Here is a 64,475-nt window from a genome sequence, read left to right on the forward strand (position 1 = left end):
ATCTGTGATGTCCAAGTTCACAAAACTCGACCGCTTTTGAATATAAGGTAGGAGAAAGTTGTGAAGTGCACACTGCATCTCTCGTTTTCGCTTTATATGGGGAGACCAGCAGTAGTCGGTGTCAATGTAATCTCTTAGTCTGCAATTTAAATCTGAAAGGGCATGTCAATTTACAAGCTACCTCGTGTGTATGTGCTCCCTTTGGAGTTTCTTCACTGATTGAAACTGAAGATGCCTCTAAGATGTTTTTGTTGGCCTATTTTAGCACAGACCAGTCATTGATGCCTCTTCCCTCTCCCTCATTCTCCTGTACCACCCCGATAGTAGATAGTTCTTGCCTCTTACTTTCCTTATCTCCAAGACATGCATCACTCCAAACACAGCTCTTAGTCATGAAAACTCCTGCTGCAACTTTCCAAACTTAAGAGGCAAAAGCCTTTAAGGTATCACTTGCCTTTCAGAAACTTTTGTTGTCAGCACTGCATTTTGCTCTCTGTACTTTCTAGGAAGGACATGGAGTTTTTAAGGCCTTCCTTCAGTCTGAGAGACTTCTTTTTCAGTTGTAGTAACATGGATGAGTTTTGATTTGAGTTGTATTTAGAGCAGGGTTAGTTTGATTACAAGGTCCTGTAAGTTAACTTTTTATGACTGGCCTCCCACTTTGTAGAAGATGCCTCGTTGTTGTGAAAGTTTGTAAGTGAGGAGCTGCCATTTGGATTAAAATATTGCTTCATCTGCTTAATTTTATGTTGTGGGGTTGTTCTTTTTTCAGGTCAGATAAAACTCTCCAGGATATTGTGTACAAGCTAGTACCAGGCCTTTTCAAAAGTAAGTAGTTAAATCAGGTATTTTATTAAGAGCAGAAAAACAAAACCAGAGCCGCTATCCTATATCAATACCGTGAGTTACAGAGTAACTACTAAAAGAAAAATGTATGCTTTTCCATCTAGATGAAATGAAAAGAAGAAGGGATTTTTATGCTGCTCATCCGTCGGCTGATGGTAAAAGCTTCTCGTTAGCAACTTTAATATGTGTGGCATTGAGCTAGATGTTTTACTGTTTCCTTTTTAACTTACAAGTGATGTATTACCGTCACAGAATTTTAAGAAGTCAGCATAATAAAAGTTTACTGTTTTAACAGTCAGGTAGCTTTCATTCGTTATCTTACTGTGAAGATTTTTTTTCTTGTTTCTGAGAATTGCAGTTCTTCCTGATTTGAATTTCAAAATGTAAATTATTGTGGAAATTTCTGTGCAGCTGCCAATGGCTCTAATGAAGACAGGGGAGAAGTGGCTGATGAAGACAAAAGAATTATAACAGACGATGAGATAATAAGCTTATCCATTGAATTCTTTGACCAGAATAGGCAAGTTCCGGAATGGCAAAATTTTATATTTACCTATTTAATAGCTCCTGTATTTATTATTTGTTGTAATTGTGTAATTTCTTCTCACAGACTGGAGCGTAAAGGAAATAAGGAGAAAGAAAAATCAAAGGAAGAGGTAGAGAACTTTCCTTTACTCCAGGGAAAACATATCATACACACACAACTTTGGGGCGGGTCTGTAGCTGAGAAAACTATGTAGGTATGTGTGTCTAGAATAAAGGAAGCACACCTCCTATCATGGCACTAGGTACAGAAGAGGTAAAACATTGTCATAAAGCTGTATATGCGGGCAACTTTTTAAAATTAAAAATACCCACAGTATTATTTTTAAAGCAGCACCTGATTTTTTGTCCAAGTTTGGGAAAAATATTTAGTAATTTATTAAAAAGTAACATGTGTTGCACATGTACCCTAAAAAGGTATTAAATATAATACAAATATTTATATATTAATTTAGGTACAATTTTAAATTAATTTCTCTAGAACTGTAATTTGCTGCTTATTTCTGATGTGCCCTCTCGGACCGCAGACATTGTTGTATTACAGTTCAGAATTTAATAAGGTGCACTTTTTTTTCAACATGAAATGCTAGAATATAATGTTGGTGGGAGTAATTGCTGGTTCTCAGTAGACTGATTTTCTTTGCTATGCCACTAGGTGAATGACAAAAGATACTTGCGCTGCCCAGCAGCAATGACAGTGATGCATCTAAGAAAGTTCCTGCGGAGTAAGATGGATATACCTAACACTTTCCAGGTACCTATGGGGAAAGAGTGATTTGTTTGTTTGTTTGGGGTTTTGGGGGGTTGTTTTTGGTAGGACTCATTTTCTCATTATAGCCAGTCCCAGCAAGTGGAAACAGTCAAGTATTTCTGGTGTGTGCCATACATTATTTGGTTTATTTTTAAAATACCTGTCTGTAGAGTTTGGTGATGTCATTTTTTAGTGCTGTAAATACCAAAGTATTAAGAAATTGCTCCTTGATGTGTTTGTGATATGTGTGACAGTGGGGCTACTTTTACCTCAGAGCAGTCAAGTGCTAGGGGCAAGTGCCTGGATGCTCCTTAATACAAGGGTTCATATCTTGAACAGATCGATGTGATGTATGAAGAGGAACCTCTGAAGGACTACTACACTCTAATGGATATTGCCTACATCTATACCTGGAGGCGGGTGAGTATTTCCAGTGTGTCTCCCGGGAGGGTGCAGGTCGTGGCCTGGACAGGGCATTTACCAGGGTCTCCTTTTTGCTTTGCAGAATGGGCCTCTGCCCTTGAAATACCGAGTCCGACCTACTTGCAAGAGGATGAAGATCAGTCACCAGAGGGAAGGCTTGAATAATAGTGGGGAGCTGGAAAGTGACTCTGGGAGCGACAAGGCAAGCAGCCCAGCAGGAGGCATCCCCTCCACCTCCTCCTGTTTGCCCAGCCCCAGCACACCAGTCCAGTCTCCTCACCCCCAGTTCCCCCACATCTCCAGCACCATGAATGGCACCAGCAGCAGCCCCAGCAGTAACCACCAGTCCTCCTTTACCAACAGAGCTCGGAAAACATCAATAAATGGCTCCTCAGCCACTTCATCTGGTTGATGTGCCAACCAGGCTACCACCTTTGCCCCTCCTTTATATAGATCTCTCCATGCCATTACAGCTTTATAGATGCTAATCCATGTGACTATCATCCAAATTGCTTTCTTTTGTAGTAACACTGAACTTGGCTATAAAAGGCGGACTAGGTGACATTCAGGATGGACGTTATTGGAAACGCAAGATTGAAATGTAAATTTTTCAGAGGACTGGGAAACAAACGAAAGTTACACCTTCACCTGTTCTGAATGATGTGGAGTTGTTTCTGTCCTCATCATCTGGAGCCAGGAGTCTCCAGAAGTCAATACAAATCCTGGGAAGTAGTTTGTTAATCCAGACTAACTCCTCCATTGCGTTGTCTTCGATTGTTATTGTTCTTATACTGTTTTGTGAACCTGTAGAAAGCAAGTGCTTTTTCATCTTGAAATCCAACAAAATTGAAAGAATATGCATAGAAAAATGCATATATGTAGCCATGTCACTGTGAATAACAATTTTTGCGTATTAGCCATTTTGATTCTTATGTTGCATCTTTTACTTCTCTGTTGCTGCGCAGAACCGATTAAAAGAAAACTTCAGTTTTACAATCTGTATGCCTAAAAGCGGGTATTACCATTTTATTTACTGACTTGTTTAAATGATTCGCTTTTGTAAGAATCAGATGGCATTATGCTTATTGTACAATGCCATATTGGTATATGACATAACAGGAAACAGTATTGTATGATATATTTATAAATACTATAAAGAAAATATTGTGTTTCATGCACTCATGATATGGTTGTTAAATTTCTAAACAGGTTCGACCCTTGCAGATGCCGCCTGTTTGAGCTTTGCTCATACTGCAAGAAACACGCTGTGTGTGAGAGCTACAGTATTGGGGAAGCACATTCACGTCTCCGATAACCTGGAGGCAATTGGCAATCTTAAAAGGATTTTACTTGCTTTGTCTTTTTTTTTTTCTTCCAAGTGGAATATTTTTACTTTACCGAATGTTGAAGTGATACAGTGAAAAAAATAAATCAAGGGACATGGAAGTTTTAGACCTGTTTGATTACCTTTTTATTATTTGGTGTGGTGGGACTGTGTTTCTAAAAGCACATGGAATCATTATAGAAGCCATAAACTATTTGATATAAATTTTAAGGAACCAGCAAGTGGCTGGATGAAGGCATTTTGTCTAAATTTGTTTTAATATATATGTATATGGTACAGTACTAACTTCATTAAAATTTAACTGGTACTTTAATATTTCCAATAAATTGTGGAGAATGCCTTCTCCTTAATGGCCTGCAAGTAGGTGCATTTTATTAGAGGCTTCTATGGGTGAGGTTTTTTCAGTAGGAGGAACTTTTCCACCGTAAAATATGAACAGCCCAGGACACTTTTCAGTTTGTGCTTTGCTTTGGTCGAACTTTGTGTGTGTTCATCACCCATCAGTTATACATTTGTGAGGGTGTTTATTCTATATGGATATTGTTTCATGTTTGTACGGAAAAATTGTAGTTAAACATTTCATTGTCTCCAGTCTGCAAAAGAAGCACAATTCTTATTGCTTTGTCTTGCTTATAGTCATTAAATCATTACTTTTGCATATAAATTGCTGTTACTTGTCCTGCTTGTTTTTATAGACCAGGTGATTGCAAATCCTCCACAAGGTTATTGCTTATTGATGTATATGTCTTGTTAAACAAGAGTTGATATTTTTTTCCTGTAGTAAACATGTACAGTTCAATATCAACAGTAAAAACTTCAGTTTTATATACACAAATAACTTTCATTTATAGCCGATCAAAGGAATAAATAAAAGGGATAATTCATTGAAAAGTAGCAAATTATCTCTGTTTATAATGTGGTGTTAAAGGACAAACATCTTGTTCTCATGGGAAGTATTTCTGGGTGTACCAAATATTTTAGTGAACAGTACAGTATAGAACACTAAAATAACAAATGGAGGAAAAAAAAAAAAAAAAAACAAACCACCTAGAAACTGTAGTGATTTGTTTTGGGTGCCTGTCTTGAAAACATTTGCTGTTCTTTATTTGACCCTAATTTGCTCTTGAAAATAAGCAAATGGTTCATCCTCACATCCCAGTCAGCCACAGGTTTTATCTCCTCTCTGTTCAAACCTAGTCCCTGTTAAACTTCACTGTCTGGGAAGGGAAGAACTTGATTTTTGTGATGGCGAGTGCAATGCTTTGTCTGTGCTACCCCGGATTTCTTTTAAAGCCTTAGTGGAACTAAATACGTTTCAATAGAAATATATCTGCCAATGCGACCGAATGTCCATCTTGGCATGATTCCCTCAGCTACACGAGTGAATCCCACTGTACTGGTTGAATTATTTCGCCCAAAAACCAGTACTGAACCTGCAGCAGAGGTTTGTACGTTGGCACACTGATCAAAATGTGCTTAATTTTACTCGAAATAGCAGTTAATCACTACTTCTAGCATCAATAAGGAGCTAATCTCGGTCTTTGTGGAGTGCCCGTGAAGCACTCGGCAGTGAAACAGGAGTTGGATATTTCCCTTCGAGGTTTACTAAGCTCTTACAGTATTTTCGACCTCTCCCAGTTTGACATCTCCTGTCTGAACAAGAACAAACGCTCTCGTAGCTCTCTTGCCGAGCTGCAAAAGCCGCCGAGGATGTTTGTGCTGCCATGTGAAACTTTTGTTTTGCTGCTGGCCCTGCGATGCTTATATACTGCTAAGCACAACTGGGAGGACGATCAAAGATAGCCATCTTGGTGTTCTACTTCTGAAGCTGCTATGTCAGCTTTCCCGGTTTCACAATATTTTCCTTTGCATATACATGGTGACAGGTTTTCCTTTCACATGTACCTAAATTCTCCCTGAAAGGAATCTCCGCTCGGTACATGTAAGAGGAATCTTCATTATCCAACGTTGCGTTTATATAGATGGAGGGATAAAAGCGAAGTCTACAGCGTTTTCCTGATCTTGTTCAACAAGCAATCTGGGCAAGGATAGAGGCAGGAGTGGTCTGTGCCGGCTGGAAAAGGATGTTTTTCTGTCTTCGTCCGACCGAATTTTCCGCCCTGGTTCAGCTGCCTGCAGCTCCAAGCAGCGCTTTTGTGTCCGGCACGAATAGGGATCCAGCCCCGGGGAAAGCAACAGAGAGGAAGCATGAAAAGCTCCACACGCTTTTGGAGTAGACGGACAGAAACGGGGAGACGGAATGCAGAAATGTGCCGGGAGAAAAAGAGGAGCATGACGAGCTTGCTAAGCCGAGATGGTTGTACCCCAGCACTGAGCATTTCTCTCAACAACCTGCGCCCATGACTTCCAGAGAACCGACGCTGGCGGGCGGGTACCGCCGACAGATTTCCGACACCGGCAGCGTCCCGTGGGCAGGAGAGGGAATCGGCGGGCGGCACCGACGCGGCGCCGGTGACCCGGGCAGCACCGGGGGAGCTCCAGGAAGCGCCATGAGAAAACGACGCTCCCCCATTTTTGAATGATGGGGGGCACAGAAACCCGACGGCGGAGGCAGGGGCAGTGGCGGCCGCGCTTCCCGACCTGGCGATGCCTTTGGTCCTCTGGCCGCGGCCGCCGGGCCACCGCCGCCTCCTCCGCCGCCGCACCGCTGCCCCAGGAGTCGCTGGAGATTTTCAAAGAGCGCCCAAAGCAAGTCTTCCCATGGCCGGTACCGGGGCGAACTCTCCTTCCTTCCGCCTCCGCCAACCCTGCGCCTCTTTTCTTCGCTGCGGCCCCGAACCGCCGGTTCTCCAGCCCCGGCGGCACACTGCTCCTGCCTTCCAAACATCACTTTTGGACTGTTCATTTCTCACCACGCAGGAACTCCTGCAGTTCCGATCTTTGCCACCAAACTGGCTGACGAGGATCGGGTTGTCTCGTCGTGCCGGGCTCCGATTTCTGGCGCTGGAGCGGGCGGTCGGCGGCGGCCCCCGCCGCAGGCACCGCAGCGGGAGGAGGGTTGCGGCGGCTCCGCCGAGCACCTCGCGCCCTCCCAATTTTAAAACGGTGAAATTCTGAGACAATGTTTACTCAGATAAGTGTTTCCTGTTTCCGCTGTTAATTTTTAACGTTCTTGCTCCTACTCTGGGTACTTGAAACGGATTTCCTTTATTTTACTATAAACAGTTTATTTTTCATCTTTTGTGCCCGTCTCTTACCCGGAGGACGCCTGGAGAAGAACTTACCCTCACCTCCCTAGGGCTGCGGATCTCCGCTTTCCGCAGCTCAATGTCGTTGCCCCGTTCCGGGAGCTCCGACCCACGGTTGATTTGTGTTTTATTAACTCGAGAATGGCAAGGATTCTGGCAGCGAGGATTTTTTCCAACTCTGGCTCTTTCACTCGCTTTTCCCGCGACAAACAGAGGAGTCCCGCCAGGAGAACAGAAACACTTGTAAAGCCCGGTGTGGACCAGGCAATTCTCGGTCTCGCCGTCTTTGGGGATGGGATATTTGTATTTATTTAACAGTGATGATGTGGGTTAAAGGAAAAGAAAAAAATATCAACGTCAGTAACGGGTAGAGCACGAAGGACACGTAACACCCACGGCAAAGGAGGTTTTCCTGCCGGGGTTGGGCAGGGAGAGGGATTTCCATCCCCGCTCAGCGACGCGAAGCCGCGGCCGCGACGGGCAAGACCGCGGCAGTCACGGAAAGGCCGCGAGTGGCGGTGCCGGAGGCGGGCGCTGCCCCAGCGGTGTGAGGAGCCCGCGGGCCTCCCCGCCGCCGGGCGGGCGGCCGCTGCCCGCCCCGCGAGCCCAGCCGGGAGTTGCGGTTCTGCTGCGTTTGTCTCCGCTTCGCCTCCGCCGGCGGGAACGCGGCTTCTCGGGCCGGCGGGGAAACGTGGCGCTGGGCGCCGCCGGTGCCGCGGGCGCGGCCGGGCCCCCGCGGGCTGCCCCTCCGCGGGCGGGCCGCCCCGCTCCGCGCCCCCCGCGCCCGGCAGAGGCCATCTTGCGCCTGCGCACCTCTCGCGCCCGCGGAACTTCCCCCGCGCCGCCAGATTCGAACGGGGCTGCGCGGAGCGGGATCCGCGGGGCACCGCCGGCCGCTCCGCGCCGCGCCCGCCGCGCCCGGGCCCCGCCAGCGCCGCCTCAGCGGCCTCCCCGGCGGCCGCGGCGCTGCTCCCGTCGCGCCTTCGGCAGCTCTCGGGCCGTGCCGGGTCCGGCCGGGGTGCGGCGGGCACGCCTGGCAGGCAGCCGCCCTCCGCTGAGGTGTAGCGGTGCCGCCGCAGGCTCCGCACCGTCCTGCGTCCAGTCTGCCTTCTTCCGCCTCCTGGCCTTTAGGGTGCTCCAGCCAGCCCCGGACATTTGGGAATGTGCGCAGCGGGACGGGAGCGTTCCGGGTTTTCCAGCTGCGGGGCGCCGCTGTCCCGTATCCCCGTCCGCCCTGCCGCAAGCACACGGCCTCCCGTTGAGGCTGGCCGGCACCAGCCCTTCCCGGGACACTGTGGGACCTCGGGACGAGCCCACCTCCCCGAGGGATAGGAGGGGGTCGCGGTAGCCATTTGGCGGATCTATTTTCATGGCCCGCAGCTGAATATCGCACCTCGGCTAGAGAGACAAAGGGCTGTATGTTCCTATCGCCGGGGACAGGCAGATGCCTTCCCCGTTCCGAACGCCGATGCTCTCAAAGGTATGGAGTGGGTACCATTTTCCAGGAGCGGCCGGGTGAGAACTCCGCAGTGGCAGGGAGGCACTTTCCAATAGCAGAGGCAGCCAGCAGCCCTTCCCCCTCAGCGCCCGCCGCCGGCTCCGCGTCCCCGCTGCCTCCCCGCCGCCGCATCCCCGGTGGAGGAGGCCGAGGCCGGGAGGAGCCGCCTCGCATCCTGGGGCCTCCGCTGAGCGCAGAGATTCCAGGCACTGCGGCCAGCGGTGGCATTTCTTACTCCTTCTCCATGTGCTGGAGATGCTCAAGAGTTGCCTTCTTAACGAGGCATTTTCTAATCTGTGAGACAACATCGTGCAGCTGATGGAGGCCTCCAAGGTGGACTGAGCTTTCAAAAAAAAAAAAAAAAACAAAAACAAAACAAAACAAAAAACAAACAAAACAAAAACATTCCCCCAAAACTTAAACAAAAAAAAAAAATCAGAAAAAAAGCTCAAACAAGATAACAAAATCCCCACACTCCACCAAAGAACACCCAAAAACTCCAATCCCAAAACTTTGAAGGGGAAATGAGAGGAAACACCATCAGACAAAACAAACAACAAAATAAAAACCATAAGAAAGCCCCAACAACTGAAATCAAAATACCCAAAAGGCTATGCTAACAGGGTGCTGAAAGGAAGGCATGACCAAGGTGCAGGAATGCTGAGTGAGTGATGCCCCTGCGAGGCAGCTCTCACTGCGCGGGCTGCGGAGGCTGCGCATACACTCCGTAGGTTCTCGACACCGGCAGCGCGCGAGCCCAGCTGGGTGCGCGGTGCGCGGAGCCGCAGCTCCGCCCGGCCAGTGGGTGCTTCCAAGTAGCCGGTCGGGACGTGTGCCTTCCGAAGGGATGGCACTTCGATTTCTAGGCTGGGTAGGCTGGCTGCGAAGGGCTGCGCCTAGAGCCTCGGGGGAGAACTGCTGCTGCTCGCCGTGCTGGGACTTGCTGCTGGGCAGGCGGGGAGAGCCCCCGGGCACGGAGGAGCTGGCAGCAGGGCGGACCGGAGGAGGCGAGACAGGGGCTCAGCGCTGGGAAGGATGCCTACAAGCCATGAGCTGCCATTTTGTCTCTTTTAAGAGTGTTGGCTTTCCCCTCTCCTGGAGCGCAGTGCGCGGCGGTGGCAGCATCTCTCCTTGCCCTGCCCCTCCTCGGCCGTCCTGCAGGGAGGCAGCTCGGGGCGGCACGGGAGGTCCCCTCGGGAAAGCGCGCATCAACCCCAGCCTTCCCAGCCCCGGCGCTCTCCCTGCCACCTCCGCCCTAGGTGCTCGGGGTTTGCAGGCTGTTCAGCTGATTTGTTGCTAATAGCAACCACACGACAGCGATTTGCAGCCTTTGCTGCTGCCAGCGCCTCTCGTTACACCTTCTCTGCAAACCGGCATACGGTCGTCTGGCTGCTGCCTGTCCCCACCCCTCTAACCACAGCATCCAGGGACAATAACGGTGCAGGAGGACGGGACGGCCTCGGGGCGCGCTGCGGGCTCCGCTGGGCACCGCGCAGATTTGGTCCTTCCACATCAAGAGCTAAATACTGGCTTTCAGCCGCAGCCGCGCAGGCTCCGCGCATTTCGCATTGTGTGGTAGCTTTGTTGAGAGCTGCAATCCGACCGGCGCGGGGCGGGGGGAGAAACGCTGCTGGGTTTACATATGTAGATGCGGGTAGCGTTCAGCGCCAAGCCAACACACACCCTCCCCCGGAGCATCAGACACAAAGGAAGACCTCGGTCCTTTCAAGTCCCCAGAATAAATTAAGCTCCGGCTTTCAGTTTTGGAACGTCCCAAAAATATTTTTTTTTTTAATGGCACTGCACAGGCGCTGACGGTTCCGCAGGAAACCAGAGGTGTAACCATATGCGCGTGGTGAAAAGGGTTCAGCCCTACCAGCTAATATTTCCTGGTCCCATCCTGAAAGTCAACCTGACATGTTTTGCCATTTTCCGGTTTATTTATCTCTTAAAATTTTTATTCAGCCGTCCCGATTGTAATGGTGATGCGCCAATCTCCACTAGCCAAATCGGTACCGTTTACACGATTACAGTTGTTATAAATATCTGTTCAAATGCCAGCGTCGTCCTCTTGGGTGAAGAAAAAAGAGAAGTCCTCTTTCTAGAGCGTCTGAAGTGCCTCGACGTTTCTGGCTTCGCCTTACAGAAATAATTTACACTATAGGAAGGTCTTACAGACTAAACTCGCCACCGAAAATCCGGAGAAGGGATGCTAGAATGACGTGAGTCCCTGCAGCCCCGAGCCAAAGCTCAGGGAGAAAAAAAAGAGAGAACTCTCCATTTCTATGGTCTCTCTGACAGAGTTTTTGCTAAAATCAGGTAATGGCACAGCCCAACTTTAATTTGAAAAATAAACCATTCAAGGATCCAAATTAATTTTAGTAGAGGCTATACGTGGAGTTGGAGATTCTTCACTCAGTGTACTCTTTTGGAGAGAGCACTTCAGTTGCCTACATCCCATTCACTCCCTCTAACCTTTCCACGTTCAAACTCCTGGCTTTAAAAAAACCCAGCACGTCCAACTCCAATCTGTGGGAGAGTTTGTGCATTGCTCTTCCCACCAAATGAGCTGAGTTGTGCAAATATGGGATGTAAAGCCCCAATTTCTGTAACCCTGTGAATATCTCCTCAACGCCTTGAACAATTTGCCCGGCGTGTGGCAGGAGGAGCAGACCCTCCAGAGGCAAGATGGGGCGACCCAGCGCCCCGCCGACGGGCGCGGGGGACGGCCGGAGGCGGTCCGGCTCCAGCCCGGGTGACCCGCAGCCCCGGCGGGCTGTCCCGGGGGCCTCCCGAACCGCCGGGGAAGCCGCCGCACCAAGGCACGGGAAGACCTCACCTCCGAATGGGCGTCGTGCAGTTTTGAGCCGGAGCACAACATCCGCGGCTTGGCCAGCCGGGACACAGCGGGGCATGAGCCGTCGAGGGGCGGCGAGCCCGATCCCGGACCGGCCACCCAGCGCCCTTCCAGCCCGGAGTCCTGCGTGGGGCCCCCGGCAGCGCCCGGAGCTGAGTCACCTGTTGCCTCGCACCCGCGGGGACGAGACCGAGCCGGGAAAATCCACGCCCTCGGCACGCCTCACCCTCCAAAAAATCCCAGGAGCAACTTCGCCCTTCCCCGTCTTGGGGAAAATGATGCTCCCTCGCCACGTTCCGGACGTATTTCCGAGTGAATCAAAGTCTGAGATTAAAGAACACCCACCAGAAAGCGAAGGCACATTATTCATTTAGATAATTGTTGCCAATTCCCCTGGTCTCCGGTTTATTTTTTAAACTGACGTGTGCGGTAACGCAGTCATTACTAATACCACCCGCTTAAGGACATAGGTTTCCTACTAATGAGCACCCCAGCAGTAGGCAATGAAGTCTCACAACTACGTCATTTCCATAAATGATTTTCCGTCTTCAGTACTTTTGCGAGAGCCGGTGACATTTCCGTAGACCACATTTGCATGGTGTTTATTCCTCATTATTATTATTAACCATGTGAACAGACTTAGTATCAAGCAACGAAGTGTAACAGAAAGTCTTGGTGGCACTCAGGGTGCGTTTTGTTGCTCCTTATCCAAACATTAGACTTAATTAGACAGATAAATCAATTTATTTGTAATCGACACATCTGCTTTTTTTTTTTTTTTTTTAACCTCTGGAAGTAATTAATCACCATTTGTTTATTTTTTATTTAACTTAGGAACAGAAATAAGTATAAAGAAATGTGTTTAACAGCTGTTCCCTTCTCAAGTACACATGGTGATAATTTCCCAAAATATTTTCTGTGACAAACGACCTTCTCACCAATCTGATTTTATTTGTCTCCTTTATTTGTAAAGAATAGCACGCCACCTGTTTAATTTGTTTGCTTAAAGAGATGTTTTCCCCCTGCACTAAATACTCTTGGAAAGACATAGCTCATTTTAGACCATGATGTTGTGTATGTTAGCCCCTCTCTTTTCAGCTGAGCAAACACAGACAGGAGTTTTTAAAAATTCAGACGTCTCTCTTTAACTTTTCTAAACTTCAAAAAGGCAACTGAAGTACCTTCAGCATTCAAACTTTAAGATATGAGATAAAACTTTATATTACCTATCAGATAATATGTTTATATAGTGTCAGTCGTCTGGTTTTGTACACTTGTAGCTTTGCAGGACAAATTACCCGCCTATGGAATCTTGAAGCCACTGTACAATAATGTGTGGCTACAGAAAGCGACGTTCTTTATTGACTATTAACTCTGATTTTCTGTTGTGGATCACAATTTCACTTGGAGCAGCCTGATCGATAGCAGAGCTAACTATTACTTTCGTTCACAAGTATCCTGCGTCTTGGGAATCGCCCTTAAAAGATACTGGGAGAGATGTAGAGTCTATTTCTCTTCAAACCCTTATAACACTGATTTCATTTTACAGTCCCACCGTTTGCACTAGTTGCTATACAGACCTCCAAGGTTGTGTTTACTCATAGATGCAACCATGTCTTTGCCAACCAGTAATTAAGGGAATTATTCGTAATTAGTCCTTATGGCCGGACACCAAGATGGGAAAAAGTGGAAGGCATTACGAAGCTTATCTACCAGAGTGATATGCTGCTGGAAAAAAAAAAATACCCTCCCCCTCCATTCTAGTGCACAGGAATATTTTGTGTCTGCGCCAGGCAGAGCCAGAGGGCTGCTGCCGGACCATCCATCCCCAGCGTGCCCCTTCCCACGCTGCTCCCCCTGCACTGAGGGAGCGGATGCTGCTCCCGGCCGCCTGCGGCCGAGCGGGGCGCGGAGCGGCCGCTGCGCGACTCTTCTGCGCGGATGGGTGCGCTGGGGCAGATCATGCACCGCGCTCTGTATCGTCTGAGCAAAGCCTTCCCTTCAGCGGGGCGCGGCGCTTCTTCTGCCACTCCCGTGGCTCCCGGCGGAGGCTGGAGCCCACGGGCTCGCCCCTGCGCGTCCGCGCTGCCCACACCGCCCCGGCGCCGCCGCGCTCCGTGGCCGTGGGTGGAGGGCGGCTCCGCGGCCTTGCGCGGGACAAGTTTATTCCCCATGAGGCGCAAAAACTCCCTGCGTGGGTCGTCGCGGCGGAGTAAGGCAAGAGCGCGGAGATCCCCGAGGAGGAATCGGGTCAGTTGCGAGATAGGAAAGAAAAAACTAAAATCAAAGGACACCACGAAGAATAAAGGCGCGGCGGGGGGCAAGCGGCTTCGAGCTGTCCTTATTTTTCTTATTTAGTTTTTAACTTCCTTCCCCACCCAAGGAGCGGAGGGAAGCGGGAGCCACGCAGGTGGACCCTCTCTCTGCCGGGAGATGCGCTGGATTTCGCCAGAGCGGCGAGCGTCTCCCTGTCTGCCCGCCGAGCCCTTGGCAAGTTGCGCAGCAGCGGAGCGGGACAAGGGACGCACCCCCGGGGCAGCAGCGCGTCCCACCGATACGCACCGGCGGGGCGCCCGCGGCGCCGCTCCCAAACGTCAGCGGGGGCGGGCAGCCCCCGGTCCGGCCGTCCGACATCTCCCGGCCAGCCTCCGCGGCGCGGAACTCGGCGACGCGCCGCGGCTGTGGCCCGGCCGCGTCCCCGCGCTGAGCCCGGCACCGTCCCGCGGGCGCTGCGCCTTCCCTGCCCGACCCCAGCGTTCCCCGGCGCTCCCGAGAGCAGCACTGCGCGCCGGCGGGAGGTGGTGCGCACAGTGGCTGTACGCGTTTTCATGTCGCGTCGTGTTGACGCCCTCCCGCAGGTGCGGAGCTGTGTTTGTGCTACAGGCGGGACACAGCGGCGCTCCCCTCTCCGCGGAGCTGCCGGTCCGCTCGGCCCCGCGAACCTCCGTAGGTGCCGACAGCCACCGCCGTGCGGCAGGAGCCTGTGACACGCGTGTGCGGGGCACAGCCCGCCCGTCCCGTCCCGTCCCGTCCCCGCGGGCTCGGCCCGAGCGCGGCGCGCGGAGCCCCGCGGGGCGGAGCGGGCCCGGGCGCGGCGGGCGGGCGCGTGACGTCACAGCGAGGCCCCGCCCCCGCGGCTCGGCTTCCGCCCGGTTGCCGCGGAGACGCGTCCGTCGCGCGGAAATCCCCGCGGGCGCGGAGCCCGCCCGGCGCCGCCATGAGCCAGCGGCAGGTCCTGCAAGGTAGGCTGGGCCGGGGGCCGGGGCAGCGGGGCTGGCGCCCGCCCGCCCGCCCGCTGACCCGGCGCTGCCGCCCGCAGTGTTCGAGCAGTACCAGCGCGCCCGGTCGCAGTTCGCGCAGGCGGTGGCCGACTTCGCCGCCCGCCCGCAGAGCATCGACGCTCTCCGCAGTGCAGGTACGCGGGGTTTTGCGCGCCCCGGGGCGGGGGCGGGGGCAGAGCGGAGCCACCGCGGTCTTTCCCAGGTTTTTGTTTTATCTCCCTCCTCCCCCGCTGGCCGCTCAGTTTGCGGAGGTTTTTTCCCAGTAGGGTTTGGCCCGCACTGCTTGCCGAGTCCCCCTTGTTGCGGAGGGAGAGTCAATTGCCCTGGTCAGCTCCTGTGCGGGGCTCGGTGTCTCTGGCTGGAACCTCCGGTTTATTTTAAGGAAAATTTCTCAGTATAATAATTTTTCAAATTTACTTCCTCCCGGTTCTGATACAGCTTAATGTAAATTACAGAGATTGGAATTCCCGATAAAGCCAGCTCTAATTTGCCAAGGAAATTTTACTTTTAGAATAAACAAATTTTTATACTGGCTTTACAAGTTCCTAAATTCTTCGATGCTTTCTGCCGGCAGATTGGCTCAGTTTAGGAGGGATTTGATTTTGTTATATTGCTGTCATGGGATGTCATGAACCAAACTGAACATTTTTAGAAAGAGGAGCTGCGGGAGCACTTCTACCAGCTGTTGTGCTGCTGGCATCTGGCAGATCCACTCCACTTGGCCAAAGTTCCTGAGCTTAAAAGAGGAAAAAGAAGTGTCTGGTAATTGATTACCTGAATGACAGTTTGAAAATGTGCTGTAGATCAGTGGTTGGTTTGCCATGTGGTATTCATGAATTGATTCTGTTTTGGTGTGTCTCGATTTTGTTTTAATACTTGTTTCCCAGATCTAATAAAGTTATCAGTCTTTTCTCAAGTACAATGACATCTAACAAACAAACAAAAGAGAAAACCAGTGATGTAAATATTTACAACTCTGTTATTGTGTTTACAACCGTTTATTAGAACTGTTTTATTAAAAATCTATCACTTAAATTCTCGCTAAGGAAACATTTCCTTTCATTATGGGAGTGGCATATTGATACCAGGCCTTTTGTATTACCTTGCTGTGGCTCTTGAATTTTTGTTTTGTTTTCCATCTTTTGGTGAGTTAATGACACACTGCTGTAGCTTATACAAGTGATTGCTGTTTGCTAAGAGGACATCGTGGCTATAGGAATGATTTATGCCTTATTTGTATGAAGAGGTCCCTCTGTGTCCTTTTACAGTCCTGGTTTTAGCAGCTCCCAGAGAGAGATCCTATACAGGCAAGCTTCTTGCAGCTCAGCATTTTAAAAACGCAGATAGTTTCCATTTTAAGAAAACAATCAAAGTCCATTTTAAGAAAACAATCAAAGTGCCAAGCTAACTTTAATTGCATTGTATTTATTTTAAAAATAACTATTTAATGTAATCTGGCTGGTAACTTTACCTCAGAACTGATTTGTTGCTTGTGCAGAGGCCTGAAACTTTCTTCTGCGCACAGCTGGTGTTGGTCTGAAGGTTAAATTTGCAAGGATTAGGCTCTGGGTAGTAATGTGGAAATGTGCATTTGTGTAGATTATTCTACTTGGCTGTTTCTGGTCACGAGCTGCTTTTCAACAAGCTTTAGTTTTTCAGATACTGGACAGGAAGGGAATGTATGCAAATATGGCTGTTACAATTTATTTGGATGGCCCACAAATATCTTACCATCTTTCCCACCTGTGTCTTTAAAAATACTTTGTAGTTATGTAATTGCAATGAGAGCTGTTAATTTTGACCTTTTCTGGGTGTGCTAGATACAAATTTTAAAAACTCCTTGTAATTTATATGTGACTAAGTGTTTTTCTTTAAAACATCCCACCAAGTAAAATTGGTCTTTTTATTAAAACAAATATTTTGGGACATCGAGGTCTAGCAGATAACTGGTGTGCCTTTTAGGATCTTACTCTAGTGAGTGCTGGAGCAATGATTTAAATAAGATGCCTGTCTACACGTGTATCGCTGTATAAATCTGAACTTAAAAGGGATTTGGGCTTGTTTCTTATTCTGGTGAATAAGAATTCTAGCCATCCTTTATGGAGATGGCTGTTTTAAGAAGATGAGGAAAGTTTTGCCCACTGTTACTTTACATTAGCTATAGGAGTCAGGGACACCTTGCAGGGTTCTTTGTTGGGTCTCAAAAGTTGTCAGGGTTAAGTATCTTTCTGGCAAAAGCAAGTGACTTGATTTTGAACAAAATTAAATCCTTAAAGTGTACAGTCACGTACTCTTGTATTAGTGGCCTCAGTTTGTATTCCTGGAATAAGAATGAAAGATAAGCGCTCAAGGAATAAAGCACCTGATCCCATTTTAGAAATCCTTTTGATAAATACTTAACATGTTATAAGGAAAATAAATACTTGTTTTGAGACCTTGTTCTTTGTGGAGGTGTCTCTGGACACCATGCTAACATCATGAAAGAAGTGTTGAAAAAGTACTTATTTACTACCCTCTAAGCCCTGCTCCTGTGGTATGAACTAGGTACAAGCAGTGGTATTGTTGCATATTTGGAGCCTGCAGCCTGGAGGGGAGCAAGCAGCCAGGGTCAGAGGCACCAGTTCCTTATGCTGGCTTGACTGTTGAGAAACCTTAAAGTAGCATTACTGTGGAGACTCCTGTGTATGACCTGTAAGGAAAACTGGTGGGAAGCTGGAAAAAAGGTCAGACAGGGCCAACAGGAAGCCCATCTTTTCTTAGAGCATCTGTCTTCTGAAGCTTCTGTATCTCATCACGTTCTGGAGCTGCTTTTCCCACTGGGCAGAAATCCCAAAGATGTTGTAGCCAAGGAACTGGAATCTGGCCCTGGGCTTCAACACATTTGCATGGCACTGGCTCTTTCCTGGTCAAGAGTGTCTGGGGGGCCTAGTGCCTGGGAGCTTAACAGCTTTCTGGTGGCAAGAAAGTGTGGAAAGAATGATCAGAGAGATTCTTCTGTGTGTTTTCCAGCTCTCTGTTTTGTTTTGATAAAGTTTTTCCTTATGATTGAATACTACCATGAATAATTATAGGATTTGTTATTTGAATGTTTAGTTAGTTGATACCTGAGAAGAAAAGTCTGCTCCAAAACTCCTAAACCTTTTCCACTTAGTAAATATACACGTGAAACAAGGACAGACATTTTATCAAATCTTTTCTCTTGCGGGCTGCTGACTAATGGGAGAAGCTACTTTGATAGTAATGACTTTAAATATAGCCTTTAAAAATAAATCTATTCGTTTGGTAGCCACTACTCCTGGAGTTTGGTACTGGAATGCATTATTCAGCTCTGCGTTTCCTCATCCTTCCAAAATTTAAAATCCAAGAAACAGGCTTTTTTTCAGTTATAATGGCAGATGAACTTGAGCTCTTGTTCTTGCACTGAGATTTAGGCAGCTGCTTGTCTTTAGAAGAGCTGGGTGAAAAGCTGAAGTGCTTCTAGTATGTGTGTGACAGTGGTAGTCACTGAGGGTCTAATTCATAGGTTTTTTTCCTTGTGAAGCACAGCATGCTGTAAATAAACAACCCCTTTGAAATTGCATTTTGTTTTGATTCTTTTGAAGGCATTTACAATTCAGGATTAATACATGTATCAGAATAATTACTGTATTTGTTTTTGGTTATTTGATTTTTTAAAAATTAATTTATCTTGCGTTAGAACAGATGGTGATGAGAATGTTGCTTTTAATATGTGAGTTATTTAAGGCTATCATTGTAATTAAGAAACAGTTTAGTCTTGCTACTTTAACTCTAAAGTTAAAGCTCTTTAACCTCTTTCTTGGGGCTAATTACATTCTTAAGTGTAATGACTGCAGAAGTCATGGGGAAAGCGGGGTATGGAACATGGGAAAACAGCTGTGTGTGGTGCAGCAGCCTCTGTGCTGGGGCCCTGCACACCTGGCTTCCCTTCACATTGCTGCTGGGGTATTTTTATCATCTCAGGCAGATAACTTCAACTGCTGTTCCTCTGCCTTGCTGGACAGTCTGCAGGGTTCCAGGAAAGTTCCAAAATGTCACTGTAAATGAAGATCTTCTCTCAGTGCATCTCTTCCTACCGTCCATCCATCAGCCCACAGCCCTGAGCCCAGGTCTCCCTTTCATTATGCTTGGTATCAAGCTGCTTCGAGGCTAAAGCCTGGAGGCAGGACTTCTGAATCAGACTGGGGCTCCACCAGCAGCCCCTGTGGCATGGCAGACATTCCCCTATTTCGTGGTCTGTTTTTCTGCAGGTAAAGGGTGGTGTCATCAGTGTTAGTTCTTTCCTGGCTCCAGATCTATTCCACTGGTGATAAGTTGTAAAAGCTGTATTTCCAAATCTCTAGATTGGTTTTAGGAGCCTTTATTTTTAAGAAAATGCTGTTCAAATTGATTTCCCTCCTCCAATTACATGGAATATTTTTGCCCATGCTTTTCTCAATTTTTCATTCTGATGTATATATTTTAAATGTACTGTTTTTCAATGTGACAGTTGGACACTTGGCCCTATGTAATCAGAACCAGACGCTAGGATGGAATTTTAGGATACAGTTCCATATTTTATATAATAATAAAGAATATTATTTGATAGCACTGTGCTTAATAGAAAGTCTGCGAGCATTTGCATCTTGCAAGTGGATATGCATGGACAGACCCCAGTGCCCTCAAGTAGCCAGTTTCAACACTGGAGTTTATGTACTCTCTTTTGTAAGGGATTCACACAACTTTGGGGGTTTTTTGGTTGTGTTTTTTTTGTTTGTTTGTTTGTTGGTTTGGTTTTATGGTTTCTAAAATACTTTTATTTTGAGTTAAAAGCTTTACTGAGCTTTAGCAGCAGGAGAAGTGGGAGAGGAGTAATGCAATGTGGCATAAAAGACAAAAGGTTGTCTTTGCAGTTGTAGTAGATCAGGTGTGGAGAGTGGCTTTCCCAAAGGCTTTATGAAATTGTGGTGCCAGGTGAAGGGAAGAAGGAGGCTGCTTTAAGGAAAGTACAAGAGAGGTGACATAGAAGGAGAAAATAAATGCAGCTGAAGCTGGAGGGTTTTTCTGTAACTCAATCAAGTGAAAGCTCAACTGTTCCTTCTCTTCTCAGTCTCCTGGCCTGTCTGGAGATTTGCAAGTAAAATGTCAAAACCAGAATTTTTTAGAAACTTCAGTCTCATCTTAACAAGTAGACATTAAAAAGAAGCAGCTTCTTGTGACCACCTTGGTTTTGGTGTGTCTGTGCACCATTGCATGGTGGTCACTAACAGCCCTATAAGGGATATTTTCAGAAATTTGTCCTCTTGTAAGAGGATTAGTTCTGCTTCATTAATGTAGAAACAGGGTCTGGCATCTAAGGAGGAGAAACCTACTGTTCCTCGATCCTTTAGGAATCTTCAGTGATACTGTCAAACTGAATCTGCATTTTGTGCCACACCATCTGGTAGTTGCTCTAAGAATTACTTGATCAGCCAGTCTCTGTTACCAAACTGCATTTATGTTCCCTTTGATTTCTGGAGGATGGTAATTGTGCTGTGCATGGAACTGTGGCAGTGAGGAGTCCTTTCTTGTGACAAGTCACACTTGAGGAGTATGTGCTTGAGACCTGCATACTCTGCTGTCTCTGGAAGAGGCTGTGTCAAGACAAGTGAGTGTGAAAATTCTATCTCACTGCTCTTCTGGGAAATTTGTTTTAAGCAGGGGATTTAAAACTCACTGCTATGCAGTTCCTAGAAAAAGGTCATTGAAGATAGGGTGTTGGGGTGAGGCAGAAATAAATTTCCATTTTATTTCCTTGTTTAGTCAGCTGAATTTGACATAAAGAGCTCTGAAAAATCAAGCTGATATGGTGAATGTTTGAGTACTAATGTTAGCTCTGTGAATGTTCTACATGTAACAGGTAGCACACAAAAATGAGAAGATGTCATCTTGGTCCAAAGCATAAACTAAGAGGACAGCATCTTCAAGACAAGAGTGTGTCCAGAGACAATTTTGTTTTCCACATTTTCAAACAGAAATTATTTTTCCTTTAAGGAAGGAGGATAATGTAGGAGTAGTCATAAATGGAAAGAAATGCAGAAATGGAAAGAATTTCCAGTGTAGTGATGTTTCTGTTTTGTGACTAGTCAAGTTTGACAGGGATTTTATGGGGCTGGGAGGAGGGTAGAAGTATGTTGCATGAATTCCAGGTTGTTTTCCCCAGAAAATCAAAATGGCCAAGCAAAGATTGTTATCTCCAGAATAGTGACTGTTTATTTCCTATAGAAACTTAGAGTGAAAAAAATTGGAACCTGCTGCTGTCCTGAATGATTTTTTTCTGTTTGTTTTCCAGATAGGCAGCAGCCAGCACTTGCTTGCTAAAAGAAAGTGCATCAGGCCTGTATGTAGCAGCTCCACTTGAGAAATTTGTGTTAAGAGTGATTCAGCTTCTATAGTGTGTTATTCTTTGAAACAAATTTGAGTGGGAAACTGAGGATAGAAAGGGGAATAATTCCTTGCCCAATGTCAGTCAAGGTTCTGTGATCCAAGAGAGAATATTTGGCAGTAATTCTCTGTTACTCAGTTTCTGAGTGCTAGTGGGAACTCTTCCAAAATAAATCTAGTCCAATAGTCTAAATGCCTTATTTTGTAGTTTACTTTCTGTGTAGTTGCTTTTGAATTAGAGTTAATGAATTTCCTACTGCTGTCACAACAGACTTATTTAGAAGAAGACCAAAGAGTTCTAAAGTTTTCAGCAACAGGACACTGCTACTCCATGATCTGTATGGCCCTGTTCACTTGAGTGAATGGTCAAGATAAAAGGAAGTAGTTGGAAGTTTTTTGCCTATTTTCCTGCTCTTAGTAATGTTAAATACATTTGAATTTAATTAAAAATACTGATAGGAATCCTGGCTTGGACCTCTTTGGAGGAGTAGACTTTGCTGTAAACAGGATAGATAAAAGGAAGAGATCAAATAGAGGAGGTCACCAAATACAGCTGTTTCTGGAACAAAGAGCTGGGTTGGGCCCAGTGCAGGAAAGCCTCATCCTGTGCCAGGCACATCTGTCCTTTACAGCACTGTTCAAAGTCATAGAGGAAAAGGTTGGATATCTTGGCTTCCTATAGGTGTTTTAGTGGAGATTGTAGGATCTCTATGTTTTCACACTCTCAGAATTAATTAATTTTTTAAAGTGCTGAAAAGAAAATTCTAGGTCTGCTGAAGATACAAAATTATGACAATGGTGAAAGCTCCTCAAGCAGTTGGTCTGCAGAGTAATTGGAGGTGATGGAAAGCATCTTGACACAGAGAAAGAAAGTGGCTTTAAGAGAAGCTGTAAAGTAGAAGTAAAAGCTTTTAATTATGTTCAATCCATAGGCATAGTCTAGGCCTATATATACTTCTCTGAATTCTCAGTTAATTTGATGTCCAGGAATTGTTTTTTTTTTTCTTTGTCTTGTTTCTCCAAAACTTATTCTATTATAATTATTTATCCACTGTCTCTTCTTACATTCAAACATGACTTTAAGAAAATATAGTCTCCTTGAGGACCAGGAGAGTTGCTATTATTTCTGGGTTTTTTTTCTAACTGTGTTGCAACATTTTGTGTCCTTTCTTCAAATAGTAACTCCCATTTCATTTTTCATCTCTTTCCTTATTATAAGTTGTACCAGCTAAAGTAATTTGCAGTAGAACATTTTGTGCAGGTGCTTAAATATCACCAAACTTTACATGGTTTATACTGTTATGAAATGAAAGGCATTGGTCATGGGGAGGCATGCTGCTTGGGAGCATTTTCAGATTGAAGGTTTTTTAGGCTGTTCCAAAAGTGAAAGCTGTATCAGCTAATATTTAAAATACAAAATATATAAATCCTACATTTGGAACAAGTCTGTAACCTTAAATGTGGTTTTCCATATTGCTGTGCCTAGGTATGTTATAAAGGTCAGAAATGTGTTCCGTGGCCTGGACCTAGCTCCTGGGTAAAGTGATTCTAGTATCTTTAAATTTCTCTGGATTTGAGATCATCAGAATTTAACTGTCTGACACATCGTGATTTAATATCTCAGCTGTCAGGATCTTGGCTTTTTTAGGGTCAGGACACTGCAGGCTGAAGTGCTCCTTTCCCTCTTCCCCAACCACTTCTGACAGGCTCCTTTATATTAGTAAAATTATTTTCCCCCTTTCTTTTTTTTTAAAAAATTTACTTATTAAATATTCTTGTTTTCATATTATCTCCAGTTAAGAGCTCAAATGTGATATCTGTACAGTAAATGCAACTGAACTACTTCTAACAGTTCCTGCTTCACTGAAATACCTTCAATGTAGATAATAAGAACAGTGTGAGTTCCCCTTAGGAATTTCAGCAGCTGTTTGACCATGCAACTGATGTTAGAGAGGACAAGAAAATATTCTCCCACAGATGGTGTAGATGGCTGGCTAGAAGGTAACAGATGATACATGGCATTGGCCCCAAATCATATGTTTGTTTTTACTTCTCATTTGTCATTTAAAATATTTAGTGTTTTTTGATATGAAGCATAACTTGCTAATGACATTATACCTGCCATGTAGAGTTCATGAGATGTCAGTATGATAACTACATTCTGAAGTAGTGATTTCTGCAAGTGCTAAATGAATTCACATTGATCTTACACTACTGGAGGATCTATTGTCATTTGGTACACAGGAGGCCTTTTACAATTCCCAGTGGCTTTAACAGAAGGGTGAGCAGACCCCAGCTATGTTACAGACCTGTTTCTATAGGTTCAGTTTACTTGCTTTTGTTATGTGTCCCCCTGAAATCTGTATTATTTTGTCTTGTGAACATGCTGGGAGGCTGTACCTCTCATGACAGTGCAGCTTTTGTCTAGAGTATTGACCTTTCTAAAAATTTTTTAGTGGATAGCATGGCCTCCATGGTTAGTTTTTTGTGTCCTTCTTCCAGCCCCTTCAGAGCCATGTATAAATGATTCAGCCGTTTTCTTCTTGCTGGGAGCAATTTGGTTTTTGTGTAAAATAAAAGTGAGAATTTTAATGCTTCTGTACTTACTTTTTTTTTTTTTTCTTTTTAGGGAAAGAAGTATGCTACAGGTGTAACTTGTTATAGCCTGCATCCCTTTGGACTATTCCTTGCTCTGAGGTCCTCAGCTTTTCCTTGTCATGGAGTGCCTGTTGAACACCTGGGTGTTTGTTGCTTGCCATTAGGCAGTGATCCCCTGTTGTGGCACTGTCACACCAAAAGGCCTTTGTTCAGTGCTAATAACCATAGGAGCCCTTGAGAAGACAAGTCTTGCTTTCTTTCACTGTTGTTCAACTAAATCTTTATATTTGTAAAAAAATTAGTGGAAAGGACTGAGAGAGCTGATATGAACATATCTGTAGCTCTGAGTGTTCATTGTTCTGTTGTATCACATCTCCATTTTCAGAAACCTCTGCTTTCTGGGTAAGGTATAAAGCTCCAAAATGTTAATTCATGGAGCTGGCTGCTACAGGCACAGCTCATTCTAGGGATCACAATGCAAGTAATTTTCCCTTCCCAAACCTTACAAATCACATTCTTTATATAACTGGATCTCATTTCTATCTCTACTGAAGAGTCTTGGTTTAACAGGAAGAACTTCCACATACAGATTGGTCATCTTTGATCATCCTTGTTCCTTTTCACAGAACTTTTTTCAGTTCTACTTTAGTGGAGGATATTAAATGTAGGATAGTGATGACCTCTGCTTTAGCCTCTACCCAATAATCCTGAGAACTCTGTGTAGTTCTGCAGGTAAAGTTTCTCCTCTACTACTGAGCAAGAGCTGGGATCTCTATGGAGCTCTCTGTTCTAACATTGAGATTTTTCTCCTGGTTGGTAGTAAGCTGTTTGGGGTCCATCACTGCTTAGGTGAGTTCGGAGTTTGGTTCCCTGCATGAGATCCATTTCACTTGCCATTTTGTTATCCAGTCATTCAGTCTGTAGTTTCTTTTGGTTTCCCTTGCTGCTACTTTCACATTTTTTATGCTTAGCTGATATAATGTGCACTCATTGGTGAAAACACATCATAAATAATAGCATGATAAGAAAACAACTCTTCTATCTGGAGTGTAATGTATTATGGATATTGGTTTTCAATCCGTTGTATTGCTTACAACAGATGAAATGTAGTTTAGTGTAATTCAGTGTAGAGGTTCTGCTGGCATGATGAATGAGGGACATGCCATTGTCTTCTCACCAGGATCTCCAGATGGAGTTTCCCATGCACATGGTAACACATGCATTTTAGGTATGTTTGAATGTAACTTACTTTCTTGTGTGAACTTTAAGATGAATTCTATAGATTTTTGAATACACCTTATTTCTACATGTGCCTTTTTTTGATTTCAGAATTGTTTTGTACCAATGACAAGTGGGCAGAAACGTTGCTACACGTCAGCAATGCTATCCAAGTGCCAACTTCATTTCAGCGGAACATCTGGATTTCCTACGTGTTCTTATTACCTGGAAGAGTTATTTAGTATGTTTTTATGAGGAAAGGCAAATGTTTAGTAAAACTTCTGCTTACCAGATTGGCTTTTGTCTTCCTACTGCAACTCAGGTGTAGTGTGTTTGCTGAGACCTCTTTTGCTGGATGTCGTCCCGAGTATTCGACAGACCGCTGCCTTGGCTCTTGGGAGACTTGCTGATTATGACGCGGAGCTGGCAGAGGCAGTCGTGAAGGCAGGCATCCTTCCACAGCTCATATGTTCATTGCCTGAGGAGAATGTAAGGCATGATTGTTCTCTTGAATAATATTTTTTTAAACTATTATGCAGGGAAAGGGAAATCTTTCTGTATCAGCATCTGCAGTTATTCTAATAGGACATGAAATGTGTCGAAGTCAGAGCAGCATGTATGTTTGAACCCCCGAGAGATCACTGTGTACTCTATGCCGAAGTCTGACTTCAAATAAGCTTGACTTTAAAATACTGTATTACCGTTTAATGCACTGTAGGAAATACATTCATTGCACTGTAACATTTTTAAAATGTTGAGTGATACTTTGTAAAAGATCCCCCTTCAAAAAGGAGACAGTTTGGAAACTGTGGTGATAATTGACTAGGTTTTGTCTGTAATACCGGACATGTGTAAAATACATACAAAACCCCTGAACTTCTGTAGTGAAATACTTTGTATCTCCAAACGCAGGCCTTTGGAAATTTGTAGCGTGAGAAATAACAAACCCTGTCACAGGAAAATATATGGAAAGGTTTCTATGTTCACATTTGTCAAAACAAAACAAAGTACAGTCACAATTGCAATGCAAATAAATCTGTTGGTCTCTTCCACTCCCTTCCTCACATTTTTCTTCAAGCTCTGTGTCTCTCTCAGCTTTGATTTTTTGAATGATGCTAATCTAGATTAACAGAAATACTTTCAAGTAAGGTTCCTAGCAGCTGGAAACTGACAGCTGAAGGGTTAAGTGCACTGATATCACCACCATACTTATGTTTCAGCTTTGATTTATGAAAAATAGGTTTTCAATGGAAATATAATTTGGAAAACCATATATTTTCATTTTCAATCTTTTGAGGAAAACAACAATATAAATGCACTCAGTGCATATTTTTTGTGCATATAGAATCATTACCTAAATAATTAAAGTTGTAAAAGAAAACACTAAAGAAAAACTTTGATGGTAAGATACTGGTATAGTATGAAAAGAAAGTAAAGATTTTAATTAGACAAGGTTGTAAACGTTTTGGTTATTTTATTTATATTTTTAAGGGAATATGTGAAACAAAACTCTACCCACTGTTGGTTTGGAAACTACCCCCTGCTACAACTTGAAACCCTCACTAAATTAGCTCAAATACCCTGAGGTAATTAGGGGAAGCAACAGCAAAACTTGTGTGAAGTCATGGAAAGCCTGCTACGCCTTGGTGACTGAGGGCAAGAGGAGGAAACTCATCCAGTTCATGCAGAGTTTAGCAAGCAGTTTGTCACTTCCCACAGGCAAAGAAACCTTTTCCATTCCACTCACTTGGACTGTATCAACATCTGTATTTAAGGATGAGATTCTTTGAGCACACCATGAATACTGTTTCTACTGATTTATGGGGAACAGTCACAGGGTAACATCCCAGATCAATGTTTTGACAATTAAACTGAGCAAAATTCAGTTTTACAGCATATTCTGGCTATGCCTGTGAGTACGGTTTGTTTCTAAAGAATGTGCTTTGAATAATGAAAACAAAGAAGTGTTTTTCTTTGCCAGGAGCATAATCACTTAACAGAAACAACATACCCATATTTGTACAGACTTATGTAAACAAATATGGCTCCATTGAGTTCCACAAAACTTACAGTAACTTACATTATCTAGGGATTGGACCATTTGTCTATACTTTTTCCCTTAAATTCTGTTCTCATAAATGAGGTTTAATGCTTTAAACATACATTAAACTTAGAAGTTAAACTATCCGCTTATAGACCTTAACTTAGAAAACTGGATTTTTGACATAAAGGAATTATATCAGTACTGGTAAACTAAGGAAGGTAAGGGCATGTGTTGGAGCACTGAAAGATGGCTGTGCTCATTAATCAGTAGTATGCTCTCTGATGTGGTTTTAGGCAATGCCAGCAATCAAACTACTCAGCAATGCTTGTACATGGTTTAAGGGATAGCACAAGGCAGGAACAGTTCCCAGTAGCATAGATCAGGCCATTGTGCTTTGAGAAAAGAGGAGTTCAGGTGGACAGATGTGTTATGCTGTGTCACCTTCTTTTAGGGCCAGGGTGTGGGCCTGGGTGCATTTTACTTTCTGGAGAGCCATTCTGTTCTGTTCTGTTGCCATATCTTAGTGCTTTAGAGCAGGCTTTTGAAGGTGCTTGGGTACCTTACAGGATGCACAAAAGCACTCATGTGGTTCTCTGTTCTTCTGGACTTGATCCAGAAGGGATGTGGGCTTTGCGTTGTTTAAATTTTGGGTGCCTTGACAGTAGGACTAGCACTGCAAAGTGCCCAGGCTCCCTGTGCTGAGCAGGGTAGAATGAAGCATCTTGGGATGAAATCAAAGCCAGCTGGCATACGGAGAGAGAACCCTCTAGAGCTTGTCCATAGGGATCATCTGTCAGTGCCCAGGCTGGAGGGCATGCTCCAGCACATAGGCACAGCAGCAGGTTACCTGTGTCCCCTCCCCATGAATCTTGCCCTTCACAAGCGAGGGGAACCTGTCTTTCTCACAACATGGTTTTCTCTGGCCAGAGTACTTTAACTGGGCTCTGGATTTTAAAAATGTAAGGCAGTAGAGAAAACTTCATCTTCCATATCCTAATGGTGATTATAAAACTGCAGGAGGAGACTGACATGTGACTTTTTGAGGCAAGACCTCAAAAACTGTGCTTTTGGAAGAATCACTGCTGCAGTTTACATGGTATCCCCATACTGTGTGCAGTGTCATGTATTATATATACATACTGAAACCATTATTTGGTTCAGCACTGAGGGAGATGGGCAGAATTGAGACAAGAGCTTGGACTCCATGTGCCTTTATGACAAAAGGGCCAGGTGCTTAGTCCTCTTCAAGGTGAGCTTTTTCTGGACAGGCAGGAGTAAAATTGCAGTCTGCTTGGTCAGAATTGGGGATTATTCAGTATTGGGTGTTGGTAGGATGGGTTTTCAGTATCCTAGCTGTGGGTTTTAGGCAGTATTTAGGCATTTCAGGATTCAGATCCTAAACTCTTTTATTGGATCTAATTCTCTCTGTTTCAGTTTCCTGTTTGCAGATGTAACTAGTGTTTTCTCATAGAGATGTTGTGGGGGTATCTATTTTAGAAAGTGTAAAACCTTGAAAGTGTTACAGATGAGTAGAATTATTTTAGAAGCTTGCCCTGGACAACCTGTATAATCTGGTTAAATATGTTAAGCATTATTGTTTTTGCAGCTCTTGTTGTTCATCGCTCACTTAAACAAACAGGCTTACCTAGACTACTACCCTTTTCCTGTATCCTCTTAGCTCTCATTTTTTCTGTTTGTTGTGCACTTGCTGCAGATTTTATATCATGAGCTGTCCCAAAGAACGGTAGGTTCATTGTTTGTGTGATGTCTAGTGGTCCTGATTCAGATCTGTATGAGATATTGCTGCTACTAAAAAAGTCTAATTTAGGTATGTCTGTACTTTATTATGCTTTGAACTTCTTAATGTTAGTGAAAGTTTGTTTGTTTGTTTCTGATTTGTCTAGCGTTACTACAAGAAAGCAGCTGCTTTTATGCTAAGAGCAATTGCTAAACATTCTCCACAACTAGCTCAGGCAATAGTTCAGAGTGGAGCACTGGGGATGCTGGTGATTTGCTTGGAAGATTTTGACCCTGGAGTCAAAGAAGGTGCATCTTGGGCATTTGGGTATATTGCACGACACAATCCAGGTAAAAGTTTCATGTGTGTTATCTTTTAGCTTAATGTCATGTGATAATAATAAATGGTGTTATTTTGGTAAATATAACAAGATGCTTTTTCTTCTCTACAGTTACAAAATTTTAAATTTGGGATAAAACCCCAGTGGAATGGTACAGTGTAACTGTACCATTCCAACAGTGCTGTACCTTTCTGTGGGAAACTGGCATACCTGACACCAGCAGTGCCCAGTTATGAGAGGTGCTTTAAGAAAAGATGTTTTGGGCCTGTGGTCAGAAGAAGACACTTTGCTTTATTCCTCTTCATGAAGAGATTTCGGAATCTTTATATATTGTGTAGGTGTTACTGCAGAACCAGGTTTCTTTTGCTTGACATTAGTTCTTCTTTGATATACATAATTGAGTGGAGAAGCCTAGGGAGAAGCAAGTTTCATTTATTTATTACAGTAGTGTTTGTAGGATAAGTAGGCCAAATTTATTGCATTATGTTATCATTAGCCAGTGGACCACACTACTCTCTGAGAGTCAGGAATAGATCCTAGGAATCCAATATTGAGCAGTTCACTGCTGTCTCACAGGCAGTTGTATAACTCACTGGTGGTGTCATGTTCCTATTTAAACACTGATCCACATGGTTGATAGTTCTTCTACCAGCTATTTATATAGTTGAAGTAAAAGTTTAGACTGTGAATGGAAGAACTGAGGGAAGAAGCTGCTAGCTGGAAGGGGTGGGAGAAATAGTGATTGTATTTTTCAAAGTTAAACTAAACTAACTATAACAACATTCATAACATTCATTCACAGTTTTATATTTGGTTTTGGCTCTAAAATGTACATAGACTGATTTTGAAAGTGTTTTTCTTTGTTTTTTAATCAATACAGAATGTTGGAGTGCAGAAGGCATGGGGTGTTCCCCCTTCCCAGTTAGCAGGTTAGCTTACTGGGACAGTCTCCAAAGTTGTTAGCACCTTTCTAACAGACTGCATTTTCTGGGGATCAAATTTATTCTTGGGACACCTCTCTGGTAATGATCTTTTATCATTTGGTCATCAGGATTGAATTCCACCCTTGATGGGAAATAATTGTTCCTTTCATCTGGAAGATATTTATTTAAATATCAAAAGCATTTATTTGTATAAATGTGTGCAGTGTGTGTGTGTCTGTGTTACTCTTAACGTAAACATTTCTGCAGTTTTGTTATGTCACTAAATCAATATTGACTCACTTCAATTGCCCTTCATGCTATTCACTGCATGAATGCTGATGGAGCTTTAGGGTGATCCAGTTCACTCTGTGACAGGGTTGTCTGCAGAGGTGCAGGTGATGTGGAGGTATTGAAGACAAAAAATTCCTTGTGCAAATTTTTATTCCGTGGCTATGAATAATTTATTTGCTGATGGTGAATGGGTGCATACCTTATGTCAATTTACAATGACAATAAGAACAGTGTCCTAAGAAATTAGGTTGAAATTGTGAGTGCTACCAAGCTGCAAGCATCAGGACATAGACAGATCATGAGATGTAATCAGTAAAAGAACCATGAATGCCAAGAAAAGCCCACTGAAAGAACCCTGAAACGATTTCCCAACTACAGCCAATTTAGGGGATTTACCTGCATCTACAACAGTCACAGGATGTCTGTAAAATGATTATTGAAAGTAAGGGAGTTATACTGAGAAAAGATCACTCTGTGCATCATACATTTCTTACACTGCTACAAGCATGACTTTGCAACATGATATTGCTGGAGATGGGATACAGAGACTTTCTCTTATCAGTAGCTGGTGTTTTCTGCTCAAGAAATTCTGGATTAGACTGACATGCTCCTGTTGGTGGTCATGATTTTCTGTTATTGACTGTCTGGACAGTCAATTATTATGGACATATAATGCAGCTTTAACTTTAAAAATAGACCTGGGTATGAAATGGTTTTCCCCAGCCGCAGAAGGTTTTTCAGTTTCAAAAGTTGTCATGTCACAGTTTTGAACTGGAGCAATAATAAGTCAAGAATTTGCTCTCTCCTGAAAAGATTGGGGATAGGGAGATTGGTTTGTCCCAGCAAGAAAAGTTCAATAATTAGGGCATGTCTCTGGGATTAAAGTCCTGATCTGTTTTAGGCAGGATGTGAACCTCTGTCTTAGTGAGTGCAGTCAAAGCCTCCCAGCATTCAGAGATAACTGTTTGCAATGGTGAGGGTCTCTCTGCTTTTAATCAGAAATTGCATCCATGACCCACTAAAGCTACTAAGAACTGCAGTGTATGTTCCCATTAAAATACTTCCATTTTGAGAAACTGAGGCTTCCCCCTGCCCCTCCCCCCCCCCCCTAGTGAAAACACACTCTGCTTAGCAAATTCTATACTGACTTCATATGAAAATATCTTAAAATGCAGTTCTTCTGGGAACAGATGTCTCCAGAAGGCCTGTGAGATTTTAGGTAAAGACAAATGTCTCATGAGGTTTCAAGATGCTAGAAATCTTGCCAGGTCAGATTCCAAAATTTAGAAACTGCTCTTGCAGTTCTGCTGTTTCTTTCCCTTTGAGCTGAATTTCAGATACTAATCTTACTCTAAAGTTTACAAATCAACGTGTTGTGATTTTGCCATTCATTATTTTTACTATTTGCATTTAAAAAGAAGTGTAAAGTATTTCAAATACCATAGATGCCATCAGGTCCATGAAAAATATTTTGTAACATTTTACTTACAGCATATTGAGTTAAAATGCAAAATTTGAAGTATGCAAATAAGTTGGCTTTCCATTTTCTTTTCTCTGTCTGCATTAAATGTGTAATTTATTAATTGTCTCATACCTGCTTCAGTATATTGTAAATTGGTAGGAAAACAAAAATAAACAACACTGTTGATACTGAAGCTTATTGCTATAAGCTGAATTTTGGTCATTTTCTGTCATACAGTGGACCATAGCTCAGCTTAGAAGGGATCTTGGTACATCTCTAGTCCAGCTTGCTGCTCAAAGCAGCATCCCCTACAAGAACTGGTTCATCAGCTCTTCAGTGATTTGAGTGACCTCCATCCTCCTGATGAAAGGTTTTCCCACTGGTTCCAGTGGAATCTTTAGCATTGTGGTTGTAGAGGCCTACATGAACCTCTGATTTTTAAGTGCAGCCTTTGGGCTACTTGTGGGAATTAGAGTCTTTCTATATGGCCATAACATTATGATACAGTCCTCAGAAAAATGCAGTATTGTTGGTTGTTTTGGTCAAAACCTGTTGTTTCCTGTGGATGCACCTGCTACCACAGCAAGGTCTGTTTGAGAGCCCTGGTCTGAACTGAAACTTGAATTTCCTTCCAACCAGGGGTTTTGCCGCTGCTCTTCTATGGGGATATTGTCAATATAGTATTGAGCTGATTTTCTTTCTCTAGGGACCATCTGGATAGTCACTGTCTCACCTTCATCTGTTTCCCCCTCATCTGGCTTTTATAATCCATGCTATTATTGTCAATGTGATAATATTAGTAATTTTTTTTAATGCCTTAAACTAGTTTAGAATAATCCTGTAAGACTTCCCAATGCTTTCAGTTGGTATATAGGTAGGATTTTGGCTCCACTTGGCTTTCCCCTCTTCCTGATCACATAAACTCATGATGAGTCTTCAACTTACTTTTAATTAATTTCTTCATCCCTGATGAGCACTTTTGTATTGAGACAAACCAGTGCAACTCTAGTACAACTTCTAGTGCTAGAACTGGTGGCATCTCAGGCTCCAAAATCTGTCTTTATTAGTCTTTCTTCTACATCCATTTGAGTCTTGTCAGCAGTATCTCCATTTGCTAAAATCTTCCTCGTGTAGATCTGGATGCAAACTGACCAAGATTTTGGTCAGTTTTGTGACATAGCTGTCTTGTGTCTGAACAAATGGAATCCAGTTTCCTACTTTTGCTCACATAGGGAGAAGTTCAACTTTATCATCATGTAGTTGGGCAGGTTTCTTGAGTTGCATCCCAATGGGAGTTTCCAGCCTGTGGTTTTCATAACCTTCTGTGGAATTAAATGAGGTTCATACATTAGCTTTTCTCTGCTGTTTTTCTCCTCTGCAGCTATAGGTCTTGTCTTTGCCCTTATTATGCAACCTTGACATAGTATTTGGAAGAGTATTTTTGTAATTTGTTTCAGTTATTTTAATTTTTTCTGACTGAATATTTGGTTTTAAATTTTTTTTATTGCCAAGTTTGTTTTCGTCTCTTAACTCCTTCTCAGTCTAAATTTTTTTCCCACATCTGTATGTGTTTCTAATTGGATGGCAAAGTTTCATGAATCCTTTGGTATATAATCTATATTAAAGATGTTCTACAAGTAGAAAGATTAATTGTGCCTTTTCTTGAGAAAAAAAAAGAATTATAATTTATAATAGAATCAATAATGCCTAGGATTGTAATTTTGGGCTGAATTTGAAGGGAAACAAGATGGGAGATACTTTATTTCCTTTCTTCCCTGTCTCAGCTCTTCTGTTTTTCTGACAGTCCATTTATGACTTGTCTATCTTGACACGTGGTCCAGCCCTCCATGTGGTAAGTTATTAGCCATGAACCTTATAAACACCACTGGAAGAAAAACCATTTAATTACCCATGACCAACAGTAACCATCAGTATTTAAATGATGTCAGACTTCTAGCAGCAAGAGCTGATTGAAATTGAATCAGATTTAGTTTGTTCTTTCAAAATAACTTTTACAGTTACTTTTGCACACCCGAGTGTAGCTGTGACCTGAAAGTATTGGTCTTTCTCTCCCTGCTTGAGCTTGCATGATTTTAGCTCCTAAGACATCAAAGAACCCATTCTTCTAGCAATGTGTCCCTCTTGACATCAGATTCTTGATTTTAGCATTTCCAAGCAGACTGTGGGCAGTGGAACTCTGGTTGGTCTGAAATTCTGAGGCACAATTGGAGGGGTCAGTAGATCACCACATATTCCACTTGGTCAATGTACAGTAGCAAAAAACAATCTGAAGAAACTGGCCATGGCTTTTTCCACAAAAAGCTGACTGTAACTTATACCACTTATATTGATTAGCTCCTTTTCAGATTTGTTTTTACATACATTTCAAGTACATTTTGCTTCATATTTTTAAAACTAGAGACACAGCATTTGAGTTTGTTGAAATCTTATTATTTGTGTATTTTGAGGGTGCATGCACTACATTTTCAGTCAAATATTTATTTGAAAAATTAACTTTGTAGAGTTAATTTTACAGATTCACAGAATGTTCTGAATTGGAAGGGACCCATAGGGATCATCAAGCCCAACTCTTAAGTAAATGGCCTGTACAGGGGTTGAACCCACAGTTTTGCCATTATTAGCACTATGCTCTAGCCAACTAAGCTAATTTCAGGGTATTGTATTAGTTTAAAAATTACTGCATTGTTTAATTTTTGATGTAATATTTATATTTTCTTTAAAATATTGTATCATAAAGTAACATACAGTGTAAATATTTGACTTATCACATGTATTACAGTGTGTGGCTATAACTCACTAATTGAAAACAAATCTGGTCTGGAACATTATTTGGATATTAACAACATAATGATGACATGACTTACAGATTTCATGAAAAACTATATTAGTCTATGTATATTTAATGAAGTATGCTGTATTTTTCTTAGTATGAAAATCTCTTTATGGATGGACTATAAATCAAAAGCTAAGTTAGAGTCTTGAAATACAACAGCCATATGTTGCCATGGTACTGTAAGTCAAGATAAATGCTAAAGATCATAATGGATATGCATAATAAGGTGTAGCAAAACTGAATGAAGAACCTAATAGATTATTGAATCCCCTATGGTTTATACCACTTTTTCAACACTATTTTAAAATAGCACAGCTTGGTTATAATATAAATTTTGCTTCTGATACCCAGTAATTCTCATTTTAGGACTGTGATTAATGCTGCATACACGGAGAGAGCTAATGAATTTCTAATAGTGTAATTTTTGTCCATGTCAGCTAATCACATGCTCAGATTTTTTTTTTTTTTTCATTTAAGGTGCAGTTAGTTAAGGATATTGTGCTAATCTCAGACACACAATATCGCTGATGATATTTCTCATTTGTCTAATTGTGTATGATAACATTTTCTTGTCATTAAAGTATAAATTCTGTCTCATCCCGTGTACGGTAGCAAAGACTAGTTTTGAACGCCAAGTTCCATTTTTGCCATCTTTTATGTATGTTTTTTGTATTTTTGTTTTTGGCATTTGATCTATGCTAATATCTGCTTATCATTTAAAGAGGGTAAAATGCTCTCTAATTGGCTGGTTGATAAAATTTTGGTACTTTGGCTTTCTGTGTTGTTGTTAGCCATGCATAAAATGCTTTCCTATTGATCAGTGTAGAATAGCCAGGGTTTAAACAGCTGACATCTGCTTACTTTAAAAAAAGAAAAAGAAAACAGAATAACAAACCATTTCAGCCTAATCTACCTCAAATGTGTGCATGTAAATGGGGGTCCATCTATTGACCTGCATTCTTTTCAGTTGTGGATTGGTCCACACGGTTTATGAAACCAGGAGGGCTGATTTGAAATGCAGATGTCGAGACAGTGAACTACACCCTCCCCTTTTTCCTTTGCTGTATCTGTCAGGGTGAAAAATGGCTTGCACAAGGGTCAGTCACCCATACTCACTTAATTACTTTCCTTGGACCTACAGAACTGTCACAAGCTGTGGTGGATGCAGGCGCTGTTCCTCTTTTAGTGCTCTGTATCCAGGAGCCAGAAATTGCTTTGAAAAGGATTGCTGCTTCAACTCTCAGTGATATTTCAAAGCATTCTCCAGAGTTAGCACAGACAGTAGTGGCTGCAGGAGCTATCGCTTACTTAGCTCAGATGATCCCGAACCCTGATGCTAAACTGAAGGTACATTTAATTTATTTTTTAATCTCCATGATACCAGTCATTACTTGAAATTGAATCAAAGACACGGATGTGCATATTTATTTAGAAGCTCTTGGTTTGGGTGTTAACAAAATGTAACTATGTAGTTAGTGACAAAGAGTTCTGCACGTGTTTACAAATTTAGATACTGGATATAAACTGCAGCTCTGTGAGGAGCAGCTAAACTAATATTTAAAGTGAAAAGTATGGGGTTTTTTTAGAAATATATAGTATATGAAGAATGCAACAGATACTTTGAATAGGTAGGATTTGCACATTTCAGCTACAAAAAAGGTTTTGCATACTAAAGATTATATGATAAGCCAGTTAATAGTGAACTTATTGTATTTTAGAATGTACTATCTGATGTGAATGGCTTTTGTCAAAGATTTAATCACTAGCATTTGATTGACAAAAAAATTTGTTTATTATAAATTTTCTGTCTTACTCTACCAAACAGAAAACAACATAAAAATGCCACAAAAACATCTTAAGATCTGACAGATCCAATTTATGTAAATAAAAATGCCTTCTAGAGATTTTAGTAAATTTTAAATTACAGCTTTAAATTATACATGTATATATATATTTAATACATACAAGCTTGAATGGGGTAAAACAAAAGAGAAACTTTTATTCAGGAACCAGTGAATGTTTTATGCCATTATTTTTGTGCATGAATTGACTCAATGAATTGTAAAATAGCTGTAATTGTTTTCCCTATCCTGCTTTGTTTTCCTTGATGCAATAGATTTTTGTGTGCAGGGGGAGTGTGTGTTGTGGGATGTTTGTATACTATTGATTTTACAACAATTTTTATTTACTAGCGTCAGGTGCTGTCAGCTCTAAGCCAAATAGCAAAGCATTCAGTGGATCTTGCAGAGTTGGTGGTTGAAGCAGAAATTTTCCCAGTTGTGCTCACATGCCTGAAGGACTCAGATGAATGTGTCAAGAAAAATGGTGCAACTTTAATTAGAGAGATAGCAAAGCATACGCCTGAGGTAAAACCTTGAAAATGCAAATACAAGGTCATATCATTAGATTTTACACTTTAAATAAAATACAGGATTATTCTGTCATTTGCTTTTCGAAAGGGAGGGCAAATGGCTGTTTGGCATGTTCATTGGAAAATATGGAAATGCTGATATTATGAGATGTGTATTGAATATGAATTGGGTTAGGAAACTGGGAATCATAAAATGTATACCTAGCTACTTCATTCTATGAGATATCAGCACAGAGAGGGAGTTCTTGGCTGACAATACTGTCAGTCCTAGATATTAAAAATATTATGAGAAAAGCCTCACAGAAGTCATGATACGAGCTACTAAATTGCAAGATCATCCTTTAACAATAATAGATGTGTGTGTCTTCTTAAAAATCTTCAGGGGTGCTGGGATCACATTTTAATTATTTTTCCAATGACAGCGAAGGTCAAAAATTCTCTTATTTATTATTAACCTGATGGTAACTGAAGTTTGTAATTTGAGTTTGAGCATTTACAGTGTTTTTGCCCATAAGAAGGTGGGGATGTTTGGCAATGTCAATACAAAATAAATAGGAAAACCATATAATTATAACTATGGTAATCTGCCAGACCACAGAGATAATTAAAAGGCTCTAAATATGACTTTGGAATGAAATATAGGTCATGTATTTGTGGAACACACTAATGCTGAGCATAGTAATTTCAAAATCATGATGCTAACTTAACAACTGAGAAGTGTTTAAACATGAATATTGTGCAGTTTCTTCAGCTTGCCAGTCTTTAAACTGGTGATAAAAGTTTACAGTCTTGGCACATTTCCTGCTTTCTTTCTGTATCTCATGGGCAATGCAACTTCACTTCCTCAAAAAAGTAAAGAAATTATCATCATCAAAAGGGGGCCCTAGAGTCAGAAGCCAGAGACCAAACTCAGGATTGCAGGTGAAGTCAGAAGAGCTTCTGGCACCACCAGATCCTCCACACAAGAGGAGCTGGCCATGCTAGCAGCTCTCCAAAGGAGCACTAGGAAGCATCTTGGTGACTCCCAATGGGAAGTCACAATCTGTGTCTGACTTAGAGTGACAGAGATGACTGTCCAGCTCTGGGAACTCTATTCAAGCAATGCATGTTGCAGTAGAGACAGGGTGATAATTGATATTTCTAGAGGATTTGGCTGTGTCATTTGAGACTCATGGCTTTTGGATCTCAACTCTCTAGCTGCCTATGCAGTAAAATTAATGTGAGGTCAGCAGCAGAGGGACTTGGAGCAAGGGCTGAGGGACACGGCAGGAGCTCTGCACATCCAGGTGCACATGGCTGTGTCCAGATGTAGGACTTGGTTGCCACTGGCTGTAATTCACAATCATGTGAACAGATTTTCCTAAGTATTAACTGAAAGCTTTATCTGGCTGTTTCATGAAGAAAACAATCCCCTTTTAAAGGCTCTAAGACAAAGGTGGATTTCATATTTATAGAAATCAACTGGATTGGGAATTCATGTGCCTCAGTTTTGTTAATTTAATTTTAACTTTTAAGAACACATTCCTTTTGCTTTGGAATCTGTAGGGAGAATGGGATATACCTAAAAATGTGGAAGAAAATAATAATTATAATATGAAATAATTTTGATTTCTATGCATTATTAATATCATACATATTCTGCTGCTGCATCTCAAATGATGTGACAAGTTTTCTTTTGGTAGAAACCCATGTTGCATTAGCTTGATTTTAATTTATAAGCAAGGCTATGTAATTTGGCATTCTGGGGCAGACTCCATTACCCATCAAGTGTGTTCCCTGGACACTTCCCTCAGAGAATGCTAACATGGCAGAATGTTGCAGCCAAGTAGGTTTTGTACATCCAGAACAGTTGTCCTTGCCTTCAAGCCTCGGCGTGAGGATCCACAAAGGATTTGATGCCACAGAGGTAATTTAGAATGCAGGGGAGAGGAGGAATGGGCCTTTGCCTCTGTCACTGCACAGAACATAGGATGTTAGTTTGGGAATGAGAGGCCACTAGGATGAAACAGTATCTGGCTCATTAGGTGCATCTTCAAGATCAGTCATGTGATAAGCTGTCATTTGCACATTTCTTTGATATGTGATGATGGAGTTGAGAATAAGCCATTCCATGCTATACAGCATCAAGGATTCAGAACTCTGATTTCCTTGCAGTTAAGTCAATCAAAAACACAGTAGCAAATTTGCCTCGTTCCTCAAAACTTGATGCTGTGCTTAGTTCCCAACATTCTGTATGATACATCACTCCCATTCCAGCTTTATTTTGTAAAACAGGACCGACACATTAAAAGGCTTCTCTAATGTGGTTCTTTCTGCCTGTTGAAACTTCAGAGTATCTAATATCTTCTGTTTATTTTTTCAGCTTTCACAGCTTGTAGTAAATTCAGGCGGAGTTGCTGCTGTGATTGATTGTATTGGCAGCTGCAGAGGGACTGTCAGACTGCCTGGCATCATGACACTTGGTTATGTGGCAGCTCATTCAGAGAACCTGTCAATGGCAGTGATTGTCTCCAAGGTTAGCTATCACTTTGTTGCCTTCCTGTAGCTCTTCAGCAGTATTCTTTGGTACAGATACAAATTAACATAGGCATTGTATGTATTTTGTGACAGGATTATATACTTGCTCTCCATGAATGCACTTTCTCCTAGTATTGCTGCTTTCTATGACTGAAATTCTGTGGCAGCCTGATAAAAGGGTGTCTTTATGGTGTTAAACCTTTTACAAAACATCGTGGATGCGTGACTTTTCCGTGTTGCAATTGCATGGGTACAGAAAATAAGTCACTGAATTTCTGTAGTCTGCTTCCTCTTAAAATGTGTATTTGGGGCTGCATCGAAAGCTTCTTTGGAACAACTGTGTTTAATGGCATTTTCTTCATTGTACAAGCCTGGCTCTGCTAGTACTGCTGGAGTATCTCGTAACAGCGATCTTCAGACTTGAAAAGAGCTCAGTTTCTTATGTAATATGGCTTGATTCAGTTATGCAAGTGACATTTCAAATTAGTAAAGTTATACATTTTCAGGTTTAAATAAATTCTGCTGGGCAATGATATAGAAGAGGGAGAATTTGCAATGTTCACAATAGGTGAAATTAGTGTCTGGCTTAGTAGTCTGATATAAATAATGCCAGTTAATGACAGAAAGAAGGAAACAGTTTCATTAACATTTTTGACCCATTTTCACACTATGGCAGTCATTTAAAACAAAACAATATAAATAAAGGAACAGAAATGTCTTCTAGTAGAAATGCAAGTTGAAAAATGGAAGTTGCTACAACATAATATAGTATGTAGGGCAAGTAGGAATGATCAAAAAATGCTCTTCTGTATTTTGAAACTAAAGAAATAGATGCTTTTTTCTTGCCACCTCTGGAGGCCCTTCTTCTCTGGATGTGTCTCTCTTTCCACTTTTAGGAATGCCTAGAGCAAATATGCTCCTGCTTTTGAGTGCTTGACATTAAGTGGGATGAAACCAGGATTAAGTTCTGGAGGAAGCCCCTAAGTTAGAATTTTGAAGAATAATAATGATTCCTCTCATAACTGAATGGAACTGCTGTGAGAGCTGTTGTAGGCATCTGGGCAAACTTTGATGAACTGAAATATGTTAATGAATGATCTACAAAAGAAATAATAATAAACACAAAACCCATTTAAAAAAACCAAACAAAACAACAAACCTGCTTCAGAGGAAATTAAGCTTGTGGAGGGGTACATAGTGCTGAGGACGGGCTTTGGTAAACTGGAACCATTTGAAAGAAATGCACTGTGGCATAACCATATGCAGTTAGACACTGATGATATTATGATGTAAAGTGATAGTTCCATTCCATGGTACTCTAACCTGGAAAGGATGGATTTCTAACAATGATTCTTGGGATCATCCTGGACAAACACTTCACTGTGGTCTTCTGCTGTAATGCAGTGGCAAAGCCACCCACAATTTAGTCCTTTGTGGTATGAAAGAGTAGAAGATGAAGCATTATTGGAAAAGAAAAGTTTATCTATTTGTTTTAGTAATATGTATAGTTCCACTGTCTGTATTTGAAAAGTATACTGGGGGAAAACCCAAAACAGCAAAGCAGAAAACTGTGCAGAAAAGAGTAAAGAAGGATTCATGGGATGGAGAAAAAGGTTTTTTGGATAGAGGTTTAGTAGCCTTGCCTTACCTAAAGTAGCATGGAATGTTTCCTGTTGGAGTGTTTTGGCATAAAGTACCAGCTACTAAGTAGTTCTGGAGAAAGTATAAAGACTGTCTGAACTGGAGCAGCTTTAGTAAGAGCTGGATATGGGACTTCCATCTCTTGATGTCTACAAATCAGGAGTGGAAACCCTTCTTGAAGTGATTGGGTGAGTCAAACATGAACTGCTGGACTCAAAAAGAGGTTGATAAGTTGAAATTTAGTCCTGTGGATAATAAAAAAAAGAAAGACTCAGTGATTGAGCACTTCTGATCTTAAACTGATATCATAGATTCATAAGCACTCAGATTTTTATTTTCAGTTTGAGAAATTTGCATGTTTGTTCAAGCCGCTTTCTGACTTAGAACATTGAATCTGTTTCTTGTTAACTATATTTATTAAGATTTATTAAAACTTCTTGCTAATCAGGATGCTGTAAATGTATGACACCATTAGCATGCATCCTCTTACAGTTTTTTTTAGGAGAGTGTAAATAGAGAAACATTTTCTAACTATCTGTATCTGTTTCGCATTGTCGTTCCCTGGTCTACATTTGTAAAGGTTGTGCTTTTGATTAATGCTACAGGGAATACCACCACTGTGTGTCTGCTTGATAGAAGAACATGAAGATCATATTAAGGCAGCAGCTGCTTGGGCCTTGGGACAGATTGGAAGACACACTGCTGAGCATGCACGTCATGTTGCAGTAGCAAACGTGCTGCCCACACTGCTTGATATCTTTGTGGACACAGGCAGCTCAGAAGATCTTAAAGTGAAAGCAAGTAGATTTGTAGTATTTGCAGTGTGGTATATTAATTGTAATCAAGATATTTAAGTGCTTAAAAACTACTAAATTATATGTGTTTTAATTGATGCTCATTGAGTCGCAGCTTTCCTGAGTGCAGTGTCTGAAGGCTGTGTCACTTATTAGGGGACTGGCTGGTCCTAATGCATGTGCATATGGTATATACCAAATCATATGCTACAGCCACCACAGCAAATCCCTTATTTTTTTCCCATTTTAGATCAGAGTTGCATAGATCCATATTGCTGTAATTTCTTGTGACTCATTTCTAATTATCTGCTTCTTTTTTTGCAAGTATAAGCTCTTGTAGAAAACATTACAGTCCTTGTAATAATTTTGCCTACACTTTTATTATTACAATAAAACTGTAACAGCTAATCAAGGTTCTGCTCTTTAAAACATGCAACTGCCCATATTTAGGGCCTTTCCTTGTGTGGGAGCCCATAGAGTTGCAGTTTAGTAAAGTGTACTTCTGAGCAACAGTAAGAGTGTTAAAGGACAGGATAGGATCTCCCATGTTGCACTGTGCTTCTGCACATTCCATGTACTTTTTATATAGTAATTTCCAGTAGTCCCAAAAGTATTGAAGCCAAATTAGCTGTACCTGTAATCCTGACCAAGAAGGTCACTACTGCTTATATCAGTCAACATTGAGTTTGTTTTCAGAAATATGCACCAATGCACAATTGTTTCACTCTCTCTTTTCCCCCCTGCCTGGACAGTACTGCACTTTGCTATCCCAGACCAGCAGCCTCTCCTAGTAAGCCACTTCTAAAATACAATCTTGTAAAATATGTTTTGATTTAACTTTCTTATTATATTAGAGTACTTCAATTTACCTAAAGGGTCTACTCCAGCTTTCATTATAGTCAAAGGAAAATTGCCATTGCTTTGACTGTAGATAACATAATAATAATATGATGCGCTGTAGGTTTTGAGGTTTAATAAATCTAAGTAGAGAATTGATTCTTCATTAAATGACCTGATAGATATCATAGTTTCTATTCAGAAATTGCTCATTGAAAATTCTGATCAATTTGCTTTTTTGATCAGACTTCAGTGATATATATGAATTCTCATTGTTTTTGTTGATATCTTACTACAGAAAGTTTATTTTGCATTTCAATAGGCTAAGAAAGCCTTAAAGAACATTCTTCAGAAATGTACGTATCTTCCAGCACTTGAACCACTGCTTCATGAGGCCCCTCCCAGTATCATGAAGTATATTATCGGGCAGTATAGTAAGGTAAGAAAAGGCTCTTCTTGGTGAGTAATATGCTAATTGCTAATTGCTTCCCATTTAGGCACTCTAAAGGTGTTGTTGTTTTCTCAAGATCCTCAAGCATCCCCTTCCAAAACAGTTTGGATCCTGTTCTTTTGTCTTATACAGCTGGATTTGGAATCTGCCATAATTCATCCTAAGACTGGGAAAACAGTTTCTTATAAGCAAGGTGTTTTTTTCTTCCTTGCCTCTTGAGATTAAGTGGAATATTAACTCATGTGCAAATATTTTCGCTGAGCCAATGTATCGCATAAATCCCAGTCACATCTGTTTTAGATAAACTACAAGCTATCTGTACAGCAGTGACTTAAGTCAGATATTTTACAATAATATAGACTTCACTCCTTTTACCCTGATTAATTTTCAGTCACAAATAAGTGTGAAAATTCCAAATCTTTTTTCATCCCCCTCAAAATTTAGCAAGTTAATTGTTAAATACATTGTTGATTTGAATGCAGCATGTAAAAGTGATACAATTTATTAAAAATATTGAAAATTTGTAAGTAATTGCTAACTAACTGGGAGACTTGCAGTGTCTGACATGTTCAGCTCGTGTTGGGAATCCTGTTCAACTATAGGCTGTGTTTTGTGCTATACTCTGCAGTGTAACCTGTTAGCAGGGTATACCAAGCTCTGTTGGTGAGATGTTCTTTCTGGAGATGGCCAAGTAAAACACTCAGTTCTGATTATGACAGACCTGGAAGCACTGCTGTTGGTAGTGCAGATCCTGATTACATTGCCACAGTTTCATTTGTCCTGTCTTCTTGGTAAGGCTGTTCAAAGACTGAAGATCTGCACAGAATCCAGTCCCTTTTGCTTCTTCGTTCTGACTGGAGCTCTTAATCAGCCAAGTGCATAGCAATTGGTTATCCAGTGTACATTTGAATGTTGCTTGCTATTGAAATGGTTTTGTGCCCTTCATATCAGCTGATACTTTGTTTCATTTTTCTCCTTTGCCTATATGGTATTAAACTATACTTGTCTGGCATTTGTTCTTCTGAAGTATACTCTTAATTTTAAGTTCTCTGTAGTAAAAGCATTTTTCTCTGCTGTACCATACCTTGGGAATTTCCTATTCTTAGAGCTGTGGTATGTTACTTCTGTGGGCTTATTTATGGCACAGTAAAAGCCTGATTTCCAAGCTGTGCTTCAAAACGGGGTGCTGTTTATTTTTCATGCTGGACTGTGCATTTTCGCATTAACATTTTCAGAGTTTGTGCAGTTCTGTGCTGTCTCAGGTTGGATTGGGGGAAGAAACTGTGTCTTAGAGGTGCTCTCTCTCTTTAGGGCCCCTTCCCAGAAAGTGTTTTGCTGTCTTATCCAGCCTGGAAGTCACAGTGTGGAGGAGGAAGGCAGGGAAAGGGCCATATCCTGTCTCCTTGCTAGTTCCTCCTTGGCAGTTCTTGTGGTGGGAGATATGTGAAAACAGACGTCTGTTCAGTTCCCACAATGAAGAAAATCACAGTTGTTCCTGACACTTCTGTGGAGCATATAATAAGAGAAGTCTTTGTGCTCTTCTGCTTTTTCTTTACCTGTCTGTTGATTTTGTACAGCCTAGAGGAACCACAGAAATGAAGGTTGTTTGCCTGTATGCATAGAAGAAATTTTGTTCTTTTTCTTCATCCTTTTAGGCATTCCCTTCCTCATTTGAGGCTGTAGTTTTACACTGAAATACAGTCAAATTTATGACTTAATGTCTGACCATTACATTTTTTAAGTCTGAAGCTTACAAAATGCTTTTGCCCTCATAATCTATAACTCAGAGTTGATTTTAAACGCATCTGGTTTTGCTGTAGGTGCAGCTGACATCTTGCATTATCTTCTATCTTTCTTTTTCTCTATTTTTTTTAATAATATTGCAGCCCTATGGGCCTATGGACTACATGCTGTCATTCTCCCTTGCCTGGCCCAGCCCCCACTTCCCTCCCTCCCTGCCGTCCTCTGGACAGAGCTGCGTATTGGCATCACTCAGGGAGCACAGAATGTTATTGTCTGATCATTTCTGCTTCTCATCCCCTTTGGCTGCAGAAACTTCACGTTTATGCTTTGTGTGTGTGTTTGTAAAAGGCTTCCATGGCTACACAGTGTGTTAAAGGATTTTAATATCTAGGAATTTAATAGTAGCATGTAATGCTTCAAGGCTGTATTGTTCACTTGCAACAATTCTCAGTATTGTTTTCATGCACTAATCTATACTAGATCATTATAATGATATAAAATTCAGCTCTACTATTAAACTGTGGGAATTGACATAAAAGACCTGAATAACTTGGTTTAAGTGGAACAGATGCTGTTGTTATTCCATGTTAGTGTTCTGTTTTGATTATCTATTTATTCTCTGCAATCTTATTGTCTCTGTAGGAATAACTGAAGAAATATTATTTATGTAAGGATAAATATTAAATTCATTATTTTATATATGTTATGTATTAAAGTACATGATAAATTATGTTGTAATTATAAAGGGATGGTTTCTGGGGTTTTTTTTTCCCTATACAGCTGGGTGTTATAATACAGTAGTCATTACAGATGTTGTTTCTTGGATTTTCCATTTTATCTGTCCTCTGAATTAAAAACAAATAAGCAATATATAAGCCTAGTAGCATACAGATTAATGAAAAAAAATTAATTTACTATTCTGTGTGTAGGTGTTACCACATGATAGTAAAGCACGTCGTCTCTTTGTAACAACTGGTGGACTTAAAAAGGTTCAAGAAATACAAGCAGAACCTGGGTCACTTCTTCAGGAATATATCAACACTATTAACAATTGCTATCCAGAGGAAATAGTAAGGTAGGGAAAATTAAATTTAAAGATTTTATACTTGTTACATTGTTAGATGTTTTTCACAGGAACAACACAAAAGAAGGATTTAAAATTTAACTCCTATGTGAATTTTGGTTTTAATAAAACCAAAGCATAACATTTGGTTAATTGCCCCAGCAGTAACACAACCTCTGGACACATACATTAGAATGCTTTCTCTTTTTGTATTTGGAATCAAATTTCTTTGTCTGTCAACAAAGTCCAAATAATCAGGCTCTTGAAGGAAGGTGTGACAAAAAGTCAGTCCTGCACTGCACAGATGGACTCTGAGTCTTCAGTATTCACTCATATTTATGAATGTCTGTGGGATATTTATTTTGGTGACTTATTTGTGGATTACTTAGGCTCCAAAATACAGGTATTGGTAAATCTTTGGTTGCATCCTTGACTTTCCTAATAGTGTGTCTGAACTAGAGTATTCAGAGGCTCCTTTGAAACTTCCTCTGATGTACAGAGGGTCCAGAGGCTCTCCAGCACAGTTGCTCTGCCCACAGCTGCCCTTCCTCCCTGAGCCCCATCACAAGGCTTAAATGTTATATAAAAGAACCATACACCAGCTGTCTGCACCAAGTTGAACTTTGCCCTTAATGAATACAGAAACACTATTAAATAGCTTACAGTCAAAATGTCACCATCCTAAATTGTAATAATGAGAGAAATGCCCTCCTAGATTCTAGATATCCATTTACCAGTCCTTCACTCCATCAGCACATCAGAAGGATGTTGTACTCATGTACTCCCTCTACAGGCTCTGAAAATCTGCATCATCAATTTTAATTATAGCAGCAGAGTTCTTCAGCTAATAGTAGCTAGAAACTAAGTCTCACAAAATGAAGCCCTGTTTGTCTCCACAAAGGAAAACCAGTGGCTGTCAAATGGGTAAAAGCAAAGTCATAAAGAAATTTTATTCTGCAGCTAGTACTTCAGAGGGAAACAGGAATTTGTTTATGCTTTTCTGGATATTAATAATGTTTTTTTGTTATAGCAATTTTTTCCTCCTGTAAATGAAAAAAGGTTACTCATCTAGCCTGGGATGTAATAAAGGAAAAGGCCTCTCTGAGCATCTCTTGCTTGCCTGTCTGTGCTTCTGCCTGATGTTGGTTGTGCTGCCTGAGGCACAGTAGCTGTGATAGAATCCAGCTCTGGATTTGTCCTGGAGACCTGTTATTTTAGGCTGTTTGCAGACTGAATACAGTAATGCATTGGAAAGTTAGCTTTACAAATCACAGAACTAATATGAAGTTTAAAAAGAGTTTAATTATGCAGAAGTTATTCATAAAAATGAAAATTAACAAGGTAAATATGTTTTCCTTCAAGGGAAAGCACTAGGGATGTTTTTTGAGTATTTTTTAGGCCTACATTACATGGAGGTGTGTTCTTCTCTATAGCTGAAGCTTTCAGGGCTTAGAGGCGGCAATTCACATGCCTGCAAAACTAAAAATATACTGAGACGTATGTTTTTAGAATAATACAGTATTAAATTTCAGATACTCTTAACTTGGAAAAAAAAACCTAAATGCAGCTTTGATGCTTGCCTATTGGATGCATGTAGTTGGTCCATTGTGGAAAACCAGCTGAATGACAGCAGGACAAAAATGGCACCGTAGAGTCCTGTAGAATCCTACTCTAACGAAAACCTCTGGAAAATGTCCATCCTTGAGTGGCATTAGAGAGAGAAATTCACTGGGACATTTATTTTAGTTCCAGAACCAGTGTCCCTCTCATGGATGTAGGCTTCATGTGAGTTTCAGGATGTGTCTGACAAACAGCAGCAGACTATTGTCATTTGCAGCCAACAGTTCTCTGTAAACTCATGCTTTTTTGTTAAAGGCCATAATTCCAAAAGAAGCCAGCACCTGCGTTTCTCAGTAAAGACAATGCTTATGGCAGCTGAAGCTGAACCTATCTGAAATGTAGCTGCTTACCTACATGCCTTAAAAGAAGCTAAATATATATTAAAAAACCTGACTTCCAAGTATAAATGATAATGGACATTGAAAAGCAGGTTGTTAAAACATCGTAGGGGAGTAACTACAGAGGTCCTTGACTGGTGTTTGTTTTTTTCCTGATCAGTAGAAATATGCAAAGTGTTTCATTACTTTGCACAGAACATGCCTTATAGTCTAACACACAAACAAAATGTTTCTCTTTCAGGTATTATTCCCCTGGATATTCTGAGATGCTCCTGGAAAGGGTGGAAAATTACCAACCAGTTTTATAAACTTCAGAGTTTTATTAGAGCTGCATTTCACATTTATACCTTTATGACTGTAATACAAATACAGCTGTTGAAAACCTTGCTTGATTCTCAAATCTCTTTCTACTGTTTGAACTACTGAAAAAGCTCAGCAATGCTAGCAAGCTACATTTTATTCTTTATAAACTTGTTTGTTGCTAAGTTTTTGTTCCTTTTTGGTTTTTTTTTTTTTTTTTTTGTTTTTTTTTTAACATTACTACCAGGTATTGCCACATATATGAATGGAATTTGATGCAGAAGTGATGATTTATCACAGAAGCTTTTTTAGAATCAGTCATTTCCTTTTTCTTCCACAAGAAAAGTTTGTTATCTCATTCAAATTTTAGCCTTCTCAGTACTTACTACCATTTTCCCCTTTTGCCTTTGTATATTGTTTAAAGCTTCCCAGGCTTGATGAGGGGAAAAAAGCTGGCCCCTGTGTTCTTTCTAATTATGGAATTCTTTCTGCACTGGGATATTTCCTACTGCTACCTTTGAGGAAGTAAAATGTTATTTTACATGTCCAAACATGTTAGTAGCAGCTAAACAAAGAAATATCAGAGATGAAGACGATACAAGGGCTGAATGATGATACAAAGGCATGATATGGTGATGTGGTGATGTGGCCTGGTAGATAATACATCTTCTGCTAAAGTCCTCCTAATTAAGGCAGGATACTCTGTGAGGATGGGGGCAATACACTGTGTGGCCTGTGCATGGTTGTTCCTCTTGAGAAGGACAGAGTGAACTCAGAACTTCCACGGAGGCGAAGGGAAGGACCCTGGGAGTTTGGTTCTGCGGGGTGAGCAGCACATTTGTGTGGCTCAGAGGAGAGGAGGTTTGCTTGGCTGCAGGAACACTGTTAGCAAAGTTCTGAGCACATTCAGAGGAAATCTGAGGATGCTTAGGTTGCACTGATTGGACTGATGGGCCTAAGGTGGCTTAGGATTTATGCTTCAAGGGCTGAAGAGTTGAGCTAAAACACATTTGGAACTTAAGTCTTGAAGCTGCAGATCACATTGATGTAGAGATATGAGTTCTTTCCCTTCTGTAGAACATCCTGAAATTATTTTTACCTTCTTCTGGAGAGTGAAAAGACATTCTGCTTACTCCTCTGCTGTATCGCACAGCAAACAACCCTCTAGTCTTCCCTAATATGTAACTGTCATATACCATTTTTTGTTCTAACCATTTTTCTTTTTCTCATTTGCAGCAGTTTGGGGGGTGTAGTTTTTTGTTTTGTTTTGTATGCTTGTTTTTTGGTTATTGTTTTTTTTTGTTTTTCATTTTTTTCCCAAAGACTACTAAACAGTGTTACTGGAACGGGATATGGAAATACTGGCAGCCACAAGGAAAGACAATATTTGAAAACCTCCACTTGAGAGAAACTTACCTACTTTCTTAAACATATAGCTGAATGGGTTTATAAAAGAAGGATAGTCTCATCTATTACTTGTAAAGCAGGAGCAGAGACTGATTGCAGTTGGAAATTATTTAGAGTGGCTTTTCTTTGCCGAATTCCAAATGACTAATTTTTTATTCTTGTCAGCATATTTTTCAACAGTTCACAAAAATATTGGTGGGCTATCCTGTGTTAAAATTTATTTCTACAGAGGGCTGTGCTCCTGCTGTGAAGTACTTAGTGCTCTGAGACTCTGCTTTTCAGGAGGACCAGGGGATACACAGTACCTTACTGTATGGAGACTGAGACAGAAACTGTTGGTGTCATGAATGTTAGTGTAGAATCCACACCCACTGGGTTCTTTCCTTAGCCCACGGCTAAGTGAAAAGCCTTGGAACTGATGGGCTTCTACCAAATGCCTTTTTTTATTTTAGTGTTTATATTCTGACATTAATGCTAGGATATTGTGGCACTATTAATGCTCATGGAAAAACTTTGAGACTCTTAACGAGATTGTTGTTAAGAGTAATACTCAGTAATTTCCTCAGGCACATTGTGAATATTTAAAAGTCAAATTTTTTACAATCTCTGAAACAAAATGCAACAGAAGGGCTTCAAGACAGTCTTGAAGGATCTGTAGCCTCTGTTTTCTCTAAGAGAGCAGAAGTGGTGCAGCGGGCTGTGTGCAGATGGGAGGCAGCAGAGGCATGGAGCTGTGTCCCCAGAGCTGCCTCGTGTGCTCGGGAGCACCCCCACCCCACACAATGCTAATGTATATGTTTTGTGCAGAGAGAGCAAAGAGGCTTCAGTCCCCTGACAAATGTGCTCCTGCTGTGTCACACTGTGCTACACTGTAAGGATTCCACAGGGTTAAATTTCAATGCCTAAACAATTTGTTCACAGTCTTTTCACAGTCTTTTTCTGATTCCTGACAAAGGAAATGATTGCACAAGGCAAACCTCCAAAGCGATCTGATTGTGTAGAGCACAATCTAAATCAGACCTAGCATAAATACATTTTACATCCCTGGGCAGCTCTGGCCTAGGCCAGTGGCTGTTTGGCCTCTTGTTGCAGGATTCCTGGACGATGCCACATCCCATTAGGCTGTGGCAGTGCAAAGTCCTCTCCCACGTAGTTTGAGACCCTGGCAGTTCTTTGCTGGCAGGCTGCTTCTCTGCCTTGCACAAACTCCTTGTGGCTGGAGGCTTCCCTGGAGGTACATGTCTACACAAGACAGATCTAGCCCTTCACAGCAGAAGTATTGCTAATTTGTATTTTACTAATGTAACTGTGGCAAGAGTTGCATTTTCCTTGTAATGTTTCACAAGGTGTTTCTTCAGTGTTTCTACTCCATCCTCTCATTTGGTTTAAGTCATCATCTAAAACTATATTAATGTTTGTAATAACTGCTCTGGCAGGCTTCAAGTGTGTATCATTTGTCTCAATTTTGTATAATAAAATATAGATTTGCATTTTAATTCCTTCAAATGCTGTTTTCATGCAAGTGTGTGACTGTGGTGCTAGAGAAGATGAACAACAGGCTCATTTTGCAGCTTGGCCCCTACACTTGCCTTTGGGTGTTTGTCTCAGCTTACCACTCAACAGTGCCTACTTTGGAGCTTAGGACATACAGGCATTTCAAGTAAGAGTCCCTCTCACAGAGGTGGCTTATTAAGACACACAAAGATTATTAAGCCAGGGCTTTGGCAGAAATAAATGTAAACCCTTAAATCATTTTGCCTGTTCCTTTGACTGCAGCATTGGGACTTTTCAACTCAAGTCTCTAAAGATCTTCTTTGGGGGCCTGAGCCATGATTTCTGTCTGCATTACTACAGTTATTATTACATCTACAGATGTAAACCAGGGCCTTGACAGAACTTGTGGATGTGTAGAACTTTTACCATATTTCATTCAGCAGATGGATTAACTGGCCTACAAAGGCTCCTTTCTTTATCTGAATGACTGGAAACCTAGAGGATCTGAAAAGGGGAAATTCAAGGAGTTCAACTCTTGTGCATATAATGTGTTCTGTATATCCAGAGGGATTTATCAAGGGATTGCTTTGTCTCATCTGAAGTGATCAAGCTGCTGGAGATCTGCATCTTAGCAAACAAATGAACAAAATGTTGAAGGAGTTGAATGGAACTGGTGGAGGAAATGAACCTCATTTTGTGAAATAAAGCATAAAGTTACTGCAATTAGGAAGTGGATGGAGTGTGAGTAGATCTTCAAGTGTTCTTGATTTGGTCTAGGGGGTTGTGAATTAACCTGGCCCTTGGGGTGTTTTAAGTATGGAAAGTGCCATGGGATGCTTTCAACTTTGTTATAGATTTGAGTCCTCCGAGTTCTGGGTATGAAGGGGTGGCAGACAATTGTCTCTCCATGTGAGGAATTTGTGAAAGCATGCTTGCCTCAATTTCTTCCTTAATGGCTGCTTGGTTTCCAGTATCTTGACTGTTGGAATTTTAGATCTCCCTTTGTGACCAGCGGGGGAAGGAAATATGGAGTAGGACTGGATTGCAAAGCCAGTGGCTCCACTTCTCACACTGACATAGGATTGCTTTTATGGTCTTGGATAATTATTACAAATCCCTATGATTCATCATCTTCATCTGTGAAGTATCTGTTCTACTCCTTTGTTAACTTACAGAAGTGCTGGGAAAATTAAATTCATATGGGAGGTTGATGCAGCAGAACTTAAGTTCTTTATAACTAATACCATATTAAGAAAGAAATATTGTTCAAGAACCTACAAAAATTTACCTAGATTTTTAGAACTGGAGTTGAACTAAGAGTCAGTGGATTTTGTGCATTTCCTCATCTGATACAATTTAAAGGAATCACAGAGAAAGAGGAAAGTATTAGATCTTGTGACTATACTAAAACTATTGATGTTATTTTTGTATAATACTTAACTGATAATATTGATGCTACTGTGCTTTATTCTGCAGCCAGCTCTGTAATTTAGCTAGTGAAAATACTAATTACATTATTACCGCTGTACTGTATTTCTAGATATGGCACAAAAGACCGAGTTAGCAAATATGTATAAGCAATACTAATGCATATTTCAATAATGAGAATGCCTTCTAAACCAGGAAATGGTTTTGTGCTGCCTTTCACAAGAAGTTACTCCTGCTTGGGTTAAGCAGGTTTCATGGCTGCATCCCTCCAGCACAGAGGTTGGATCTCGAGGCTCGGAGTGCTCAGCGAGGTGCTGAGGGGCTGGGAGCTGATGTCTGTAGCAGAAACTGGTTGTGTTCACTCTCATGCATCAGCAAACCATGGAGAGGAACAATGCAAGGCTGCTCATGTCACCCGTTTAGCATATTTCCACGGAAATTTTGAAGGCTTGCTTTTTCTTCATAAATATATGCTTGTTCCAACTGCCAAATTTAATTAAATTATAGGTGCTCAGAGTAACATTAGCTTTTCTGTATTTTATTCCTTTTGTAACAAAAATTAAACTTCAAGAGGTGAGAAAAGTGTTTTAATGTATTTCTTTAAAACAAAGCTTTTGATTACTTGTTTGTGTCAATTTAGCAGCAGAACTCTTCATAATCTTATGACAAGATCTGTGCCCCTTGCTCTCAAGGAAAGTTTTGTCTTCACTGATGCAGACTAGTGATGTGTTTTATCCCTGCTGTCCTATCTATAATTAGGTCTGATGCCCTCTGAACACGTTCACATTTCAATATTAGGTCAGTGTTAAAGCCATTATCAACCTAAAAGGTTGGATTGCTATCAGGATCCAGCCTTTGTTGCCCCACAGTGCTATAAATGATATTACGATCTATTGTTAAAATTAATAATATGCAACATAGAGGTCTGATGGAATCATGTTAATGAGAACACTGAAGCTTCATTGACTTGCAATATTATTAGAGCTCGGAGACAGGTTTATAGCCTTGTGCAAACTATATTTGTGTTGGTTTAGACACAGTATTTATTTGGTCACACCCAGCCAAATGTTTCCTTACTAAATTAAAATAAATGCTGGTTAGTTCAATGAACTACAAAGATATATAGTGTAATTTCGGGTTCTCAAGTCACAGAAAATAAGCCCCAGCAATGGAAATCAGCCGAGAATCAAAAATGATGGATATACTGGAGTGAATATGAACAAAGAGGAAAGGGAGTTCACTGTGTTGGGTGCAGTTAATATTTTGTGACCCAAGTAATGTGTAAAATTTGGAAATAACAGCTCCCATTTGTAGTCTGTCCTGGTCTTTATGTAACTCCTGCCTATATACACATATGTACACACTTGCAAGCATAGTCAACCAAAATGTAATCAAAATTACATCTGTCTGCTTTCACAAGACTTGCCTCTGTAAAGCATCTTTAGGGGCTGGTGGGCAGCTCCTGTGCTCACTAATGCCAGCTTTATGGTACTGATTTCCATCCAGGCCAGCAGCACACATCTGATTTCCATTGCAGTGAGAATCAGGCAATAGATATTCATCACCTGTGCTCCAAACAGCTTAGCTTTTTCCTGGAAGCAAAGCAGAAGCAAGAAAATGACTTCCCTGCTTTCTTCTCCAACAGTGCTTCAAATGAGGGAATGGTAGGAAAATCTTTCTAGAATTGGGGAATGGCTCATGCTCTGTGTTGGAAACATAACCTGCAGCCATGCAGAACATGAGATAGAAAGGGAGGTTTGAAGAATCAGTAACATGCTGGTGTTGCAGCCCTTGCCTCCTTTGGGAAATGGATGTTAAGGAAGCTTCAAGTTCCCCATCTCCTTTCATGGGTAACACATCCTTGCTGTAGCTGTCCCCAAGTTTGGTCATGGGGCTCTGCCTCCTGGTCTGGGGCAGGTGATTGCATCAGTGACACCATGGCAGTGCTGCTCATGCCAGCCAAGCATTGGATTGTGATTCATACAGACATTTTTATTTTATGGAAATGGAAAGAAGGATAATTTAAGCAACTGATAAGCAGTTTAACAATATGAAACTTCCTTGCTTTCACTCACTCCAGAGCAAACCCTATACCAGCTTATCTATGAAGACGACAAGGTCTTGGAGCACACAAGAGACATGAAGTTTGGCAGTGGGAAGCTGAAGAGGATTCAAGGAGAGTGGGCCTTGTGCCAGTGCTGCTTGTATGCTGTCCCAGCTAGTGGGTGGAACGGAAATGGCTCTGTTCTTAATTGCATGCATCAAGACCCCACCCAGCTTGGACGGAGGTACCACACCAGAGCATGTGCCTCCAGGGTTGAGACACTGCAGATTCCTCTCCCTGCCTCCATCCCATGTCCACTTCCCCTCAGTGCACCCACCTTACCTAGCTGGCTCTGGCACAGTGAGGGCTTGCAGCTCCTCAGGATGTCCCAGGGGTGATGTTCACAATGCTTTGAAGCTGAAAGCTGCTATGAGTGTTACGTGCTGTTACCGTTTGTCAGTGCCATCAACGTGTAGCTGACTATAACTCATATCCCTGTGATAATTCCCTTGGTTAAACTGAAGAAAATGAACTGTTTTGATGACAATGTTTTAAGAAGCTGCCATTTCAGAAGCCTTAGCTATGTCTGTGATGTATCACCCTGACCGACAGCAAGAGCAGAAACTTGGCTTTCCCTCTGAAGTGTGGGGCTCCAGTTTGGACCACCTCTCCTTATTTTTGTGGTATTTTTTTAATATCAGGCATGACCAACTAGTAATAAAATCTGTTAAATTTTTTGCCATGGACTCGAATTATTATGAAGTCATGAATCACTACCTTAGGCCTAGCCCTCCCCCTCCTAAGTGTTTTTTAAAATCCAGATTTGTGTATTTGTGTTTTTTTCTAACATAGTCATGCAATGTGAATGTTTGGTAAAATTGCCATTTATCTTACAATAGAAGATTGCTTTAGCAGCTCTCTTATAGTAGTTTAACTACTCTGACCTAAATGACTGTTCTTAAGAGATTTAAAAGTAATTGAAAATGTAAAAAAGTCCAAGATCATCCTTTTTTTTTTTTTGAAACATCTTTCAAATGGCTTATAAACAACTTGAATTCCTCTGCAGAATTCAGATTAGAGAGGAAAGAATGTCAGTTTACTGGGAATTGTTCTCTGACCACCTGAGAAAAATGAGTTTTTCATCCCCTTGAACATCATCTGGAGCTATAATAAAACATGCTCTCAGCTGGATTCCTTCTGTGTGAAAATAGACAGAGCTACATCATTGCTCACCTAAAGGAAGCACAAAGAAATAAAAAAGCAATCTAAAATCTGGATTTTTTTTTTCTTCTTCTCTGAGGCCACAAGTAATTTTCTGTAATCTCAATGAATATTACTTGAATCTTGAAAGAAGGATATATGTCTTCCTTCCCCTCAATGTGAGCAGTTCAAATGAACAGAGGTAGACATATTTTATACAGAGTTAAGTCACCTGTCAGGATCGTAGTGTGAAAACCCTTAAGCAATCGCTATTGAAGGAACTGCAAAAATCCACAAAACTAAAAGTAAGTCTTGAAAATCCACAAGTAAAAACTTCAGCTGAATGCTCACTTCAATCTGCAGCAGATGAATGAAATGTGGTGCTAGTGGTGTTGGAATCCTGTGGTGATAAACACATGAAGAATAGATAAAAGATGGTTGTTAGCTAATGGTGCAGACAGGCCATCCTACTTGTCTGGGGAGCTGGTCCTGAAAACCCTCAGCCAGGCAAAAGCTTTTGTTGATCTGAGGGTGCCTGTGCACTGAGGGAACGTTCTGGGCTGGGGCATGTGGCAGTCAGATGACAGCAGTGCAGTCCCCGCCATGTGCTCTGGGCTGGTGGCATGGTTGGATCTCTGCAACTTCACACGAGCGCGGTGTAATCTGAAGCTGTTCCGCAGGGAAACCGTCGGCAGCAAGGACAACTTCTAAGCCTGATACCAATTCCATCCTGTTTAACTGCCACCGGTTCTACTGCTGCAGATGAGCAAACCAAGTACAAAAAAAAAGCAATGGAGGGAATTGATCTGGCTTCATACTGCAATTGAAAAACTCTCCATTGGAAGAGCATTTGCCATAGCCCCAAAAGCACAGAACTCAGATCTCTGCTGTCGTCTGTTGCTGCTGTGTCCTAAGTGGGCAGCTGGTCCGTTCCTTCCTTTTCTCCTACTGAGAGAAATAGTGGTTCAGTCACTGTCTTCTGGATTTTCTTCACCTCTATTTTTTTCCCCCTTTCATTTCTTTAACTGAAATTCAGTGATGTACATATCTCCTACATTATTTTTTTTCTGTGGGACAAATGTGGGTATCTCAACTTTAGCTCACTCCAATATTTTCCCAGTCCTCACGTACGCCCTCTGTTCTTTGATTCCAAGCCATGATGCACTTAAATAATTAGTCCCATTTTTGTTTATTTGGCTAATTACTTTTCACATCTCCTTCAGCCCTTCTGAATTACCACTCCACACATTGCTTGTCATAGTTCACACCCCTTTTGTTTGACTTCGCTTTATCCAAAGCTAGTTACTGAGTGTTGGCAGAATTGTTACAGCATCTCACAAACAGCTGTTTTTTACTATGACAATAGGCTGATGTTTGCTCCAGAGCCAACACACAACCTGCATATTAAATACTTACAGTGTCGTGACAAGCACAACCAAGTTTTTAAATACTTAAAAAAAATTAAGACGGAGATTCAAAATAGGAAGTAATTGAAAAGAAACTATACCAAACTGAGGGGCAGGCATGGCTGAGATGAGCCACTCAGTACCAGCTGTCAGGTAAATCTCAAAGAAGATCCCTTGCAGTAAAAGACTTTGAGAGAAATCCACCATGGGCCCTGTGATATCCTGTGCATAGGCAATGCAGCGTGTGGATGCCTGCACAGTTTCTGCTGGATTGCATCTGAGTAAAGGGATCACAGAGCAAATGCAGCTCTACTTACTTGGCAAGAGAGGATGTTCCTATTTTATAGAATTGATTTATTTCTTCAAATAAACTTTTATCAGACAACTACGTCACGGTCACACTGAGAGGATATTTTAATGACTGCTTTGGTTTAAAGCTGTGAGGAGTACACTGCTGCTTTCATCCTTCTCTCTCCTCTCTGTATCTTCCCTCCACCTTTCCGTTACTTTTCCCCATTAACGTTCGATGCACGCTCTAAGGTATGTCTGTCGGTGGGTATTACTTTCACCAGCCTTTCCTTGCAGTAGTGTGTCTATAAATGGCAGACAGCATCATTCCTAATTACATGTTGCCCCCAGATGCTCCAAGGGTGATGCTGATGGATTGCTGTGTGGGTGGTGTTGAAGAGGCTGGGGGAGGGGAGCTGGGATGCAGCTCCTCTCAGTGGTAGCAGAAATCTCTCTTCGGGCTGGGCTTGTCAGTCCTCCCTCGGTAAAGTAATCTCAGGAATCTCCGAGATCATGGAACTGGGAATTGATAAAAAGGACGCAATGCAGGGAAAGCTCCAGAGTACAGCCCAAACGGCCGGGGAAGACGGAGGAACTGGGAGAGACAGAGAATTCGCTGTTTACCTATCCGTGCAGGAGGCACGCAGCTCGGAGGCTGGCAGAGCACACAGGCTGCTCCATCCCGCTTCCCTGGTGGGTTTTCCCAGCCCCGAGTTCCGCGCCGGGCGCGGAGCTCAGCGCGGCTGCCCCGCGGCTCGGCTGCTTTCCTCAGAGGAGTTCCGGACAGCGGGCGCCTGCTGCGTGGGGTCAGAGAGCGCTGGCGTGGCAGCAGGCAGGCTGGGCTCTGGAAGCGAACCAGGCCGAGCTGGGGTGCCGGAGCGCGGTCGGTGGAGCGGCTGACGCGCAGCAGCTCCGCGGCCGCGCTGGAGCGGCAGGCGGGGCTCGGCAGCCCCCCCGGCCCCGGGACGGGCGCTCCTGCACCGGCAGGCTGAAGAGGGAAAATGGGGTGGGGAGTCATCCTGGGCATTACAAATATGCTCACAAAACCCCGAGAAATGCAGAGAACGGTGAGGAGGGATCTCCAGTCAGGTGTTTGTCGGTTTTGAACAGACCTTTACTCTGCAAGGTCTGATAACAGCGAAGGAGGAAGTGAGAGAATGCACGTGTGCAAAGCACAGCTGCGAGCTCTGTTTCCTTCTCTAACCGGTCTGTGGTCCTTGAAGGGTTTATATTTAGCGAGCCGGGCAGGTCAGCCTGCCAGCTGGGCAGCTGCTAGGAAGACACGGACGGAATAGGCAGTAGTGGCTTTGGGGACAGCAGCAATTGGACTGCACGCGTTTTTACTTCTCAGCCTTAGTGCCAGGCTAGGAATTTGCTCCATTACAGTGTGCACTGACACTGGGAAGTGTCTGGGAATGGTGTGCAGAAGCACATTTAAGAATGTCAGATGTCGCCGCTGCGTCAGATCAGTGATCCATCCAGCCCCGAGTCTGACAGTGCTGCCTACAGAGAGCAGGTGAGCCTGTCCTCTCTGCACTCCCCCAGCACCCTCAGCAGCTGGGTTTGGGTGTTAGAGGCTCATCACTGCCTAAGCCTTCTAGTGTCTGCTTACAGAGCCCTTGCCAGCTCACTCAATTTCGTGAAGTCCTTCTAGAGTTACTTACCTGAAAGAACTTTGTGACATACAATCTTAAGGATTTATACACTCCCTGTTCAGGTATTCGCTGAAAATGTCAAATAAAGCAAGTCCTACCATCAATCCCACAGTGTGGAGGTCTTGTTAATGCCTGTTTTCCACTCTGAACAGTGGCTTTTGAGCCTCATCCTTTGCTTCAGGTCCCACCTCCCATTTGCTATCTATAAAGAGTCTTCTCATCATGTGGTGAGTTAGTTTCTCTGATACGATTACTTTGTTATAGAAGCTAATCAAAAGTTTTTTCAGAGTTGGACAGTTCTGTGTCTGCTGCACCCACTCTTTGTCTTTGCTGCACTCTGAGGGCTGTAGTGGGTTGGTGAGTCAGGGTTTCTCTCTGCAGAAGCCACACTGCCTTGTTCCCAAGAGACCATGTTTATCCTTGTCTACAGTGACTTTATTTTTTCAGACTCTACTGCCATTAGTAAGGATGGATGGCAAACTTCCTGGTCTGTAATTCCCAGGGCCCCTTCTGAGGTCCTTTTATTGGCTGTGAGTTGCAGTGGCAGGTTGCCAGCCCACTGACAGCCTGGGCTGCCCTCCCCATCCCGAGCAGCCTGAGACTGAGGGGTGTGGATGAATGGCAGTCAGGGACAAAGTGGAGCTCTACTCAGGAGTGGAAACCACCATGCAGAGAAGTGTCAATAATGATTTATTTTAACTTCAAAACATGTTTGCTGAACTTCTGAAGGAGTACTTTGGTGCCAGTTATTTCTCCCCCTCTTCCCTGCAGAGGGACAAGGCATTTTACCTGGCTCCTCATACAGTGGTCAGTGAAATACAGAGCTGTGTAGAGATCAGGTGGAACTCAACTTCTCTCTTGGGTCTCACAGTCCCAGTTGATGTATAATTGGTACTTGATGGGATATTCCCTACAGTGTGATGGAAATATTTGTATTTTCAGTATATTGGAGTGAAGAGGGGAGAGACTATACTTTCAAATAATCTAGATCAGAATTTTAACAGAAGGCATGAGCACAAAACTGAATAACATAGCTAAACACAAACACTTCACGCTACAGAAACACCACATTGAAAAGTTTTTAATACTCGAGTATTAAAGCAGGTGTCTTGTATGACACCTAATGAGGGACAAATGCTGCTACAGAGCCTCTGAGAGGATCCATCTTGCAAAAGAGACTCTAAGGTAGCAATGCATTTTGGCAGGTAATGCCCTTTACCGATCATCACCAAAACAGGAAGAAATAAAAATACAAAGGCAAAAAAGAAACAGCAAACAGTAAATAAAAACACAAGAGGCAGAAGATAAATTTTTTATTGTCCTTGATGAGACTGCCAAGGAGTTTTGTTCTGGAAAGAGAAAGTGCCACAGCAGGATGGGAATGCTTGCATTGGATGGGTTGTCATATCTGTCATCATTATAAACATGGACAGATGATGATGATCTCTCCATTCTGTTTCTAGTTTTTCTTAGTCTCCAGAGATGCTCATCCAGCTGTTTTCACCAGAAAATTTATTCAGCTAATTTGTCCACTTTCCTTTCTTGTTTTCTTACAGTGCTTCTTTCCTCCATCAAGCTGGTAACATCTTCTCTGTGCTCACTGCTGCTTTAAGCCCTTCCTGTTCCTGGAAACACTGACTGCTTTCCAGTGCATGGAGGTGTGTTAGTCTTCCTCCTTCACTGATTTTTCTGCACAGTGTGGTGTCTCACACTGCTTGAGGAGGGGGGAAGGTGGGAGAAGAGAAACAGGCAGTGGCTGGGGCTCTTTAAGCAGGTCACTTCTCATAGATACAGGTTCCTTCCTCTCCTCTTACACACACATCCCTCGGGTACTGACCCCACGTTTATTTTCTAGCCTGCAGCAGCAGTGTGTCCAAACCAGGCAGCTGACAGCACAGCTTGAGAGTTCAACTACTGCTGTAAGATTTTGAAGACAAGCAGGTTTCACACGGCTGCAGCTTAAAGTATTTCTAGAAGCCAGTTCCTCTCCAGAGTTTTCAGAGATGTGTATGATCACTGATACTTTCCAGTCTTAGTTTTTGGTAAGTGAGGTGAAGAAAGTTTCTCTAGGTATGTTTATTCTTCTTTTTTTTTTCCCCAAAAGATAACTAGGATATAACAATCCTTCCTAGTTATGTAACTCTCCTCACCCTGAGCTTGTTATAGCCTGTGTCTGAAGGCGACCACTTTAAATGAGATTTATGTGCATTTGGTATAATTTGAAACAGACTGAAACTTAATGTCAGGGCATTTCATGACACGCAGAGCCTTAAAATTATGATGGAAGTCATCTGGGGACCTGCATTGGCAGTGTACAGCCCTTCTCACTGGAGCTGCTCCTACCTGCTTACCACAGCCTGCAAAACAAACAGCCACCCGTGCACTCGCAGTGCAGAGAAATGCCACGGTGATGGACGACATCCAGGTGTGACCTTTCACCTGCTACGGTAGCCAAAAATCTTTCTGGGAAGAGTGCAGGATAAAAAAAAAAAAAAAAAAAAAAAAAAAAAGATCAGTCAGGTGTAGAATTCTGTTGTTAAAAAAAGTATTAACTAGTTTTGAAATACCCAAGGATCTGACAGGCCAGGCCACACCTGAAAGGGTGACAGGTAAAGCCCCAGCTGGCTGAAGCAGCTCAGTCCAAAGGGCAACTACTGCTGGCAGGGGCAGAGCAGATCTTCAATGAGCTGCTACAATGGATGCAAGAAACTGAGCACAGTCTATTAGCAAATGCATGGTGAAAACTTGACATTTCAGCAATGTAATGTGCTTGATTTTCCAGTAGAATGAGACTAATATGCTCCTTTTCTGTTCTTGATGCAGTGTCATTCACATCTCAGCAAAATAAATGGGGAAGAAGACAATTTTGGTGTCTATTCTAGGCATTGCTAATTTTAGTGCCACTGAGGATAGGGATTCCCCCCCCCCCCCCTTTTTTTTTCATTTTTTTTTTAAAGAAAATATATCAAAGTACATGAATCTTAGAATAAAAATAATTTTGAGGGCAACATCTCTACCCTGCTGGTCTTTTGATACTGGCACCTTGATAGATGCAGTACATCCCTAATGCTGTCTGGAATGAAAACCAGCCATCAAACTGACACAGAGGAGTTATGAAGTCTTGCTAGCTTCTCTGAACCCCAAAGCAAAACAATGTTTGTGTAGCTGAAATAAATAAACACCATGAATGAAACCTTCTTAATTCAGTGCCATCAATAGAAGATTACATCTCTAGTCTATGTGCAAGAGGTTTTGAATCCCAATTTTTGAATCAATCACCTGTCTCTCTTTTGCAGCTCCTCCTTCTACCATTGTGGTAGTTCACAATAAAAGAGATCTGTGTTTCGAAGGAAAACGGTGGAGAAAGGCTTGTGCTTGTCCTTGCTTCTTTGAAATGCATGCAGACATATTTATTTCCCCTATGATATAGCTCCTATTATGTGCTTTGCATCTTTAAATGTGTGAAGCATCATGTCTGCCTGGCAGGACTCTGAGATTCAAACAGAAGAGAGACAGGCTTTGTTTTCTCTCTCACAGAGATTTTGATTTTGGTCTTTCTTTACCATTATGTTGGCTTGTTGAGAGAGTTAGTAAAAAAATCCCATCACATTTTCCCAGTTTCTTTACATTTTCTGTGCACAAAGAGCAAAATGCACATTTTCCCCCTGCACAGGGAAATGCTAGGAAAAGAAAATGTGCAAAACCTCAGTGCAGGAAGCAGTGTCTCCTCTGCTGCAGAGCCTTCTCACAGCAGACAGGCAGACTGCACGCTCACATTGGAAACTGCAAAACAAAGAAGAGAAACTCACAGGCACACATTCTGGAGTGCCTAAGGACTATTTCTGTTCCTACCAACCTGCTCCCAGCCTGGATAATAATGAAGACATGCTCGTGTGGGAGGCCCCATACATGCCACCACGTTTTGCAGATGGAGCATTTGCCATCACAGTTTCAAATCCTTTCATTTTTCTGCCCGGCTCATCCGTATTCTAGAGTACAAGAAAGTAAGAATACTGTGGAAGGAAATCTTCACCTGTGGTAGATTTACTAGTTAAACTGGTTAAGCACTGGTCTGATTCTGTAAGTTGTTCCACATGAGCAAGCAGAGGGGCTGCAGCCAGCAGGGAGCAAGGCCTGACTGCATCCGGTGGGGGTGGCTTTCCTGCAGGCGACAAGTTTGAGCCCAGAGTCTTTCAGGAACAAGTTTCCCTCTCCTCATTCCCATATGGGCTTCAGAAGCTGCATGGTGGCTGTTTTCTGAGAGGAGGCGAGTCTAAAGCAAGCCAAAGTGAGTGAAGCCACATTAGCACTAGGGTTTGTTTGTATGGTCAGAGGCTTAACCATGCTGTCAGTCCTGAAGAGTACATGAAGAAGCTGTGGCAATTAGTGGGGAGGCCTCCAGGCTTTAGCATGAGGTGTGGACTGACTGTGGTTGGAGCTGCATTCTTCCTTCCCCCTGTATGAGTGACCTCCTTGGAAAATAAACCCCAGGACTTATGTCAGAGGAGTGCTCTGCGTGCACTGGATGGTGATGGGGCTGTGGTGTGTGTAGCTGTGTGTGTACATGGAATAGCAGTGCTCATACCAACATCCTCCCTCAAGAACCCTGCTGCGGGAGGGCAGTTATAAATAACTCTTTGGCCACTGTAATTGCTCTGCCAGTACAGGCTGCCAGAGAGGCAGCACCTCCCTGCAAAGGACCCTGCAAAGTCCTGTAGTGCCTGGTGGGGCAGTGAGCCCCACCTGGCTGCTGCTGCAAGCTGCCATGAGCCAGTGCTGAATCAAACTAAGGTTTGTACAACATCCTGAAGACAAAAATAGCACTACTTAGGCACTAGTTGATATTATTTCAGTGCCCCCCCCCCATAACAATTCTGTTGTTGCAGGAACTGCAGGTGCCTTTCCCTGCAGTGGCAACTCTGGGTGTTCTCAGTGGAATAATGAATGTTCTTTTGCCACTCTCACTGGTCTTTCCTGAGCCAAGTAAGATGGCCTGGCATGTGTTCACCAACAAGAGGAACAAAATTGTGCCTCATGCTAGCGTTCTTAGCATCCACTGCTGCAATGGATTTTATACCTCTTCTGGCTGCTGCAGTCTTATCCAAAAACAGCTCCCTGGCCCAGGTAGGAGGCTACAGTTAAATGTTCTTGCTGTTTTTCCTGAAACTATATGAATTATTTTTGATAATTACATGGGAGAGTATTTTTCTTGTTTTAAAAATTGCTTTCAAAATAGT

General features: G+C 42.2%; 2 protein-coding genes across 2 annotated transcripts in view; both read left to right on the forward strand.

Moving 5' to 3' along the window:
* Positions 1-4,807, forward strand: part of BMI1 (BMI1 proto-oncogene, polycomb ring finger) — a 10,945-nt gene extending 6,138 nt beyond the window's left edge. Inside the window, exons 3-10 of the mRNA XM_021530380.2 lie at positions 1-47; positions 773-828; positions 951-1,001; positions 1,258-1,366; positions 1,457-1,502; positions 2,045-2,143; positions 2,480-2,560; positions 2,646-4,807. The exon at positions 1-47 is cut by the window's left edge and continues 50 nt beyond it. Of these exons, the coding sequence (XP_021386055.1) occupies positions 1-47; positions 773-828; positions 951-1,001; positions 1,258-1,366; positions 1,457-1,502; positions 2,045-2,143; positions 2,480-2,560; positions 2,646-2,975 (819 nt within the window). The 3' untranslated portion in view covers positions 2,976-4,807. The remainder of the gene's footprint in view (positions 48-772; positions 829-950; positions 1,002-1,257; positions 1,367-1,456; positions 1,503-2,044; positions 2,144-2,479; positions 2,561-2,645) is intronic.
* A 9,797-nt stretch (positions 4,808-14,604) lies between these two features.
* On the forward strand, positions 14,605-48,497 carry SPAG6 (sperm associated antigen 6). Its single transcript, XM_021530383.3, has 11 exons — positions 14,605-14,714; positions 14,792-14,887; positions 25,312-25,478; positions 28,938-29,121; positions 35,783-35,988; positions 36,834-37,007; positions 39,375-39,527; positions 41,776-41,967; positions 43,124-43,240; positions 45,925-46,070; positions 48,258-48,497. The coding sequence occupies exons 1-11, from the start codon at positions 14,690-14,692 to the stop codon at positions 48,322-48,324; spliced, it is 1,527 nt and encodes a 508-aa protein (XP_021386058.2). The 5' UTR covers positions 14,605-14,689; the 3' UTR covers positions 48,325-48,497.
* Positions 48,498-64,475: the final 15,978 nt, after the last annotated feature.

This window comes from Lonchura striata, chromosome 1, assembly GCF_046129695.1.
Source record: "Lonchura striata isolate bLonStr1 chromosome 1, bLonStr1.mat, whole genome shotgun sequence".
In the NCBI taxonomy this organism is placed as follows: domain Eukaryota; kingdom Metazoa; phylum Chordata; class Aves; order Passeriformes; family Estrildidae; genus Lonchura; species Lonchura striata.

Coding starts and splice junctions, on each gene's coding strand:
- SPAG6 (XM_021530383.3), top strand. CDS start 14,690: ATGAGCCAGCGGCAGGTCCTGCAAG. Junction 41,968..43,123: donor CAGAAGATCTTAAAGTGAAA/GCAAGTAGATTT, acceptor GCATTTCAATAG/GCTAAGAAAGCCTTAAAGAA. Junction 46,071..48,257: donor TATCCAGAGGAAATAGTAAG/GTAGGGAAAATT, acceptor TTTCTCTTTCAG/GTATTATTCCCCTGGATATT.